Here is a 72,089-nt window from a genome sequence, read left to right on the forward strand (position 1 = left end):
CATTCATTTTACTGAGCATCACTGTTCAAATCCCTCTGCTGTCATTGCCATACACCACACAAGGTTTATAATGAACTTGCATACAAATGTTAATTAGGAGTTTCTTGGAATTTTGGAGAACAGGAAGGGTTTGGTGAGCTGTGACAAACACCCTGCTAAGCCACGTGTCCTTTTTATGGCATGACTTACTCCAGGATTTATTCTGGGGCAGCTACAGGAGGATCCCTGATGTGGATCCAAGCTGGACCCTGCTCATGCACTAAAGACTGAATTCAGCTGTAACTTGAACAGCTACACACAGTTAAACCAGGCTGCAAATGTGCCTGACATGCCTTAAAAACATTTTATATGGAGTTATAAAATATCCATGCCAATCTGATAAACACCTTTGGCAGTGCCCAGTTCTGTTTCCCATGAAAAGCTCATTTAGAGCAGGCATCACCCACAGCACTAACAGAATCATTTACAAGAAACTGAGCTCAGTAACTTCCCTGTCATCACAGAAAAAGAGAAATATGAAATATGAAATATGAAATATGCTGGACATACCCCAACAGCTCCATGCTGATTCAAACAGAGACTTATTCCTATTTACTAAATATTAATGTTAAATAGAATGTTAAATACATTCTTCCAACTCAGATTTTCCAGCATGACCTGATAAATTCCTTGTCAATACTTTGCACCCTTCACACATTTTTGTATCACCTGTCCATTTAAATGTTTGCCTTGGTAACTCTGAATTTCTTTGCTGTGCAAGAGAAAGCCATTCCCTGAGTAGTCCCATGAGAATTAATTACTCACCTCACTAATTTCAGGAGAGGGAGAAGTCAGATAGCTGCCAGACCCCAAGTTCATTAACCCTGTGGAAATGATGGAAAATTCTGCACCACTGCCTGAAATCCTCAGCAGCCGCATCCAGGGGTGCTCACTGCTCTTTGAACAGCAGAGAACAGGAGACTTTAAAAACAAAGATCAAAACCAATTAAAGAAAGCACAAATCTGAGCAGTTCATTCATATATTTATGTCTTTTCCTCACCAACTGTAGGCTTTAAAACACAGGGTGAGGAGTGTGGCAGCTGCTGTACCTGTGACCTCCTTGCACACATCCCACTCACAGAAAATTGTGTGCCTGCTGTGAATTGTGTCCCTGAATTTTGTCCCTGGGGCTCACAGTAATAAGGAAGCTTTGCAGTTAACAACTGCCTACACTCTGTAAAAAAAAATAAATCCTCCCCAAACCCCAAATAATCAACCCTCCCCTCCACCAAATCCCACTAACTAATATTTTTGAGGCCTTAAGAAACTTATAATTTCAATTCTAATAATAAAATCACACACATTTATAGATCACATATACCTTTGAGTGCAAAAATATTTAGGAAGAAAACAATAAAGACCAAGAAGAATAAACTAGAGGCCCACTAAGTTTCAAAACATTGTTTGCCATGAGTTTTAGCAAGTTCTGTGCTTTTAAACTCATTTTCTCATGCAGAGCAGCAGCATTTTGAGCCATGCCATTCAGAGAAATCTAAATTAGCAGATCAGTGGATGTGTCATTATTGTCTAACAGGTTAATGGAATTACTGGCCAAACCAAAACCAATGGACTTCTTAAACTACAGGGAGAGAAAAATGAACCAATTTAATGCAAATGTGGAAAGCTTTAAGCTACCACTATATTTTTTCCCTCTTTATATACTGTAGCTATCCCTTCACAGACACACTTAATTGACTGGAACAATTCTCCTTGGCTTCAGTGACTTTATAATTTGTCATAACCACCCCACGAGCTGTTGAGGAGACAGACTCTTCCTCATACTGCCAAAACAATCCTATGAAATATGGTTTGGTTTAATTAAAGTATAATTAATGCCTTGAATTTTAATTATTTCTGCTGTGATCTGGAGATGAAAATATTCTTCTGCCAGAATAACACATTTAATAGGAAATGGACATGTTTTGTATTAATTCCCACTCTATATCATCTTCAGGAATGAGTTCCTTTGATTGAACAGGCAGAATCTGGGAAAAAAAAAAAGTTACCCCCAAAGCTGCAGCTTTTCTGCCTGTCAGAATATAGATGTACTTGTTGAAAATGGAATTCATTCATTTTATGCAAAAATAAAGCTGAAATCTGTTTTCTGAATGCTAAAAGCTATCTGAGATTTTCCCTTTTATCTAGAGATGTGACTTGGAAAAAAAATTCATGGCTAACAGGGAAGGAATTTTAAGTGACACATTGACATGAAAATATTTTTGCTAAATGTGCATGTGCTAAATTTTAATTCTGCTCTGGAGAGACTTGAGAAGGAAAAAATCCCTGCAGAAATAAATACAGGGCACTTTCTCTTCAGAGCAGTGAGTCCATGACAGGTTGTTTGGAAAATTGTGTGGAAACATTTAATATACAAATTGCAAAGCGTACTGATAATTTGTTTTTTGTCAAATGTGACATGGTTAACATTCGATTTAGTACTGCTGACCAAAATTTAGCAGGTGACAGAATACTGGAGTCAGGGGAAAACCAAAGCAGTTCATTCAATACTTACAACTTCCCCATTAGACACTCTCAGTTCTTCCTTTCTGAGCTTGTTGACTATTGCTCCTTTGGGACAGAAAAACCCACACATTCCAAACACAGAAACAGAATAAAATTAATAGCAAGTCAAGGAAAATAAAGAAATAAATTAATAAGAATAATCTAAGATCTCTCAAAGGGTACCACCAGTTTTCTGCTGGTGCAGAAAAACTTTCAGTTTAATTTGCAGATTCACAGAGTTTGAGATGCTCAGTCCTTTATAATTGCATGAGAGGAGGTTTTGGCTGCACTAATTAATTCAGGTTTTTTATTAGCTAAATTCATGGCTCAGAATGTATTTTGAATATGGCAACATGGTATTGCTATCACTGGAAATGAATATGGAGCACATAAAGGATTTACAAGACAGTCTCCTTTGTACTAAATCAATGATCTAAAAAAAGATAAGCCATTGTTGCCACCATCTGCCTTTCTTTCTTCTCCTACCTTTGTTTCCATTTATACCTCCCTGGGATTCCTCCCCTGACTCCCAGAGGAGCTCTTAACAATCAAACCTAAAATGAATTCAAACAGGGACTCTAAACATTAATTCCCCCAGGTTCAGAATGAAATACCAATATATGCCAAAAAATCTTACACATTCGGAAAAACAGAGCTACAAACATATGCAGTAACATATGCCTTGAAATGAGCAGTACAGTTATTTTAAATATTGAAATGTTTTTAATTTTTGAAGACACGAAAACAGCTGAACCAGTAGCAACATCATTAAAAATCTGGCAGTTGAAGTTTTCAAATGTTAAATATTAAAATGTCTTACAAATGCATCCACTATAGACCTAACATAACCCAGCAGTAATTGACATTTACCCCAAATTACCTCCTGCCTTTAACTGGAGCTTTTCTGATACGCATTGAATTAATGCATGAATCGCAAAAATAATTGCAATATCCTTGGGCATTTGCTTTAGAACATTAATTTATTCAAATAATGAAATGCAAATGTTACACCAAGACACAATCCACCTGCTTTAGTGTGCAAGGGGAAGGTTTCCCTCAGCCTTTTTCTCCTCTAGGATCTGGTAGTGCACCTGAAAAGCCTCTTTGTGTCACACATGGCCCAACTCAGCAGGAAAACAGCAAAATTCCATTTTGTAGCTCCAAAAACAAGGAGCTGCCTAGTGAGGAATGGGATCTGCCAAACTGTCCATGAGCACAGGACTCAGCTCCATGTTCCTGATTCCATGGACAGGGGCTGGGCTGTGTGGAGGATGGGATTTTGATCATCCCCAAAGCAGAGGGAAAGTTCCTTTTCCTTTTCCTTTTCCTTTTCCTTTTCCTTTTCCTTTTCCTTTTCCTTTTCCTTTTCCTTTTCCTTTTCCTTTTCCTTTTCCTTTTCCTTTTCCTTTTCCTTTTCCTTTTCCTTTTCCCTCTCCTCTCCTCTCCTCTCCTCTCCTCTCCTCTCCTCTCCTCTCCTCTCCTCTCCTCTCCTCTCCTCTCCTCTCCTCTCCTCTCCTCTCCTCTCCTCTCCTCTCCTCTCCTCTCCTCTCCTCTCCTCTCCTCTCCTCTCCTCTCCTCTCCTCTCCTCTCCTCTCCTCTCCTCTCCTCTCCTCTCCTCTCCTCTCCTCTCCTCTCCTCTCCTCTCCTCTCCTCTCCTCTCCTCTCCTCTCCTCTCCTCTCCTCTCCTCTCCTCTCCTCTCCTCTCCTCTCCTCTCCTCTCCTCTCCTCTCCTCTCCTCTCCTCCATTTTCTCTTTTTTCCTTTTTCCTTTTTCCTTTTTCCTTTTTCCTTTTCCTTTCCTGCAGGAGCTGCAATTGTGAATTTGAAAGGCTAAAACAGCTGATGGGGTTTATATTCTACTTTACCATCCACACATTAATCTTGAATTCATAAAAATATAAATTTGGCAGGCTTTTATTGGCTCTCAAGGGACACAACTCAATTTCTTTTTCCATGGATTTGGCTGCTCTCCTCAGCTCTGAGCACAGCTGAGGTGTAGCTCTGTACCTTGGGGCTACATCAAGTTCTATTTTCATGGTGTCTACCAGAACACAACTGAAAAAAACCCAAAACAACAAAACTTCTCCTCTCCAGTTTTTATTTTTTCCTGCAGCAGGATCTAAAACTAATTTGACTACATTAAACATATCTGTTCTTCAGTTACCCAGAGGAAATATTCCAATTTTTGCAAGGAGTGCTCATCACTGAGGTTTGCAGCCTCGATGCAGCAGAAGTAAACTGAGAATGAACTTCAGGTGCAATTCACATTTCGTTTGCTTGAGTGTTTAAAAACGTGAAATTCAACGAAATTTCCTCCCTCTTGCACTACTGCAATACTTGCACATCAAAAGTGAATATTTTATTTGAATTTCTGTACACCAGCACCCGTAATCCAGCAGGAATTCTGCAGTAATTCCTGTTTGGTGCCCCAGTCTCAGCTACAGAACACAGAACTCTCCCAGCCTTCAGCTCTAACCTTGGGCTAGGTTTGAAAGATAAATCCCCAACACTACTCCTCCACCTATGGAACACCCACAAGGTTTCTTTAAAATATGGGAATTTCTATATATAAGCTAATATGAAACTATCTATCTTATGCATAATGTATTAATACACACATTATATAATGTACAATATATGTGTGTATATATATATATATTTCAGCTGGTTAGGAGTAGAAAATTTCATGCCATGAGGGGTGTGGTATTTTGTTAAACAGCACCACATTTAACTAAATCATGAGATAAGTAACAAAGAATTTGTCAAAATACAAAGTTAACCTTGTTCATTTCACACCACCAAATGGAAAAAAGCAATTAAAAAAAAATAAATCTTTTTGCTTGTTGCCAGGAAAAAATGTTATTGGAAGCTTTGATGCTTGTGGCAAATGGTATCAGTCATCATTAATTTGACTGAAAGTGTCAGTTTTGCTTTATTTGACAGGCACTTCTAGTTGGGGCTTCTTTTCTGAGAACATTTTGACAAGTGCATCCCAGTACAAGCATTTCTAAATACAAAGAAGCAGTTTAGGAAGCAGCCAGAGTGCTGCAGAGCAGGGAGGTGTTTGGGTTAACTTCTCAGGAGTCTGGAGAGCAGAATGCCAAAACTGAGATAAATATTTCCTGAGCAATAACAAACACACAAACTGTCCTCAAGTTTTGCATGTGAGGGTGTGAGCACAAGAAATGTAATTCATTCTGCATTTTTAGAGGTTTTTTTGTTGCTCAGCACTGTGCTTGCTCGTGAATAAAAAAGCAAGAATGAACAGATGATACTGAGGACTGCAGATATTAAAAATTGGCTGGACTGAGGATGCTTCAGTGCAACCAGCTGGCTGATTTTACAAACAGAGCTTGGCAGGAGCACGAGAGTGGTGGCACATGGGACTCTCAGAACCTTCCAGGCCTTTTGGCACCCTGGGAGATGGATGCACTTCCTTAGGGACAGCCCTCCCAGGATGACAGCATCCCAAACTCTAACACAAAAATGAATCCCATCCCTCAGAGTGGAAATGTCAGCGAGCTCTGCTCGCCAGAAAACACCCAATGGTTCAACCAGGAGATGGAAATTCCCCAAGCTGGAGTGCATTCATTCACCTCTAAAGGGAGAACATTCCTCCCCTCTTTTCCCAGACAGCTGCTGGTGTTCTCAAAGCCCAGGCTATTTTTGGCAGGGGCTGCTGCCCTGTTCCAGGACAGAACAGTCATTGGTCTCTGAGGTTGCCTTCAGCATTCAGCAGCAGGTTCAGTGGCACAGCCTTAGATAATGGATTGCCATGGCAACATTGCTGCCTGCTGCCAAATTCTGGAGCTCAAGTTTAAAAGCTGATCTCCAACCAAGGTGCTTTTCCAAAATATCTCTAAGCTCTTATTAAAAAAAAATAAAAATAAAGCAAACACGCCACCATATTCATAAAAAAAAAACCAAACACTCAAAACAAACAAAAAACAAAACAAAAAAACCCAAAAAAAACCCAATAAAAAAACCAAACAAAACCCCCCCAAACCCCAAAACAACAACAACAACAAAAAAACAAAACATCAAAAAAAAAGGAAAAAAAAAAAAAAGAAAAAAATGTCCCACATAGAAGGAGGCAGTTCCTGCTCTGCCATTTACTTCCAGAGCTGTTACTTCAGCTCTTCTGACCTCAGTATTGGCTTCTCTTCTACTAAAATGCTGCATTTCCACTATGAATTTGCCTGGCTTAAAATCAAGCATGCAATATTTATATACTTCTAGTCGAGCATGCAGAAGATAAAAATGCCATTTCTGAGGCAAGCAGCAGAGTTTAAAAGGCATTTCTGTTACTGTGGGTTTTCAAAGCACCTTTGGTCACTGCCCTGTGCCCCTGGGAACCTCAGCAGAACTCAAACCAGAAGTTTCTCAATAACTAATTTTTTTCCCCTGGAAGTTCTGAGCAGGAGAAAGATTTGCCCTAATTTTATGAAATTTAGGGCAGTGTGAAAAATCCCTAGACCTATCAAACAGGTTTTATTAATACAGAAAGGAGTGGAGTTAAATTTATAATGGAGCTCAAATGCCATTCACAATCTGCAGCTATGGCACAATTCTATCATTATATTCCAATTCTCAGAGCTTTTGGGTTTGGGTTTCCAATTCCCAGCTCTAAGGTCTCAATATATTTAAACTGCATTACAATAAAAAAAAATCTGTATCAGCTCAAACATCCTATTACATAGGGAGAGAAAGCCAGGAAATACACTCTATAAAGGTTTTTTTCCAAGAATGTTGATCTCTTTCCACTTAGTCTTCAGAAATTATCCACACTTAGAAACAGCTAAAAGTGAGAGATGCAGCTGAACAAGCACTGACACTTCAGATAAGAAATATCCTCAGCATCTTCAAAAGGCTCTCAGTGATGGACATTTCTGTGGATGTCTCCAGTGTTCACTGCCAGGCAGATGCAATAATCCCTGTGGCAGCTGGCAGCACAGCAGCCCAGAGCTCTGCACAGACTCTGCCTTGCACATCTCCAGGCTGGAGTGCAGTGCCTGTGTCTCACCTTTGCACTGCTCAGCAAATCCTGCAGCACACACCAGCACCTTGCTCCTGCTGTTATAAATTCCATTTGGTCACTACATGGATGGTGAAACCCTATGAAAAAGGGGGAAGCTGCCTTTAGCAATTTCATGTGTAAAGCTTTCCTCAAAAGTTTGAGATCACTCAGATCCAATGGATAAAAAAAAAAAAAAATGAAGCACATCAGGTCTGGCTGATTCATGCATGAGTTATGATTCAGATTGTCTGACAATATTTTAAACAATGTATTTTGGTAAAATACCTCGTTCTAGGTGGCTCATTATACAAATAACATCAACTAAGAGCAGAATAATTGCTTTGCCTCATCCCTTTCTGCACTGAGTGCGTGCATTATTATTGTATGTACTTTCCTAAAGCAAACAACCTCCTCCACTGGCTATTAAAAAGTCTTTTCAGCTACTTGAATCATCAACCTCCATGGTTCTGAGTGTGCTCTGCTTTACACAGGGGTCTTGTTTGTACTTCCTATAATTCTGTGTCTGCACATCTGCAAATGTGCTTATTGTGAGCAGATTTTAGCAACACACACCGGGCTCCTTGGGGGAAAGTTCAAGGATAATGCTCCTCACGCACAAGCAGCACAACAGAGCTCTTAAAGACACATTGTTTGCAGTGATTTAAAGAAATGAGCCTGTCTTTAAAAGCTCTGTAAAAACTTCAGGCTCCCATAAATCCCAGTGACAGAGTGGCGCTCACAGGTTCCAATGGTTACTGGCAGATTTTGAGTGTGCAAAAATAGGGGAGAAATATCTTTGGGACATTTGGGTTCTCTTCTCCACCCCCCTCCTTCTCCCACCTGTGGTGGGTTCTGAGGACCTTGGGGGAAGAGTTTGTGTCAGGTTTTGCCCCGGGATGCTCAGAACCAGGGAAGTTTTAGGAGCAGAATAACAGGGCAAAGTCAGTTATTCCCTCCTCTCCTTTCACAGCACCTCTTACATCCTTGAGAAAGTTTTATATTGAAACACACTGCATTAAAGAAATAATCACAAGTGGCAACAAGACTTTCTGAAATAGAAGTCCATGAGGCAAAGAACAGATGCACAATTCCTTGGGCACCTTGTTTTAGGAATAAAATACAAGCAGCTGAACACTTGCACCAAACCATTCTGGCCCATGGCATTATTTTCCAGTAAATCAAATATCCTGCCCTAAAACCTCTGCACTGGTCACCCTCACCATGATCAGTGTGCTGATGAGACAGAAATATTGCATTACTTTCTTTTGAGGAATTATTCTGCTCAGGGCTGTGTCCTGGCTGGGACACAGAATGGAGATTTTGGCTGGGTTGGGAGCACGGACACTCCTTGGAATAATCAATGCATTGTCTGTCCCAGTGTATTTCCTTCTGGGTGACTCACAGAAGGACATGGACAACAGTCAGGTCTAATTAATTATTGAAGTAATCAGCTCTCTGGTCTCTGCTTTAAAGAGAGAAGGGTCACAGAGAGCATGAAGTTAATTTATAAATGGCAAAGTAAAGATAGGGGAATATTGCTTCTCTAAGAAATCATTTAAAGATTTCTGAAGAGGTTCTCAGAGCTTTGGATCAAAGATAATGAAAAAACACCCAGTATATATTCTCATTATAACTTCTAGAGAATACTCTGGCATTTTCATCAGAGAAATCCCAATTTTTCAACAGATTGCTTTTGCTTATAGGAATTGAATTATTTCTTATCTGTAGCTGCACACCCTCACAGACCTGATCTGGTACAAGGAGACAAGTGAGACACTGAAATCTACCTCGAATCCTTAAAAATATCAGGAAGTATCTCATTACCTTGTATTTTATGGCTGATCAAACAGAGCAAATTGTAGCCTGCAGCTGTTGAACACAAACTTATTTCTCTCTGCCCAAAAATGTTTTCACAACTGGAAGTAATGAAAGCTGTGCCCAAAAGTAGCCAAGAGAGCACTTCCAGTTCTGCAGCACAGCTTCAGTAGCACAAATAATCTGAAACTGGGTATTTCTGACAATTTAATTTACTATACAACATTTGCAAGCTGACAGCCTGTGCCATGGAATTAAGAAAGAGATGCCTGGCAAGATTTATGTGTTGGGGAGAACCCACAGGAACCTAATAGGTTTTTGACAGGACTGAAGAATTGAACAAACTTAGTGACTCTACTGGTGGTTCATATAATTTCCTGAGTAAGGTTTTTTAAAAAAAGTTTTTAAATGGTGTTTATTTGCTTTAAAAACAAGTTTAGCTTATTCCAAATTCAAAATGGCATTGTTTGTATTAGGCAGATTATCAATGGAAGTTTATTGATAGCACAGCACAGGAATTTCCATCTAGCAGTGTTCATATCCCACTGCTAAATTAAAAAGGTAAGAAATGTGCCTTCAGCCTAGGGATAAATAATATAAGAAAAATAGGAAAACTGGCTTTGAAGAAAATCAGAAAGAGAGAGAGAGAGAAAATAAAGAATAAAATATTAATGATAATATTAAAGCCTTGAGCTAAAGTGAAATAAAGTAAGGAAAGGCTTTAGCCATGCTATGGAATTCAGCACTGAATTCTTTATAGGAATGACAGCACAACCAAGCACAGAAAAAAAAGAGAGTTTAGTTTGAAGTTAAAGAAAGTGGGTCTGTTCGTACAAAAGCTGCCTCTTTTGCAGGGCAGTGGATGATCTATTTCAAGCACTTTAAAGCTTTCTAAAGAGAACATCACGTAAGGACAATTTTGCACTGACCTGGACCACGTGCCTGAGATCTTCCTGTTTCAGATTATCTCATTAAAAACTGAGATGGCAGCTCTGATCCATTTTACATCATTTTACACTGTTGCCAGCAATTTAAACAGGCTCCAAAAAACAAAAAAACCCCAAAACAACAACAACAAAAAATACAAACAAAAAAAAATTTCCAACCTTCTTTTTAATTTCTCTTTTTCAAAGCATGTTTCTTTAATCCTTGGCCTGAAAGGATTCCAAACCTGTGCCTTGCAACCTCCCTGGCAGTGCCCAGGCATTTCAGCATTTCAGCATTTCAGCATTTCAGGCATTTCATTGCCACCAGGCAGAGCCTGTTTGCCTGGTGACACTTTCAGGTGCCACACAAACCACATTAGTGGTTTGAAAAGTCTTTATTGTGTCTTTCAAACCCACATTTCTCCTCTGAGAGGCTCAGCTGGGATGTGCCTTGCACTGCAAAACTCTCCATGGGTGTTATGAGCTGATTCACAAAATCTGAGCTGGGCTCAGGACCAGCTGAGGAACTCTATTAAAATTTGTAAAGACTGGTGAAGACCTTTTATTTTGCCTCATTCCCCCTTTACTTTTAAATACTGCTGACCTATATCAGCATCACAGGTGAATAATGTCTCCAAACTGCTTGGAGAAGGGACACACAAAGCAAAGCCTCTCTAAATCACAGCAGCACTGAGTAAAACCATTAGTTCCTACATGCTGAGAATTCAAATACTGTATTTGTTCTAAATAAACCCTTTTTTTTCCTCCTCAGACCCAGCCAGGCAAGGGGGCTGCACTTTGGCTTGCAGGACACCTCTGCCACTAAGCCTCCTAACACGTGTAGCTAAAGATGCAGCTCTTTGTGCTTCAGCCCTGAGTCCTGCAAAGCTGATTTGTGCAGCAGATTAACGAGTCACCTACGTGCTGGCAGTGCCACTGAATGTTTCGTGCAGTGTTGATCAAAATATTGACCAAAATAAGATATTTCAGTTAAAGAATTCTCTGCTTTCGAGCTAGGTGAAAAGGTGACTGGAATTTTACAAGTTGTGTCACGAAGAATTAAGTTCCTGTAGTGGTATTAAAAAAGCCAGCCAGAATAATCTTGTGTTTTTTAAAGCTTCTTGGACTTGACCAAGTTGGTGAAAAGAAGGTTATTAAAGATCCTGATATATAAATAATGTGAATCATGCCACAGATTTTTGGGGATTTCAGTGTTGCTTTCTTTAGAAGGTAAAAGATGAGTTATTTTCCAGAGGACTGGAAGTCCTGTAATCCAGCAATGCCTTTGCTGTGGCGTGTACTTGCTGTGTGTAAGTGAGAGGTCTGCAAGGCAGAGTGATTAGACTGTCAGCCAGAAGAACAATGAGCTGTGTTCCAGCACACAGAAAGCAATTTCAGAGGGAAAAACCACCTCAATGGAGCAGCAAGAAGCAGTTATTAAGTAAGGAGAGGCAAATAGCTTTTCTTATCCCACTGCTTTCTCCCATAACATTTTCATTACCATGACACATAAAATTATGAAATAAAGCACTAATATAATTAACTGCTGGCAGTGATTAAAAAGCAATCTCATGTCCAAGGCTTTTCTGCATGTTTCCATGGTTAGCTGAATTGAGTATTTTAGAGCAGTGGAATTTGGGAGTTATATTTTTCCTGCAATCACTAATTCCACATTAGCACCACCACATTTACAGCCTCAGTTTTTTAAAGACAATTGTATTTTACATGAAAATGGTGATAGCATACAATATTCCTAAATGTCCAAGAAAGTGTAAAGGCATCAGGCACTCACTAACAAACGCATTAGCAGTAACTTAATTTAGGAAATTAATGCCACAAACTGTCACTCCAACTGTGCCAAACAACTTAATATGCATTCTAAAGTTAAAGTTCTTTATAGCCCCTGATGTGCAAATTGAGACCTCAAAATGACTTGGTGCAAACAGCCTTATAAATTGACACAATCAGCCAAGAGCATCTCTCTCATTTGTGACATATGCTGAACTATATCAGTTAGATATTACCAATTTATTTCAGCAGAAGCTTAATTTCAGGAGGCTTGCTAGCCTTAATTTCTCCTGAAACAGCTTCCTGTAGTGTACTTGCAATATGATTTAATTTATTACAGCAGAGCTGTCTTTGCTATAGAATTTCTATAGTTAATGTATGCAGCTGCAAATATTTTCCTTAATCAAGGAGAAAAGGGCCGATTTCCATTGCCAGATCTCATCAGAGCACAAGCACCCAGCAGTTCTGGGTCCTCCTGTCCTGCTTTGATTTCTACACTCACCACAGGACCTTTCAGGAAACGGTGCCACTTGACATTATCACCCAAGCACCAGGAATTCCTGCTGGCCAGCTCAGGGCTGGAGAGTTCCCAAACATGCAGGATTGACCACCTGCATCCCACCCAAACACCCCAAACTGAGATGGGAAACTGAAAATGGAGTTCAAGGTTTTGTCTACAGCTTTTAACTCTGTCACACTGACAGGAATTCCTCCCCCATCATTGGGGTTTGGGGTGGTGCAAATCACAGCAAAACTCAGGTCCAAGATTAGGAGATAAGGAACTGTACCAAAGAGGATTGTTGGTGAAATTCTGAAAAAAATTAAAGCAGCATAATCTACACTAAAGAATGGGTGATATTCTCCATCACATCCCTGTCCTAAGCCATAACTGCATTTTTGAGCCATTTAGTGCTAAATAGTCAGATTCAATGTGTTGGTTTCTGTATTTCTGTTTCTCCTGAGCAGGCTGTGTATCTCTGGTCCTTTGGGAATCTGCCATTAATGGGCTTTGTCTCAGAATATTGTATGTTAGAGTCAGTAATCTGTGTTTTCTGAAGGTTTCATGCCATCCTTTTCCCCCTGAAAATTGCTATCACTTGCAAATATAATCACCATGTTGTTCACTACCTTTTTTATTATTAATAAATAGATATGGAGATAAAATCTATTACATTTTCCTGTCAATTCCCAGATTTCATCTTATGGTACAGTACTTACATGTGCATCTATTTCTTCCCCCAGAATATATGAAAACACTTACTAAAAATTCCTTACACATCAAAATAGAAATGCTGAGTCTCTCTACTCCAAAAACTGCAAACATGAAAGAACTGAAGGGTTTTTTTTGAATAAGGATAGGACTTGAGTGTTTTAAATGTAGTTTTGTATTTTTATATTCTGTGCCAGTATCACACAGTGAAAGTGCAGCTCCAAGGTGTTTTGGCAGCTGACAGCAGCTAGAGCCAGGCTGAACAACAATAATATTGTGATGTGGATCTGTAAGGCTTTTTGTCAAAGTAAAAATTGAGTTATTGTGTGCTTTTACAGGCGACATGAGCAAAGGAGTGGTGTCAGGATGCTGGAGACAGGTTGCTGACAAGGATATTGGTTCACAGCACTTTTTTCAGATGAGCTTTGACTGTGATGCTTTTGAACATATGATTTTAAAAATTATTCTGTCCCCTGCATTCTTATGGAATCACAAAGGAGAGATAAACCTCTGGGAAAATTGGTAGGAAAAGAGATGGCAACTGGGAGGGAAACTGAAGGCAGGAAAAGGTTGATGGATTATTATGCTACCAAACCCCAGCAGTAAGAGCCTCAACTTGTAAAAAATGGCACTGTTCCCTTGCTGATGTAAAGGCAAAGCAGCTGCTGTTCCAGAATTCCTCTTTGCACCCCTGCAGAGATAAAACCCAGCCTGGGTGAGTGCCTGAGCTCCAGTGGGTGTGTGCACTGCGAGGCAGAGGAGCCTTAAGGACAAAGACACAAAACAATTGTCTCAGACCTCTCCAGCACCTGCCCCAGGCTGCTCATTTTCCCAGGAATAATTGAGGAGCTCTCCAGTCCCTGAAGTCAGGGATTCAGGAGAGATGCAGGACTACATATTTTAAGGGGTTTTATTGACATGCAGCACCTTTCATGAGCCTCAGAACACATTTTTGGGATTAAAACCTAAACACTCCTAAGAACCATTGCATTCCACAATGCACAGAAATACAGCTGCCTCCAGGATTCCCCTCTCCTGCAATTAAAGGTGCCATTTATTACTTTTTAAGAGACAATGAACAAGAGTCACATAACAAAAACTTCCCAGAGAAGATTGACCTTGGCCATAAGTCCTTGTTCTGCCAAGGCTTTAGGATGGCAAACGATACAGAGCTGTGCTGACAAGTGTCAAATCTACATTCTAGGTAATTGGGGGTTAAATAGGGGTTATTGTTATCACTGGGTGTGCAGAAAATTCAAGTATGTTCTGCAAGAACCTGACTACCATGATCCTCTCAGAGTTGTGGCATATAAGGAATCATGTGCTTGTTTGATCCATCTGTTTCATGTAATAAATGCAAGTTGCAGCTGCAATTCTACTTCTTACTGGCAGATACTGGTACTTTACTAGGGATTACTAGGTAAGCAGCACCTTTGACTTGCCAGGTTTGCACAACCCTGCCCCACCAGCACAAGAAAAATGTTGATTAAATAAAGAGAGTTCACAGAAATAAAAATCAGTCCAAATGATTTTTATACATCTTTGCATCCATCCACATTTTTCCGTTCTTTTATATCTTGTTCTTGACCTGTGACAGGTATTTCAAGCCATGAGTTTGAGCTTTTTTTTTTTTTGCTGCATTAGTGGCATCACTTTCAAGCCCTTGTCCATGGGACACCATTCTGGACATTTGCTATTTCTTATTTCACTGCAATATTCTGGTTTCATTTTGAGGGTGACAACATTGGCACTGTTTATCAAGATCTTCATCAGACTTATGCCAGGCTCATGTCTCACATTCTTTTTCCTTGGATCTTGTGGGAATGCTGTGATTTTTTTTCCCATTTTGGCACAGAGCTTTGTAGGTGGGTTGCAATCTGTAGGACAGCTCCCAGTTATTTGAGGAAGCAATTGCATTTAAATGTGTCAACACCTTCCCTTAAGTGGATCATCCCTCCTGCCTCCTTTCGTGGGGAGTTTGGGAAGCCACTGATTGTCTTGATTCGTGTCTAACTGTGGCATTCAAAGTTTTCTCTGAAGAGCTTTCCTGCAGATTTTAAATAGAACTATTTGTTTTGGGTTTTGTCCTGCTCCTTTCCCCTCAGCTCTGACTCCTGCAATGCTCTGCTGTGCTCTGCAGATGTTTCCTGGCCTATCTCTTGCACAAAGGATGGACTAATGGGAATTCTTTTCAGCATTATTTTTCAAAACAGGGTAATAAAAATATTCAACTTCTTGTTCTGTGTATCTGGACTGATCTGCACAGGCTGAGTACACAAAGTGTGCAGACCTTGTGGAACACAGCTTGGGCACAGAGGGAGCAGTTTTTAAATAGGGCTTGGTTCAGTTATCAACAATCTGTGCACATGTAAATCTTATAATGCTCTTTCCCCCAATGCAAACTCTGTAAACAATATTGATATGAATAATTAACTTGACTTTCTAAATAATGTAATGTCATAATAGACAAAAAATGTCTTCAAAAATATGAGAAAACATTCTTCAATTTTTGTGCTCATCTTGCTTTTTGGTTGTCTCATTCAGCCTATGCAGATTTTTGACTCAGTTACCTGGCACTGAAGAACTCTGCTCCAAAGCTATCCTTGACTTAAGTAAAAAATTCAATTTTTTTATGGTGTGTCTCATATCCAGCAAAGAACTACTTTATCAGCTCTGGCTACTAACCTAATCCTTGCAATACTCCTGGTCTCAGACTCCACACGGGGTATTTTTCTGGGGTATTTTACAAGGAAGGTGGATGATTCCTCCCCACTGCAGTGGATCTCACTTTCCCTGAGGAAGGAGATGCCCCAACCTGTCCTGGCAGCTTCCTCCCACCTCCCTGCCCATCCTTACAAGTTTTTCTTACATTTCCTCAGTTTTTCCCATGGCTCAACAGCTGCCTGCTTTCCCCAGCCTGACCCTGCTCTCTGCCTCTCTCCCATCAGGTACCTGCAGGCAGCAGGAAAATGCCCCTGAGCCTTTTCCTCCTAAGGTTGAACAGCTCCTGCTGCAGCTGCCTCTCCTCATCCATCACATCCTCCAGCTGCCTCTTGGTGGCCCTGGCTGGACTTGCTGTAGCCCTAGAAAATCCTGTTCTTTGGAGATTTCCAGCCATGAGTGCAAAAAATTATTGCTGTGATGTGGTTATTCATCTAAATGAGACCATTAGGGATAGTAACAATAGAAAAATCTTCTCTCTTTTCTCATTTAGCAGTTTAAACCCAATCAGAGATGCACCTATAAGTATGTGAGAGATTCAGAAAGGATCACACAGAAGTAAAAACTCATTGCATTCAGGTTCAGTGGAAGGTATTTTCTCACCAGAAGATAAATGTAAATGGTGAAAAGCAGGTACCTGGCATTCACCTGTTCCAGGGTTATACATATATATGCCCCACTTCCAATAATTTCAGGCTATAAAATCAATTATATTGACCTGGTACAGCACATTGAATTTTTAGCTAGCACATTAACAAGCTCTGTAAAAAAATAATCTCCTTACACCCCACCTGAAACATATTCTGTGCTGACTCAAGCTGACTTTCTGAGCAAGATGGTTTCTTCAGCAAATGCCCAGCCTGACTATTTTAATTTTAGCTAGATTCACTATATCTGCTAAAACATGTCCTGAGTTAGCAGGAACAGGAGTAATTCACAGGCAGAAGTGCTGCTTGTACATTCCCCAGTAAAATGGAAGGAATATCTGATATCTCAGAGCAAAAGAGATTTAAGGGAAGAAAACTGACAGAAGCTTTGTGACACAGTGGAAAAATATGGATTAAATGTATTGGAGCTGTTGCTAAGAGGAGCTGACAGAGCTGCTGAGATAGCTCAATGACCTGATTAAAGAGTAGCAAGAAACTGTGTTCTCTGTCCACCTCTACAAGGTTTCATCATAAATTATTTCATTGACTTGGTGTATAGAGACTCCTGAAAGAGATGTCAAATTGCTATGTAGGCAATCCTCAGCAATATGCACAGATACCACTAAGTCTTACTCCTTGTGTGAAATTGAAAAGAAAAATATCTTTAGGTGTGCAGGCTGAAACTGAGAAGTCAAGAAACATTATTCTGAATATTATATACTTGTAATGCAAGAAAAAATACCTGAAACACTTGGGTCTCCAGAAAGTTTTAGATTGCTGTGAAAGGTCATTATTAAAGTGTGAAAACATCTTTATCTGACTTCTGGATATACAATAATCTCTCTTGTGAGTGCCCAGCCTTTTCACTGATCCACTTGCTGTCTATAAATCTTTTAATATCCCTGAATTTTGGTAGCATCTTTATTAGCTCATATCCTCAATAAGCTTGACTTGAACCTCCTTATTAAATGTGATTTATTACACCTTCTTCTTAATGTGACTTATTAGAAGTTGAATAAGTTTTCTAGCTCCTCTCTATTCCTAGAACATCTCAAAGGAAATCTTGTTAATGTACATTTAACTGCAACAGCTCAGCCTCAGTGTTCTCTATAGCAACAAATATGCACTGGCTACGTCTGTCAAATCTTCCCTCAGCTTCTTCCTTTCTGCCTTTTATGGCCAAGCCTTCCACACAGGTTTGCTTTTGTGCAAAGCCTTTCCCTCTGTGGATCTAGATAGGAAAAGATCTTTCAATTATTTTGATGAGTTCTTCACTCATCCTGTAGTTTCTCCCACATGCATCCAGTCCATGATGCTGCACGTCCTTTGCTTGAATTCCATGAACAGGAGAGGAGCAGGAGAGCCCAGCATAAAAACTGGTAATTCCTTAGTCCTATCCTCCCATTTTGCTTTTTCTTCTTTTTTTTGTTTTCTTAAACTCTACTTCACATTTCCTTGCAGTATTATGTGCAGTCCAGAAGAATAAAAAACAGGTTTTATTTGAAGGGTCAATGTCCCATCATAGAATTTAGATTAAAAAAAAGAAGAAAAATTCACAGAAAATACAGAGAAAAATGAAACTAATGTCAGAAGGTCTGAGAGCAGAGATGTGTTAGAGAGGGGTCCTCTCTGAATCATGTTCTACTGACTTTGTGTTCGAGTTTTTTCTATTTCTGCACACTGCTTACATTGGATAGACCATCAGCAGCCAACCTGGGAAAACATAACAATAAAAAAAAAATCCAGTCCATTCATTTCTTTTCAATTTGCACATGAAAACATTCTGTGTGCATTATTTCAAACCACACAGGGAACAGTTCCCACAGCCCTCCCTGGTAACCAGGGGATGGGAGTGGAAACATCTCCCCGTTAAATTTGCTGAAAACGCGTTAACAGCGCACGCTATCAAAAGAAAGAAAAGAAAGGTGTTTTCAAAAAAAACACCCCACGAGTGTCTCACTGTCCGTGAGAAATCAAGAGCAGGATGGGAAAGGCTGTTTACACAGGCACTTAGCCAGGAAAGTGTGTTTTGCACAGATCCAGCCATTCAGGGAGCACATCTCCGATTTTCCTGAGCTGCCTGCATCTCTCCTCCTAGCCCTGCAATTCTACTGAGAAATCCATGTGCAGGTGAGCAAACCTGCTCCTGCAGCATCATTCAGAGCCTGCCTCTCCTTTAGGTGAGTGCTACCACACCGAGGCCATTTGTAGGAATTTTACACAGCAAGACAAACAAACGCAGAGCATTCAGGAGACGCGTGAGCTGCGGGAATCGCCACCAAAAACCCTCCCGAGAGCATCCTCACTAATTTCCCCCGTGAAAAGCAGCGCTGCTAATTAGCAGGATTGATGAGAGAGACAGACAGAAAGTCTTGTCACTTTATTTGTGCATCCCGAGCATCATGTGAGCCGGGCTATAAAGGGGAGGGCTTGGCTGGAGCTGCTCTGAGAGCCCGGCAGCTGCCGGCTGCTCTGCGCTCTTCCCCGGGCTAAGCTGATTTACTTGTTCGAGCTCTGACCTCATCATCCTGTCAGCATGGATTCCCACCTATACAGCGAGCACATCGCGGCGTGTTAACGGAGAGAGGGGGAGAGCGCTGCCGCTGTTTGTTCTTTTGTTGCCTTTTCTTAAGAGGAGAAACAGAAGAGATAACAAAGAATCCATTTCCTTCCTAAAAGAATAGGCTTTTTTTCCTTTTTTTCCTTTTTTTTTTTTTTTTTTTAAATCTGAAAAATAATAATTAAAAAAAAACCATGTCAGTCTCAGGGAAGAAAGAGTTTGATGTGAAGCAGATCCTGAGGCTCCGCTGGAGATGGTTCAGCCACCCCTCGCAAGGCTCCGCCGGCTCCGGGGGCTGCCACCAGCAGGAAGGCTTCGAGCACAGGGGCACCCCGGTGCAGAACAGGCTCAAGAGCCACTCTCGGGACAGGAATGGGCTGAAGAAGAACAGCAGCCCCGTTCACCACAACATCCTGGCGCCCGTGCCCGGCCCCACGCCGGTGCATCAGCGCTCGCTGCACAGCTGGCAGCAGCAGCAGAACCTCATCGAGCAGCTGCGCCCCTGCGAGAGCAGCCCCAAGGGCAGCACGGAGGAAAACTCCAAACAGGACCCCAGCAAAGCCACGCAGGAGCTGCAGATGGTCACTGAGCAAAATGCAGAGGAATCTGCAGAGAGGTAGGAGTTTTAAAGTCTGCGCTTGGAAAGGCAGACTTGTTTCTGAGTTATTCCCTAAGAGTGTCTTTGTTTTTAGGCAGAGCTCCTTGCTGCATTAATCTCACTTTCTGTGTGTGCACACCCACACTCAGACGAGAAGGAACACTTCTGCATCAGGAAAATGAGCAGAAACATTGTCATGAGATTTTGATCTTTGCTTAAGGTACATCATCCCATAACTCTTCCATATGCATAAAATCTGCCACTTTGTCAAATTTGCTCTATCAACATTCACAGCATATCAATTTCTTCTCTTGATTGATGATGTGTGAGTGCAATGAAAAAAGGAGCTCCTGACACCCTGTCCTCCTCCTGACTTTATCAATGGGTGCAACTTTGACAAATGGGAGCTGCTGGAGGTGCACGGGCTCTGGGGTTGCCATTGATCTCTCAAATTCCTCACTGATTTTCTTTTACTGTCTTCCTGGCAAGTAAAATTAACCTTGAACTAAGTGGAAAGGAAGCATCATTCTTTGCTTTTTTCAAAGGTTTGTTAGAAAGCCCAGTACTTTCACTGCTTATTTAGTATGCTAAGACAAATATTTTCTTCAAGGTCAGGTGAAAAAGCATTACAGCTATGAGAGCTTAAAGATGTAAGCACAAAAGAAGAGCTATTTATAAGTTGTGAATAACAAAGAATACAATATTAACAACACTAATTTAATTAAGTTTTTTAATGTTTTCTTTTTCAAAACTCATGTCAGTGTTTTTAGCTTATCCAGCAAAGGTTTACCCCACCTTTCCCCTTCTTGGACTCTAATCATTTATGATATGATTATTTGCACCATTTGATGAGATTGCTATCAGTCTTTGGACAGAATTTAAATGTATTACATTGCATTTAAATACAAATTTATCTTACTTGAAGTTACAGTTCTCTCAGTAAAAACCAAGCTGACAGCTTGCATATTTTTAGCAGTTATTATTTTTCAAGTTGTGCATCTGCTGTGGGGAGCATCTGCAGATGGAGCAGCAAAAACTGCATTCCAAAATGTCACTTGGAAAGCAGTCCCAGTAGTCAGCAGGTACCAGATAAAATCATGGCAGGATAAAAGCTCTGGGGAAGGACTGTGGCAGTTCTGAGTGTTTCCAGGGGCACTGGTTTGGAATGGGGAACCAGCAGACCCTTAGCACACTGTTTCAAATGATAGTACGCATTTCCTGAAAGAAAGGTGATTTTAGACACACCTTAGAAGGCAAATTGATTTAATTTGAAGAAAAATAAGGAGTACTTATTCAACCAAATAAGATTTTACACCATGTGAAGAAGGGGGTAAAAAAAAAGCTAAATCAGTTCAATTTGGGATTAATAAACCACTACCTTCTAAAATAAGATGTGACATTCTCTCCAGCTATATATAAAGTTTCTGTTAAGACCCCCTGAAGTTTTGTACCTTCATATCCATTCCAATCTAAGTTCTGCTCTTGAGCAGTTTAAAGTTGCATCTTTCAGGATAGTTTTGGCACTGCATATATCATACATTGTTATAGTCAAATAAGTGGTTTCTTTAAGATATCAGTAAGAGCCATCATTGCATGTTGTAGATTAAAATCTATTTTAGCATACATCTAAAAAGATGAATTGGTAATAGATTGTTTATGAAGTGATTCATGACTATGAGTTTCTCTATAATTAAAATTGATTTCAAGAAAATAAAACTGACCATTAAGGAAAATATAACTCAAGTTTCTTAAACATGTATCAACAGAACCATTAAGTAAAACCCTGTTCCCTTCCCCTACATCATCCAGCACAGGCCACACATTAATTAATACATTAATTGGCTGGGTAGAAATGAGACACTGAGAAGAAATAAGGATAAGCAGCCCTATGTCTACATCTACCTAAATCTAGGATGTAGATATCGATATCTGGATATATTTTCAACTCTTCACAACCATGTCTCATCTTTGAAATCATGCCTTTCAATCATTCCAGGCCTCCTTTTCCTTTGGAAATCCCAGGCACCCCCAGCCAATGGTGATCACTGGGCTCTGCTGGTGATTAACAGGTGAAATTCAGTATTTGCAGGATCCCCTGAGCCCACGTCCTCCCACTGCTAAAACCACCACAACAGGAGCTGTACAGGTATTGCAACCAAATTTCACATCCACACCTGAGACAAAGACAAATTTGCCTTTCAGACCACTAAAGCACCACAAAGCACCTGTCTCCAAAGCAGTGGATTTTCCTCTGCCTGGAGAAGTCCCATTTTTAGATGGATCTAAGGCAGGACTCTGCTGAGTGTCACATGGACATCCAAAATAGGAGGAGAGAGAATCTGGCCAATACCCTGAGCAGAACATGAAAGCAGCTTCTATTAATTTAATGTTTCCCGTGGAAAACTCAGGACTGAATGCTGTCAGTGAGGGACAGAGAGCATCCTGAGGTTTGACAAAATAAGAGTTGGTTATTGAGGAGCAAAATTAAATAATAAAGTTCCAAACAACAGTTCCATATAGAATACACGATCATCAATGTGCTTATTTCTGTTTTCTTCAATCCATTTTGGTATTCCTGTCCCCAAATTAAAAATGTGCAAGACTTAAAGAAACCCTTCTGACCCACAGGCTTGCTCCTGAATTATATCCCATGACAAGTGACAAAGTAAATGAGGCTCAAGTGAACTAAAACTCATTAATTTTGTCCTAACCATAACCAGTTAATGTGTGACCAACCAATACATTCTGGGCCATAAAGAAATGGTTTATTGGCACAAGGGTAAGGAAAGGCTCTCAGCATCCTGGGACTGTCTGGTCCAGAGTTGCTCAGGGAACCTGCTCAGACAGGAACATCTGAAATGATGAGCCTTGACCTGCTGCTCTAAGATCCTTGTGGAAGTTACATCTATTGTTTGGGAGAAGATGAACAGTGGACAATCTGTATTTACTGAGCTCACCTGATTCTCACCAGTCTGCTCCTTGAATGAGGACTGGGACCTCTTCATGGGTGAAAAAAAGAAACCAGCTAAATTCTGCCTAGCCACCAAGATTTTTATTTGTGGAGTGAATCCCTCAATAGAGCATTTTCTGGTATTACTGGGGTGAGCAGCAAAATAAACCTGTGCAGTATGGCCATGCCAAGGGAGAGCAAACACCTGCAGAGATGTCAAATTTGGCTTAAGGGGGAGCTGAAGTGAGCTCTGTAAGAACCATGGAAATAAATAATCTCAGCAGGCAGGGCTGGGGGCAGCTGAGCACTGGAGCTGTTCAGGACATCTCTGATCTGTCCTGGCTGGAATCTGGAGAGGTTCAGGCTCCTCTGCCAGGGGGACCAGGAAGCATTTCCATTTTTTCCAAAATAGTGGTGAGGCAGTGGTGCAGAGCCATCAGCACACACTGGGAGGATTTGTTAGATTTTGACAGTCAACAGAAACTTTGTGTGCACCCCATGAACACCTGTGTGCACACAGACTGACAAACCACTGAAGCCTCCTAAAAAGAAGAATTTTGATATTTAATTACTTTGATTACTTCCCTTAAAAACTTCTGGAGTCACAGGTAATTGACTTCTCCACGAGAGCACAGTGCCCAGCATTTATTACCATCATGCCACATTACCCCATCCATCCCTGCATGCCTGCCAGGTTTCTATTCCACAATTGTGCTATTGCAGACCATGTGTGCTGCTTAAGTACTTCCTAGCTGCCCAAAGGCACTTAGATTTCAATGGCAAATGGAGCATCCATTCATTATTTTTCAACTCTGCATTTTTTTTCTAATTATGTGGCTGAAAAATTGCTGACAAACTCTAGCTTGGGACAAATTCTAGTTTTGCTAAGGACAAATGCTTTCTAATTTCCCACATGAGACAAAATGTATTTGTAATTAATTTTAATGTAATCTTTTGATGTTGTAATCCAAACAGTCATTACTGATGCACATGGAAACAGATACTTGGGAGGTTTATCCTCCCAAAGGCAATCCTTTTCTGTGGTGGCTATTTTTGATGTTCAGCTATTTTGATAGTTGTGTTAAGACTTAAAAATTCACATTTTTTTTGGTGTTGGCAGACATATGGCAATAACTATCAGACTATTTTCTTCACTGTCTCTGACAAACACATAAACACACACACGTGTACATGGATATTTCAGAGGTTGTCTGCTCTCTGAGAGTTTTCCTTTGAGTTCTGCTTTTACCTCCAGTAGCTGATGACAGCCTTGGCTCCCATTCCACTGTGAAATAAAGAAAAAGAAAGCAGGTGAAAAATTCAAAATGTCATTAATTTTCCTAGTGAAAACAGAACTTATGAGTTATTCCGTGAAACCACTGGTCAAACCAGATTGAGAGAACTTCACTGTGAGGGAAGTTCTGAGCAACCAAATGAACAGTGGGGCACAGGAATGACTGAGGATGGATGCCAAGGCAGCAGCAAAAGGGAGGATGTGATGTGCCCTGTGCAGAGGGGGGATAAAGGGGGGAACATCACCCTCTGCTTGCCTGTCATGGGTAAGAATTCAGTTCCATGAACAATCTCTGATGCCCAAGGTGAAGTTTAGAAAAGACAATTCCTAATGTCACATCATGGCAGTCGATATTTTTAAAAGAATCACTCCAATTTTGTTTTCACTGAACTTCCAGCATTTGGAAAAAAAACTTTAAAAAAACCCTTCAGTTTAACAAATAAGTATTTCAGAAGCATGGTGAAGAATGCTGGACATGCAGTCACACAGCATTTCCATCCTCCTGGGACAAAGCTGGACCAGCAAGGTTTAGCTGCTTGTCTCCAGTACAATTTAAGCTCATTAATGCCTTGGACTTTCCCCATCAGTGTAGGTAGCACATTGTTCTCCTCATTCTTCTTATTGCCACACTTTTCTTCTTCACACCCTTTGCTTATATTTGAAAATTGCTGTAAGTCCAAAGAGCAGCAACCCTTGCAGTCTTGTCTCAGAATTCTATCCTGGCATCTCTATTTCACTGCTGCCCTGCCTGTCTGGAGCTCAGTGGGCAGAGCTGGATGTGCTCCTGCTGGAGCCTGGCAGCTCTGGGGTTCCTTCTGTGTCATTCCTGATCAAATCTGGGCAGCTCTGGGGAGAGCTGGGTTCCTTCTGTGTCATCCTGATCAAATCTGTTTGAATGTCCTCAGTAGTTGTTTTTCTTTTACCAGCAACGTGGTGCTCATGCCTGCCTTGTGATTCATGTGGAGCTCCTGCCTCTGTAGCAGGGACCTGTTCCCAAACCATCTGTACATTCTTGCAGTTATTTGTTCCTAAAACCAGGACTTTGCATAAATTCCATCTTGTGTTTACCAGATAATGTCTCCAGCTGGCTGAGCTGTATTCAGTTCTGATTTTAGAGCCCTGATTTAGTGATTTCCTGTTCAGTTCTGATCCAATACCCCCCATACCTGCAGCTCTTCTCAGCTGGGCACGATCTCCAATTGTAATATATAACACCAAAGATTTATCTTTATTTTTTCAAGTAATTTAGAAAATTTATGAGAAGTTACAGAGGGACTTCATTGCTGAGTTCCTTAGGAACCCAGTTTGATTTACCTTCCTATTTGTCAGTGAACCATCTATAATTTAATAGCATGATTTCAAACCAGTTTGTTCCAAAATGGGTTACTCCAGACAGTCCTTGAGGTTGAACTTTGCACTGATATAACACACTGAAAAATAATATTCTCATATTCAAGGTACACATGACAACCATTTCTTTGCTGTTCTCCATAATTTCTAGTAAAACCTGTAAATGAGGCACTTCAGTTTACTTTGACATGTTATTCTTGGCAAATTCTTGCTGACTTAAGTTTTATTTCTAAGTGCTTAGAAATAATAATTATATGAATTTTACACTGTATAATTTGGCAAGAAGTAGCGACAAGGAAATTATGTTTGTGTCTTGTGAAGAATATTTCAGTTTTTTAATAACATTTATAACAATTGAATATCAATTCCAGCAGTACATTTTAAAAAGATGATTTTCTGCAAGCCTGCAATGGATAAACAAAATGCTTCCATGTTACCTCAGGGACAAACAAAAACTAATTTTCTACTAACAATGATCTTTAGCTAAAGGTCAAAATGAGAGTTTAAAACTGGATTGTTCAAGATGTTTGCAGCTGATTTGAGAGGAGTCAGAAGTGGCAGCATTTTATGGAAATTCACTCACAACTGGTTGAAATATGGTAGCTGGGGGTAACCAGGAAAATTTGCTATCTAAGGTTTGCTAAGTGTGGAAATTCTAGAGAGTTATAGTAAGTGGTATCTGACACAGGATGAAAATCTAAGAGGAAAATCACCTTTTATTCCAGCAGCTGATAATTCACAGAGAGGAACAGAGCTTTTGAGGCCAGGTGCACTGAGCAGTGACCAGTGGATTAATTCTGACCAAACAAATGCTGTGACTTCATACAGGAGCTCCTGGTACAGAAATTAGAACCAAAATGTCTCAAAGGCATCCTTGGGATGCATTCCTACTCTCACCTTCCATTATGACATCTTCTGAAGAACTTGAAAAAGCAAAAATATGGTGAAGTGGGTTGAACCAGTTATTGAAGATGAAAGGAATGAGTAGAACTGTATTTTGAAATTAATTGTATATTCACCCTGTGGAAGGCTTAGAGTTTTTTTTTTAATAGCTAGATAAATAAAATTATAAGAAAATTTAAGCTGAAATGAGCTCTAGATATTATCAAGTCTAACCCTGTCTACCCATCAAGAAGTTTATAATAAGAAATAATCTGAGTTACTAGAAAACACACAATATTTTACAGGCCTACATTTAACAAGCCTAGCTTTCAAAGATGAATTATTACAGGCAAGGGAAAAAATACCATTTAATAGTAATTTAAGAATCTAGGACAATTCCAGTCATTTCAAAACAATTTTTTTATGATTCAATTATCTTCTCATTTTCACTCCACAGAGCTTGCTCTCAGCAAAGACAGCTGTTAAATGACTTTTTAAAGAGTTATTTCTGTTCTTAAAATCACTTCTTAATGTCTCCAGAAAAAGGAGATGATTAAACACATGTGCCCAGTGCAGAGCAGTTTTTACAGACACACTGAGATTATGCAGCTGAAAGATCAACAAGAAATCAGATGGTTGCTGAAACATTCTGGGAAAAGGGGGAGAAGGTTTTGCTTGGTTTCAGAGTTACAGCCAGACAGGATTCCAAAAGAAAAAAAAAATAATATTTATTTTCACCCTTGGTTTGTGGCTGAATTGTTTACTTTGGAATAATGTAATGAGGAAAATTATTAAAATCCTACATTTAAAAAAGTAAGGAATTTGTTTGTTATAATCAAGCAGCTAAATGTGCCCAATTAAACAAGACCAGTTTGGTTTAGCTCCTTTCATTCTGCTAGAATAAAATAGTTCTCTGATGTATTTAGAGAATGTTATATCAGGCAATTAAATAAGACTGTGGCTCACTTGTTGTGCACCTGTTGGTGTGCAAGGAAAAAGAATTAAAAAGTGAAGCTGAAGAACTGTTGGGATTCACAGAAAGAGCTGAAGAGAAGTACAGGATATAAACCTACAGAAAATAATCTCCAAAACAAAGTCATAACAAATTTATTCCTCTGTGACACCAGATTCCCCCTCAGTGACCCCAACACAAACACAACACTGGCAATTCCCACCCTGCTGTGACAGCAAACCTGCTCCCAGACCCCCTCCTTCCCTCCCTTTCCAAGCCAATGTTTAAGAGTCAAAACTCAATTCAAAGCAAATTAAAATAGCTAGAACAAGACCAGAGAGCCTGGCTCCTTACAAAAATTCTGCCCATCCAATAATTCTTAGCTTAAAATGTCTTTGATTTCATTGTAGTGATTGTTTCCATCCTGTGTGACAAGTCAGGATATTTCACTGAAACCTGTCTGCTGCTCACAGGGAGCAAGAAGATAACCAAAAGTATTTAAAGGAACATCCTGCCTTCATTTCAGGTTCAAATATATGCTAGAGCATTTAAATTAATACAGTTTCAGTGTTTTGTCAGGAAACAGGCACTGTATTCTCATGCTGTGTCTCAGGATAAAGTTTGCCTCCTCACATTCTCCACTAAAACCCTTTTAGGCCAAACAAACATTTTTAGTGGAAAAGAAAGCAAGAGGTGATGCCTGGCCTTTCCTTCAGTTTTGTTGTCCATATTGTGAAAACCTTGGAACAAGAATCTAGATTTTTTACCTGGATATTAACATTTGATTTCATCAAATTCAAGCTCTCTCAGCCTAAATTTTTAACCTCATGACTAGGATCTGAAAATCAATATATGAGCTATGTCTCAGATGTGTTGCCTGCTTCCTTTGCTGCCCCAGAGCCATCAGCCAGGTTCTGGGTTTCACAGTTCACTCCTGTAAAAGAGCATTTTCCTGGTGGCACAACAGGACCTGAGCAGGGTTTTCAAACCCCCAGATTTGCCTGCAAGCAGCTTTGCAAAGCACAGAGGAATTCATGTACACCACAATTGATTCATTACCTTTCAGAGTTGCAGGTTATCTTCTCATTATACTGACATCACAGTGTGCTAGGACTTCCCATTACAATAAACAGACACCAATAGACTTCCAATAAAATGTTTTGAACACCAAACCAAGGCAATACATTGGAGAAGGTGGACAGCCCTGTCACCATTTGCCATGCTTCAGTTTACCTGATAAGTTACAAGTCAAGAGGAAAGGAGGCATTCTGGCCAAAATGAGCATTTTCAAACCCTGTTCATTTTAATAGAAGTTGAGAAAATGAAGAACCTTTTTGAACTGGGCAAATAGGCCTTGATTTAAATGGAAATTGTGAGCAAGCCTCTAAGAAATCCTAGGAGTTGGAGAAAAGCTATTTTAAGCTATTACATATGGTTTGAGTTGCTAGGGAAACCTCTTGTACAGTGTTCACTTAGCACAGATGCTCAGGGAAGCTCTGTCTCCATGTCAGACCATTTCAGAACGCTGCAGAATGGGAAGAAATAGAGATGCACTTACACACACACCACACATGCAGGCAATAACACCTCAGTAATTTTATCTTAGTCATGTTCCACATCTTTGGTGGGAGCTTGTTCTCTCTGCCACGATCACCAGATTGAAAACTCTGATTCCAGTCTGAGAATATTTGTTCAGTATTGAATATGACCTTCAGTTTTGATCCATTTGGTTTCATGTTTTAGACATTCTCTTTTTTTGTAGAGCAGGAGCTTTGCCTTTGTAATTTACTCAGTGAAAAGGCAAAGGAGAGAGGCTGGTTCTGATGCCACCATTTCTGGCCACCCCTTAGAGCAGGGCAGAAAAATAAATAAATCCTCTGAACAAAACCTGGGGGGCTCTATCATGTTTACAACAGATATATATTGATCATTCAAAGATGAAAATGCTGGCTCTGGGTCGTGACTCTCATTACTGTCTCACAAAAGTCACTCACAGAAAATTCTCTCCAGCTCATCATTCAGTTTATGGAAAACTGCACCTAAAGGCAGGAATTCCCTCCTTGTGCCATCCCTGTCAGAATGTGCAGTGCTTAGGATGGAATTCTGACCTTTCTGTCTCAGATGCCTGACCCGGTAAAACCCCCAGCAGAGCAGCCTGTCACAGGGGATTTAGGAGCAGAGCAAGACAATTCCTGGGAAGTTCCAGCCTGGTGATCCTGCAGGACCAGGCTGTTCAACCAGCACACCCTGAACTGGTGACAGGAGCACAGACAGGACAAGACTGCAAGTCACCACTAATTTCTTTTGCCTTAATTTGTTTCATTCACTTAAAGGATTCCCAATTTCTGCTAAAAAAAAAGATGTAGAGTGGCTAGGAGGTACAAATGCCAGTAAGGCTGCTCTGGAGGAAGGTCCCATGGGATGCCACAAAGCAGGAGAGCTCAAATGTGCCTCTCACTCCCTCATTCAAATGGAGCCAAATTATTCCTGAGCTGTTGAAAGTTTCCTTACGCTTGGTGTTAAAGTGAATCCAAACCTGACTTTAACACAATTAATAACGTAATAAAGTCAGGACTGGACAGACAATATTTGTTTTAATCAGTGCAATAAAATCACTGTGTTATTTTTTGTGTAACCACATTGAAATGCAAATTTGCCTCTCTTCAGCCTAGTGAATACTACTGGCACTCCAGGAAAAAGACCTGCCATAATAATAATAATAATATAAACAATATTTTCCACAATTCATATCTGTTACACACTTTTACCCTTTCTTTGTTCTTCTTTTGATTTAATGTGCTGCATTTATTTAGATTTCATGTTTTTATGCCGATTAAATCACAGTGAATGAGGCTGACACAGACCCTGACCTGTTGGAGCAAATTATCACTATTATCTGTCCAGATAAATGCCAAGTCACTAATGGCATTGAGAGGACAGGTTCTATTAAGCCAGCTTGTCAGAAATACTGTTAAATACACTTGATACTGTCAAATTAAAGCAGACCTAATGTTCTGTCTGTAGAGGTTGTTCATACAGTTCTCTCTCTGTCCCACAAAGGTGCTGTGGGCTCATGAGCAGAGGTTTCCCACTAAGGAATCTCTGTAAGGTGCTGCCTCAACCTCCTTCTTTTCTGAGCAAGCAGAGGAGATGCTCAGTGGGTGTTCATTTCTGCCATTAGCAAAGATGTACATCATAATAATGCTAAAATATTCCTCAGGTGTTAAAAAGTGCAAGTCAATGCCCAAAGGTAAGAACAGCAGATAAAGCACAACACCCTACATAACTGATAACATTCAAAATTCCTTCCAGTAAATAGGGAAGGGCATTCACAATATGCTGGTTTGGTTGTACTGACTTGAAAGAAAATGCCCTCAATGAGCCAGAAATGAATAGAGCAGGTTAAGTTATTTGAATTCCTTTCCAGTCCTAGGTTTGAGTTATATTTTCTGACACAGAAGCTCAGAAGATAACAGCTGGCTGGAGAGTGCTTTGCTATCAGCATATCTGTACCTAGGGACACAGAAATATTTGGCTTTAACACAGGGAAACTCTCTCAGGGTGTAATTGCACAATTAAGAGAAGGAGAGAATTGATCACAGATAAATTTAGGTGGCTTACAAAACCTTCAATCAGAATATAAAACTTCAGCCTACTTCTCATCTGTGATTTCTACCCAGAACTTTATTCACATCCTCTGTCCCTCATTTCTAATAAATCTGTAATTATGACAGGGCACTCTGGCTAAATAAGTTAAAAATCACAGTTTTTGTCCCCACTGCAGTAGTGTTTAGCTTTGAATGAGGTATCCAGCAGATCATCTGAATCAGGTCAGGAGATATTTTGGAACAAGCCTGGAGATTTTTACGTGACTGGGGGTGTCTCATATTGCAAAATGAAATTTGAAGTGGTGCCTTCATCTAGGGGATCATGTTTCACTTGAATGGGAAAATGGGATAAGTCTTGCTGTTAGTTAGGATCCAGACAAATGTAGGAAAGGAAAATTGTAAAAAATGAAATGGTCATGAGAAGACTGTGAATAGTGCACCTTTGCCTCTGATGAAAAACAGAAAAGAAGTGAGGAGCACGTAGGAAGGCATTATGGTATTATGGTTTCAGTTTTAATAAATCAAGGTATCTTAAAAAAATCTCCCAGCAGGATCCACATCTGATGAGCTGCACGGCTCAGATTGGAATGGGCAGGGATAATTGCTATTGAGACTCTGCCTTTTCAAAGCTCTGCTCACTGGAGGCACAACCACTTCACATTTGGTTTTTTCTTGTACTGGTATCTCCCTTTGCTCCTCTTTGCTCCACTTTTTCCAGCAATAGTCAAAAGGAACAGCAAAAAGCAAAGACTTCTTCCCCTCACTCTCTCCCATCAAGAATCTTTCTGAGAAGTGCTTCATGAAGGAGCAAACATGAAGTTAATTAGTTTCATTTGGCAATAGCTTTGCTTGGAGTGAAAACCATTCTTTTTGCCATTGGCCTGTATTTTGTTTTCTATGTCCTCTAAAGAAAAATGCCACAGGCTCAGATCCAGCATTAAACCATTATTTCTCATTTTGTACACTCTGACAGCTCGAAATCGTGGTATATCATGCCTTCTGGTCACATAATTTTTTGTTCTTTAGAAAGATTAGCTCTTGCTCCCAGGATGTTGAGTAAGAAGTGCTCATCCTCCCTGAGTTTCTCCTTCAGTTTTAATTTCTCTCCAACACAACCATGTGAGTTTGTAATTCATACATTGCAGTGACCACTTGGCATTACCAGAAGAAAGGATAACTTTAAAATGATAATATATAAAATACTCCTATCCTTTCACCTGAAAGGTTTCACTCAGTTACTCTTTATTGCACAATTTAAATGAATGCAGTGTTAATTCTCCTGGAGGATAATGTTCTTGAATGGTGATTTAAAGTGGCATTAATTGAAATGATTTGTCTGAGACACTTCATCCCTGAACATAGACACATTTCTATTAAATAAAACACTCAGGCTGTGCAGGCAGTGCTCTCTCCAGGATGATTAGATATCGCTTCAGCTCCAATTTCCATGCCACAGAAATCTGTGTTTTTGTCATGCATTAGAATGTTTTTAGCAAAGTTTCATGTTCAGATTAGTTCTGTACCAGGTAGAGAACCATTAGAAGCTCCTTTCTATGGACATAGGATTATTCAATTTCTTAATTATCTGCATAAAACAAACAGTGAGCATAAAACTCTTCTGTAGACATGAGATCTTTCAACAGCAGAAAAAGTAGAAAAAGATCAATAATCAAGAGAGTTCACACACTAACCTGCAGAGACTGCAAAATAATTTTGTAATTCCTCTGTTAAAAAATAACAACTATACAATTTGCAAAGGGAAACAGCTTACTGAGGGGAGTGTTTGGGTGGACTCATCTTTGTTCCTCAAAATTGTGATGTGGCCACAGCTGAGAGAAGGCACAAAGGGCTCAGGAGCTCTGACTTTGGTGCAAGCTTCCATTTTCCACTGGAATTACCCCAACAAAACCCTGATTTCTATTCCTAGGAGGATTTAAAATATCATAGCCTGAACTCATCCTGATATGAATCATGATGACATCTGTCTGTACATTGTCATGTCTGGGGGAAGCACAAGACTCAAACTGGCACTGAAAAACTGGTTCCAGTGTTTTGCAGTTAATAATATGCACATTTACACTTGTAATCCCAAATGGGAAAAGTTATTTTAGCTAACACTGGCTGAGAGAAGTGGCAGGTTTATATTAACCCTAGCAATAAAAAATTGCTAAAAGCAGGCAGTTTCAAGAGCTCCAAGCTCTAAAGGAATTGCTAGAGCTTTCAGTTTAGTTGGGAAGGCAGGAGCTTCTCCATTAACTGAAATAAATTATAAATTTTGATGACTTATCTCTTCATTAGTACATAATTTTCTATCGTTATTATAACCTTGTGTTAATGTTACAACCTCAACAGTCACCAGCAATTTCCCATACTCTTCTAGGACAAATGTTGTTGCACATACACTAAAAACTTCACAATAAAGAATGAAAAATAAAGATGCCTGCAGCAGGAATTTCAAGGCAGAGCCTGGGACAGTTACTGCTGTGCTACAATTTTATCAGCATCAATTAATACAAGCACATCAAGTTTATCATTGTTTTATCTGTGTTCAGAAATGTCTTCCTAACTGAAATATTTTCTATTCTCAGCCAGCTGCTGGGGTTTAGCTGTGACAGATGCTGTGATTTTTGTGGGAAAAGAGTTTTCTCAGCAGCCCCATGCAGAGGGGCAGAGCTCACAGGGCTGGGCAGGACGGAGCTGTCTGGGGAAAGGGGCTGAGCTGCACTTCTCTTAAACCAGCAAAAATAAAAGAGAGAAAAGAAAAATGATGAGCTGCCCTGGAAGTGTTGCTGCACAAACAAACTGAACTGGTGGAGCTGCAGTTTTGCCTTGGCACAGAGCTGAGATCCATGGGGCCCCTCACTGGTCCCAGTTTGCTGGTGGGATTTACAGAGCACAGGGAAGGACACCCCAAATTTAAATCTCTGAGTGGCACCAATAACTGAACTTGGTTAAACTGAATTTCACAAATATTAGCATCTTGAATAGGTACATTCAACAAACACCTGTGAAATGTTCACCATAAAAATGTTAATGACAGCCTCATCAACACCAACAAAATTAAAATATTTTAATAAATCACCTTGTTTTCATACAATATTATGCTTCTAAGCTTCCTTATCATCAGGTTTGCTTCCTGGTTTTGGCCACAGGCACACTGAATGAAGTTTAATAAAACACTGAATTTTAAAAAGGACATGGCAAATAAATGGCATTTATGTGTTATTGCATTTAATTAAATAATGAGGAAATCTGGATTTATCCTTTATATACTGATTAATGAAGAGTGCTCTGCTGATTAATGTGAAGAGCTCTTCATTATGACAGAAAATAAATTTAACATAATTCAGAAATTTAAATAATTTTAGGCCTAGAATGAATCACAAAACTCATGACATCAATTCTGATTACAGAAAAGATGGAATTTTACCTCCACACACCATTTTTGAGTCCTGGCTTTACTAGGATCCAGTACAACCTTGCTGTTACCTGTCATTTCCTCCCCTGTGTTTCATTCAGGCAATTATTTGAACAGAGATCTAAGCAGCTCTTTGAAAAGTAAAAATTTCTCTAAAGTTTAATGAGGACAAGGGTGAAGATCCCTCTCTAAATTCAAAATCAGTTCCCAAAAACCTTTTTGCCTTGCTGTGAAATACCCACAAGAACAATTAAATACTGATAACAATTAAACCCTCTTTCTAGCACGCCAAAATGATGGAGCAGCAGCAGGAGCAGGATTTGCCTGCAATGTCTCAGCACCTTGTCTGCCTTTGGAACTGAATCCCTGACAGATTTCAAGCATGGCTAAACACATTATTCATATCTCTTGTATTTATTGCACTTCAAACCTGCCATCCCAGCTCGATTTTGAAAATGTCATGTGAAATAGTGTCAGAAGCTATCCAAAAGGCGAGATGACTTCTGACAATTCATGTTTTTCTCCCAGTAAGCTTTGGTACCATGAAAAAAAAAGAATAAAATACAATGTTCTGACATGATTCACTATGACCAACCACGCTGGTTGGTATTTATGGCCCTCTTATCACTGAGACTCTTAATGCTTTTTGATTATTTCTTCAAGTTTTTAGTTTGTATTGTCTGTCTGTTTCAAAATTCCATGTTTCTTTTAACATATGGGGCCATATTTTGACTATCCTTCACAAATCCTTTACAAGAAAACTCTGGGATCATTTCAGTTGGCTCTCTACCTAAAATGAAATTCATAGAACTCAGCGATTTGGGAATAATTTAAATACAGATTTGTCTCTCCAGGCTAATCCATGTTTTAAGCCATTATTAGGAATGCTAATTACAGCTCCTCATCCCAGTGAACACCAACACAAAGGTGACATGAAACAATTTGGGTTCTTGATTCTTCTGACCAAATAATTGATATTTTCCTTCCTGACTAATGCACTTTTGGAAACTTTTATTCCTGCATACTCAGCTTTTGTTTGTCCAAACTTGTGGACATTTTATAGGAATAAATTTTTATCTGTGCTACACCCTCAGCATCCTCTGCCAGGATTCCACATCAGACTCCAGGGTTTTTCCGTGACTCCTTCCTTTAGGGCATTTTCATCTCTGACTTCTTTAGTTCATCATTACCCAGCACCACACTCTGAAGGTCAATATTTGAGTCTGACAGTCATACACCAAGGAAAATATATAAATATTTATCTTTGAATTTAATTTTTCCCCTCCATAATATATCTACCATTTTGAATCAACTGCTAAAGATAAACCAGAAATTATATTATTAATTTTAATGGAGAACTTGCTTTTGCTTCCAGTATTTTTCAGTCTCTGAAGACCTTTGCCTTTGAAATAATTAATTATATTAATAGTTTTTATGCTGTAGTCAAATGTGACTCCACTAAACTTCTGAAAAAAGTACCCAAGACTCAATGAAATAATTAGAATTTCACTCCCTTGGAAATGATTCTCTAGCCACAAATAAATACATGCTCTGGGGAATTATTTATTCCACACAGCCAGTACTGTCTATTTACAATAGAGATGGTTGAGTATTATTTGAGTTTTTTCTGCAAACATCAAGGCTAAGTGCAATGTACAACACTTAGAGTGGATATATTGAATCTAAAAAAAAGATATTTTCAAAAAACAATTTTCTGGAAAACATTAAAGGATACTTAAGGGGTAAATAGCAAAACATTCCAAAGTATGAATTTGGCATCCAGTAGCTGATACAAAACTAATGAGCTTATAATCCAATTTTGCAGCTTTGTCATTGTCTCTGAAGCATTGAAAGAAAACAAATAAAAAAGTGGAGTCATTAAACACACTGAGACAAATTCATTTTTGTAAGTCCTAAATGACAAAGGAAACACATTAGAGGAGAACTTGGTTTTCCCCTTTTCCTTTAAAACTAAACTAAGCTGAGCTAAAATGGATTTGAAATTGTAATAAAGACAGTAATGTTTTGCAGAGGGGTTGGAAAACTGCTGTGGCTCAATTGAATATTACATTATAATTTGATTTCTAATTATTTCCCTTGAATTCTATGAGCTATATAATGAGGTATGCTCGTTGAAGATGCATGATCTAACATCTCTATTTTCTGATACTACCAATTCAACTTACCCTTTTTTATTTCTCTGTTTTCTGGACTAGATGCTAAATTGTGGATGGAATCCAATATTCTGCTAAATTTAATACGCTAATTTCATGAAGAGATCTCTCCTAATCATTTACAAATTTGCATTAACAATATCAAAGACAACCAGGAAATTGAGTCAACCAGCTGTCATTATTTCCCTGTTGGGCTTGGAAATTTAAAACAATATGATATTAAACAGAGAAGATGTTTTTCTAAATAATTTTTAGCTAAAGAAGTGCTAAATATTGCAGCATTTTCAAACTTTGTGATATACATTTATAGCAATACATTGTTATTTACTAGAAACAGATTAATAGAAAAATAAAGAATTTTCTAAGGAAGTGTCAGAAAGGTGTTGCAATCCACATCAAAATCCATATTTAAAGGCTGTAAGGAATGATGTTTCAAAACAACAATATGTGTTTTCTACAAGTGGGAAAGATAACAGAATTCTGGAGTGGGAGGAATAAATTTATATGGTACATTTCTGTGACAGGCAGAGAAATTAATTTGTCTCCATTATTTGCATTCAGATTTTAAAGGCCATGCAATGTACAGGTTCCATGAGCTTTTAATTTGGAAATTTCTCTAGAATTTTATGGTACTCATTAAATTGTCTTCAGATTCATTACTACTGAGTCAAGTAATTTAATGGACAAATAAAGAAGAGATCAGAAATAAAACCTGAAGATGTAATATCCAACATTTCATACCATATGAGGTATTTTAGCCATCAGTGTGATAGGAAAGTGGGGTTTTTTAAGGATTCTGTTTGTGGGTGCTCAGGAGGCTGCATTTATCAGCCCAGTGCTGTGCAAACAATCCATCCACTCCAAACTGATGGGAGCAGACAAATCAGTAGCACCACATCACTGCAGTGAAATACAGTTTACATGCAGGTTTATGAATGAAAACTTCTAAATATCAAGAGAAAAAGCTGGAGCAAGGCACGGTAAGACCAGGATCGTGTGACTTTTATAATTTTAACAATTTCTGTGCTGCCTTTTGAACAAAAATCAGTGTAATTAGCATTTATAATGTATTTCTAACACTGTGCTCATCCCTGCCTCTGTCCCTGGCAGGCTGTCCACCACCAGCAGCTCTCTGGGGATGAGCACCAATGGCTCTGACGAGTATTTCCAGTCCACGAACCACGCGGAGCAAACCTTCCGTAAAATGGAGAATTACCTGCAGCAGAAGCAGCTCTGTGATGTGCTCCTCATCGCTGGTGACCAAAAGATTCCAGCCCACAGGTACAGCTCCTTTAAGCCTGAATTGTCCAAAAAATTCAATTCATGAGTACCCTGGTTGGTTATGAATGAAGAGTTACTATAATTAGGGCCCCAGCTGATGTGGAATAAAACCACGTGATTAATCTTTCATATCTATTATTTTAAACACAATGAAATTCAAATGCAAACCACTGGCACTGTCCACCCTCTCTTCTTGCTGCTGTCAAACTACAGCAAAGAAAATCTGCCCAGATAAGCACTCTGGGAGAAAATTAGATTACTAATTACTCTTTTAACTTCACTGCTCGCTGCTGTAAGATTTGAGTCCTGTACTAATCATTTCCGTTGTACACACAATTGCTAACGCCACAGCGCTGGATTTTCTGCCTGGTGTTGAGCTGATGAGGTAATTTGCTGTCCTGCTGCCCCTGCCTCCCCTGCAGGCTGGTTCTCAGCGCAGTTTCTGATTACTTTGCTGCGATGTTCACCAGCGACGTGCGGGAAGCGAAGCAGGAGGAGATCAAGATGGAAGGAGTGGAGCCCGAGGCGCTGAAGGCGCTGGTGCACTATGCCTACACAGGTAACCCTGCCCCACAGCTGCTCCTCCTGGCATCCAGGGTGGCCCCCACAATACTTTTTAGGGTTCCCAGATATCAGGGCAAAAGTGGCAAAATGAAAGAAGAGCGGTATGACGACCGCGATCAACAACATAAAACAATTTAATAATAATGGAAGTAAATGTGAGACGAGGCCCAAAAATCCAAATGCAGTGACCAAGGGGACAAGGAGGAGCCAGTGGTCAAAGACAAAGATAAAGGGAGGTCCAGGGTATAAATATGGGGCAAGAGAGAGGGTGGAGTTGAGGTTAGGACCCAATGGGTACAGGGAAAGGTGGTGCAGAGGTGGAATAAGGGGTGGTGAACTGGGTGGAACATTCCATCAGCTGAGGGGATACAAGAAAGGGAGAACATTCTAGGAATTGTGAGTGGTGATAATTATCTAGGAAATGAGGGTTAGGAATATGTATGAGGTATTAACATAGGCAATCCCATAACTCTTTGGAACTCGTTTTCTGGGGTCACCACAGCTTAAAGAAATGTCTCCTAGGTTTAGGGTTGGGTATAATTCTTCTTCAGTGATGGATGCCTGACCTTGAATACTGGTCAGGCTGACTGCCACACTCCCCAGCTTCTCACACTGAAGTTCTGCTCATGGAAATATTATATGTATTGTTTTTGTTCATTAATAGATGAATTTTCATGCTCTGGGTTGGAAGGGAGTTTAATAAACATCCACCTCCATCCTTGACACCTTCCACAAGACCAGGTTACTCAGAGCCCTGTTTTGGGAAAGCTTTTTACCCCAATCACTATTTTCTTTTTATCCTTTTTTACAATCCAGATGGGGTCTAAAGCTGTTAAAGTTCCAATAAAAATGTCCCAATCGTTATATTCAAAATCCCCCAAATCCTGTAAGTTAAACTATCTTTAAGTTTAAAGAATCCTTCATCAAGATAGGAAAATGAATTAATAAATTTGTGAACTAGAGTGTTTTCTTTTTCAGAGAACAGCCAAAGAGCAATGAACTTTTAAATAATGAAAATACAAGGGAAATTACTTATATTTTTTTTTCTTTTTTTTTTTTTTTTCCTAACTGAAATCCGCCCAGGTATCCTGGAGTTAAAGGAAGACACTATAGAGAGTTTGCTGGCTGCTGCGTGCCTCCTGCAGCTGTCCCAGGTGATTGAGGTGTGCTGCAACTTCCTGATGAAGCAGCTGCACCCTTCCAACTGCCTGGGGATCCGCTCCTTCGGGGACGCCCAGGGCTGCACCGAGCTCCTCAAGGTGGCCCACACCTACACCATGGTAAGGGCAGTGCCTTGGCAGCCACAAACACACACAGAAATACTCACTCCTGCTGTCCCCCATCTCAGAGTTTTGCCTTGTGGAAAGTTGTCCTCAGTTAAATTTGCGTTATAGTGGTACCTGCTCGTGCCAAAAAATGTAACAGAGCCTTAACACGGCTCGTGGCCAGGGACAAACAGCACTGGGCCATCCCTATGCCTTTGATTCCACACAAAGAAAATCCTAAAGCTGATTTTAAGGTGAGACACGCATTAAAAGAGTCAAAATAAAGAACGTATTGGAAAGATTTGGAATGCTAAAAAGAAGCACGTCCCTGACTGGAACATAATCCTCCTCTGGCTCCAAGCTAGAAATGAATATTCACAGCATGGGAAACAGAGAAGTGAGATAACTTGCTATGAAACCAAATTAAGGGATGAATATTCAGGGCAACACAATGTGCTATCACAGCTTAAAACACAAAAAGAATGGCAACTGCTACAGCTAAACAGATATAAAAAGAACCACTGTTAGGAGACCCATGGCAGCTTGATGCTTGGAATATTAGTGGAGGATGTTTAGAGGCTTCATAATGCTGAGAACACTCCAGCAAGGAATTGTGCCTGTCCACTGGTGAGGGTGAGGGGGCACTGCCTGTGCTCCCCCTCTCACAGCAGTGAATGGTTCAGCAGCAATTACATCCCCTTTACATTTCACTGCTTGAAATGGGGCATTCAAGATAGAGATTTGCTCAGCCTGTATTAAACAGAGTTGTCCTTGCTGTTCCAAACCTTTTCATACTCATCCAAAATCAGGAAATCCCCCTCTGCTGTTGCCTCTTTCCTCCCACCAGTGTGAGAGCGTGGGGGGCAGCTTCAGGCTTTTAAAATTGTGGTTCAGATTTCTGCAAAACTGAAATAAAATCATATGGTTGGATTTATGATTTTACGACAGTAAGAGATTTTGAGACAATAAACAACAAAGAGATTATGACAATAATTTTTGTTTATATATTTTTTTAAACTATTTGAATCCTGCAGTCTTTCCCAGGAGTTAAACCTTTATTATTTTTTTAAATGTGTCACAGATTTGAGAGTTGAGTCATTAAGAACTTCCTAAAATGAAGGACCATGATGACTCTATGACACTGGGCATAAGTTTTATACTATTTTCCTTGAAAACAACTTCTAGCACCTCTGGAACCACCTCCTGTTCTTGCATGGAGCAGACTGAAAATGCTGCCATGAAACAGGACCTGGACCATAAACTCACTCACCACCTTTGCTACTGACAGATTAGAAAGAAAAGAGGAAACCTGCACCTCTGAAATAAAATTCTGCTTCAAACCCTTGCAGTGACATAACAAAAAACCTTTAGAGAACAGGAGATCACAACAATGCATAAACACATAAAAATTGTGGAGGAGATAAGTAAAGAATTCAGGTTTGTTTCATGTTGGTGAAAATGTGTGACTTAGGACAAAGACCAGAAAGTTCTGTAAATACAGAGCCCATTACATTTTCAGATGTGCTGTAAACACCAGATCCATTCAATAAAACCAGACACAATGGGGACCTTCCCCTTCAATACTTTGGCCACTGAGGCAGGGTATTAACAGTTTCCTGCCTGGTGTCTTTTCGTGCAGATAGAGCTCATTCTGATAAACAACTTGAGCTATATTTGTAACTAGAAGTGGACTGGCCTTCCTGTCCCTGTTCTCTGAATGTCACAAATATTAAAGCAGGATATGCATAACAGACCAAAGTTGACATCTCCTTTAATCACTGATACTTCAGTTTTTGCATCCTGGTTACATTTGAAAGGAGGTACAGAAAGTGAAGAAACTGCTGAAAACAAACAATAAAATATCAGTTACTAAAATTTCTTCAACTGCCCTATTTCAATCTGGTTCCTCAAGAAGATATATTAATTCTAGGTACAGAAATAAAAATTCTGTTTCAAATGCAGTCATGAATCCCTACAAGCATCTCTTTGCAAGTAACGTAACCCCTTCTCTCTCTTCACAAAATTTCTTTTTCCTTTGGAATTTGATAGGGAAAGAGATAATATATATTTGATACCATATATATTGATATTGATATTGATATTGATATTGATATTGTTGTAACTCGATTATACAATTTTTTTAAAATGAAAAATAATTCTATGAATGACTCCAGGTATTTAATACATGTGGTAACTTTTGGAGTTGGGGAGTTTTATCACAGCAGTAAGGCTGAGAACCCTTCATTGGGATTTGTCCAACTTTGTATTGCCCAAATAGTGCTGTTAGAAAAGTGAGCTGAATTTCCTTTGCTGTATTTTCTGTATTTGTATTTTCTGCCCTAGGAGCAGAGTTACACAGCCAACAGCTGGCACAGCTCATTGCAAAAGGATTGGAAGGTTTCTGTGTAATTGGCTCAAAACCTTTAAATCTGCAGCAGTAGGAACACATTTTATTTGAATACCCACTTGGCATTTCTAAAATGCACATTACATCTTCACATGGTATTTCTACCCAGTGCTAAGATCACACTGATGAACAGAAGTGCCAGTGGCAAATCCCTAAGCCAGGACAGGCTGACAAGAAGCCTGACAAAGACATCTGCAGCATGGTGGTGTGCAGATGAGCATTACTGCTCAGTTCTGCAAGGGCAGGCCAGCAAAAAGCAACCCAAACCTGTCTTGAATGGTAGGAGGACATTCAGTGATCTTTAGAATATCCACAGCATGTCCCTGTATTGTGGAACTGAACAGGAATGAAATATTCACAAAGCCCACATCACTTAAGAAAAAGCTATTTCTACCTGTGAAAATCACCAGTGCACTGAAATCTCCTTTTATTTTTAGGAACACTTCATAGAAGTAATAAAAAACCAGGAATTTCTTTTGCTCCCAGCTAATGAAATTGCCAAGCTCTTGTCTAGTGACGACATCAACGTGCCGGACGAAGAGGCAATTTTCCAGGCCCTGATGATGTGGGTGAGGCACGACCTCCAAAACCGACAGAGGGACCTGGGGATGCTCCTGTCCTACATCAGACTGCCCCTGCTGCCACCCCAGGTAGGATGCCAGGGCTGGCAGGGAGCTCTGCCAGCTGAAGGGCTTGCCTTGAGCATCCTGCAGGCAGAGAGAAGAGTTTTGTGGGAAAGGGTCTGGTTTGGACTGGAAATTATTGGTATTTTTCACCCTTTAATTTTTTTTAATGATATAGTATATATCTTCATTTTTTAAAAACACACATGAAAATCAATCTCCCAGTGTCAGTGTAATTACCAAGCTCAGAATTACCTCTAGAAAATGTCAGTCTATTCCAAAAGCCAAGTGCTCCTTTGTTGGTTTGCAATACCTCTCCTCTAATAGCACAGCAATTTAGATACCATGCAAAGATATTTCTTTAGATTTACCAAACTGCAGGACAGATAAGCCACAATGCTTTTTTCTTCATTGACATGAAAAGAAGACAAATATAAAAGGGCCTAAATTATTGCTGGCAATTCTGAGCAGAGACATTACTTGTCCCTTTATTCTGAAAAAGACAATTCATCCATCAAGCTCCAGAGCTGGACATCCTGGACATGGACAGGTGACACTGCTGTGTCTGTGGCATAGAGGAACTTTTACATCTCCTCAGAAATGGATACAGAATATCAAGACTGTCAGTCAGAACATTTAATGAATCTACATGACTGATGCTGCAAATATTGTACCTTAAATAATATATAAAAGTACTATATACACTTCATTGGAAATACATTTAATATCTTCTAATATTCACAGAGATGTCCAGTATGCTCTGTTAGATTTATTTACACCAGAATGAGTTTTGAATTCAGAGTGTGCAGTACTACAAATTACTGATTTTAACTTTTTTTAAAAGTTAAAATAAAGAGGTAGGAAAAAATGAATCAGAGCCACCACACTCATAGACCTTTCCCCCACCTTTATATAGTTTTGCTTGCATCAAAGCAGAGATCCCAGCAAAACACAAGCTCAAAATGAGCATTTGGAGCTACAAATACTTCAATTATTCAAGTACATGCAATTCTAATGATTTAGCTGTATATCAAGATGCTTTTCCCCCCATTTCTTAGCTGCTGGCTGATCTAGAAAACAGCCCAATGTTTGCAGATGACCTTGAGTGCCAGAAGCTCCTCATGGAGGCCATGAAGTATCACCTGCTGCCAGAGAGACGCTCCATGATGCAGAGCCCTCGGACCAAGCCCAGAAAATCCACAGTGGGTGCCCTTTATGCTGTGGGAGGCATGGATGCCACTAAAGGTGAGCCCACAAGTTAATTTGATTGGATTAATTAACTGTATTACAGACACCCAGGCAATATATGACTTTTATTTCAGTATTTTCCATGGGAAAATATTGATTTAGGGGTAAAAAAAGGAGAAAAAACAAATCAGAGAACAGAATCCTCTCTGTCAGAAGTTCTTCTTGCACAAATCATATTATAAACAATACACTTATATTTAAGTGAAGATTAAAGAAGTTTGATTCGTATGGTGATTTTTAAAATTAAACTTAGTGTGAATTTTTGAGGAAAACGGTTGAATTTACAAATCAGAAGAAAAAGTAAATATTTAAAATGTTTCAAGATTTGTTTAATATTGAACCTTGTGGTCTGTATTCTGACAAAGTGAAAAACCTAAGATTTCAAAGAAGCAGAAAAATAAAAACCAAAAAGCATCACTGAACTACAGAGAACTCTTACCTAATGCTTGTAAGTCCTTATTATAACATTTCAGGTGGATTTGTATTTTTCATGAAAGCAGACTTTTTTCAGGACTTCATACACAGGCTTTTTTTTCAGCTTTGTAACCAAAAGTTAATTATAATAAAAATATTCCAGTTTCTATGATTTGATTTCCACAACTGCAATCAGGTTACAGCTTTAAACATCGCTCTATTCTATTTAGGAGGCAGAATATTAAATCATTTTCTCCAGGAACCTCAACTTCAAACCCACAGCTTGGAGCCAGAGAACTCTAATTAGTTTAAAGTCTAGCGACTTGCTGCACGGAATTACTTTTAGCTGTGTGGGTTCACTTTTAATAGAATCACAAAGAAGATAATCCATTTCATGGTTTGCAAAAAGCTGCTGACAACTGATTTTTCCCAGTGTGAGAGACCTTGCAGAGCTGCCTCCCTATCTCTGTGCAATCAAATCAAGTGCAGAACACACGTTCATCACCAGCACAACATGAAAACACTCATTCCTAGGACAATTTAGCAAATTGGAGTTAATCTGCTGCAATTAAGTAGATTCATTAGCGGTACTGAGTGTTTATGAATTATATCAGACAACCAGGTAATCTTGAAACAACCTTCCCCTAAAATAAGGAGTACAATTTTCTTCCTAGCAAAGGTTATGCAAAGAAAGGGCTATTTCAGTCAACATCTGCACTTCCTGGTGCCTCTCTTCTCACCTTGGAGCGAAGCCAATTGTTTGAACTTTTGCCTTTGGATGGGTAAGAAGAGCAGCACTTCTGCTCCTCCCTGCTGTCCTCCACAGCTCTGACTCACATCTGGAGCCTGGGCTGGGCTGGGAGATAAAGAAACAGCAGAAAGGCACCAGGATGCACTGGAGGAAGAGCTCTGAGAAGGATCTCTCCACCCCTGGCAGTAACACACTGCCTGTGATAAAGGCAGACACCAGGCAATGCCAGGTTTGCCTCTGTGCTTATCTCAGGTGGAATATGAAGACAGGTCTCAAATCCCAATGATCAAAAGAAGATCAAAGAAGTGCTTTTGGGCTGGAATTTTGAAAAAAATGGGAATGTGCCTAAACCACGTTCGGTTTTGTGACTTTCAAATCTTCCAGCCTCTGTAAAAATCACAGCCCACAGGGTATGTCTGAACACACTTAAACCTGACTGCGTGTTCCCTGTGTTTTAGTTAGTGTGAGAGATTTCCTTTGAAGTGGAGAACTTTGGGGCACTCTCGTATTAGCATAGAATAAATGAGAGAGAATCAAAGCAAAGAGTAGCAAACAGAATAACAAGATGGAAAGAGCAGGCAAAGAAACCTAGCTGCTCTGAATAAAGGGGAGAAAGCAGAATTTCTGTCTTTTATTGCAGATGGAGCTGGTAGTTTCTTTCCCAACCTATGCATGTGGAAAAATATATAGATAAAAGATAGCATGAGATAAACTCTTATTTCACTGAATTTCTGGAGTACATCGGCTGATCTCTAACAGATCTCTAAACCAAATCCTATCTTTCTCTTCTGCTTTGTTGCATGGCTGTTTTCCTGTTGTAAAAAAGAATTTCTTAGCCACAAACTGCCTGTTGTTATCTTCAAAACACCACTTGTCTGGTCTCAAATCCCAGTCAAGGAAGAAGAAATGAGCTCTGTTTTCCTCATCTGGTTGCATTTGACTGGGCTGAATTTGAGCTCCAGGGTGCACTGGCAATTCTGCCTTGGATCTCAGTGAGCCGTGCCCTCGCCGTGCTGAGCAGCTCTCAGAGGAGCAATTATGGCTCCTGAGTGATGCTGGGAGCCAGTGCATGGAGAAGTGTCAGTGCTGAGTGGCAGAGAGTTCGTGCTTTATGAAGAGATTCAGTAAAAACCTTACAGGAGGGCCAGTGGCCTGAAAGAAATGGGAAATGTGGCTGATGTGTGACTGCTCCTGCAGGGCTGCTGCACAGGTGAGCCTCAGGGAAGATACCTGTGGGAGCCAGGGGTGCACTCACACACAACCCTGTCCTCTGCCTGACTCCATCCTAAAAGGGAAAATACCCACAGGACTCCTGAAGATGCTTGTCCAGCTCCTCAGACATACACAGAGTCTGGTTTTAATATCACTGATGCTTTAGGCACAAACGTGATTAAGAGTAGATTGTTTGAGGCACTGTATTCATAAGGAATATAAAAAACCCCAAAACAAACCCACAAACCCCCTACTCTCATGACATTTAAGAAACAGATTTAACTGACCTCCAAAATTTGCAGTGCTACAAAAATTGCCTCAATAAAATTCCCCCTTTCTTGCCACCAGCACCTTCTCATAAATTTGCCAATCCTGCGTGCAATTAATGCAGCTTTCTCCCTTGCTTCACATTAGAATGAAGTTCACAGCAAAACCTCACGCACAACATTCCAATATTTTATGATTTACCCATGTTTAGAGCTGGTTGCTGAGTGCTGCTCCCTCCATGGCTGTCTCTGTCTTTCACAGGCACCACCACAATTGAGAAATACGACCTCAGGACCAACAGCTGGATCCAAATCGGGACCATGAACGGCCGGAGGCTGCAGTTTGGGGTGGCAGTGATTGACAACAAGCTCTACATCGTGGGGGGCAGGGATGGCCTCAAAACCTCCAACATTGTCGAGTGCTTCAACCCTGTCACCAAGGCGTGGACTGTGATGCCCCCGATGTCAACACACAGGCACGGCCTGGGTAAGAGGGGCTCTGCCTCTGCAGACAACTCCCAGCTCGCACAGATGTTGAGAAAACTTCTGGCAGCACCCTGTAACACAGAGATACTTGCAGATGACATTTTTTCAGAGAGAGATTTGATAATTGCCATAATTTTATGATTTTGTTTGTATTCACATAACTGGCGCTGGTCTTCCAGAGTTAATTTCGCTTGTAGGAAATTCCAAAATATCCAAAATATAATCTAGAGTGAAAATAATCAGTTCTTTGCATGATTCAGTGGTCAAGGGATACAATTTGTATTTACAAATACAATATTGTATTTACAATACAATAACAACCTGATTTTACTTTATTTCTTTTATAAATTATGAATTAAGCCTAGAGAAATCAATCACCTCTGCAATTCAGATTAGGACATTACCACACTGAAGAAAACAGTGCATGGAAAAAAGTACAACTTCAACAGTTCTAATGTAATTACAAGAAGTATTACAGAGCTCTGCCATGGCTTAGTATCTGTGGAGTTTCTACTGCAAAATAATCCTTAATATTATTCACACTGAAGGAATAATATGAATATGAAATCTAGAATTTATTTCCAGAAATATAAAAAAAATAAGGCTAAGTTTATAGCTGAGTAGATTGTAACATCTGATGATGATTCCTGAACAATTTATATATCCCAGACCTTATGAAAAATCTGGCTTATTTTACGTTACAGAGACAGGTATTGCTTGAAATCATCCGTAGGTTCAAATGACATGGAATAATTTTATTTTTATGGATAATAGAGGAAGATTGATCCAGAATAATTTGGCAAACCTTTGTGGCCTGGGTCACCTTCTCCACTGCTTGGCAGAGAAGGGGCAGTATAAGGCTCTTACCAGCTAGAGCACAAAATTTATGCATCCAAATACTAGTAGGTGGCAAAGGGGAAGAAGACCAAACAGATGGAATAATTTTCATTGAAATCTTTATAATTCCTGACTGCAGGGACATAATTCTCCCTGACTAGTAGGTCACAGCCATAAATCTGAGTGCTCCAAGTTTGGCTTCAGTCTGTGCCTGGTTGGCAAAGCTGCCTCACACTCAGAGCCCCTGTTACCTTCAAGGAGATTCTGTGGAGCTTTTGAAGAAATCAGGCCATGTGTATTTAGGCCTGAAAGACAGATTTAGAAAACTTTTAAGCAGCTGGATTGAAACATTTCTCCTCACCCAACAAAGGGAGCAAAGAGCAGCAGCAGCTCCCAAAGGGAAGGCACCAAAGCTCTTCTCTGGAGAGGCACAATAGCCCAGGATTTGTCCACACAGAGCTTTGCAGTGACAGCCAAGCTGGCTCTCCTGTGCCTCAAGGACAGCAGATAGGAGCCAGCTCTTATCCAAAAGGCATTAAAATGTTGTGGTGCTGTAGCTGGGAAGGGCAGCCAGCTGCCCACCCACCCTGGCTCGTGCTGGCAGCACTACAGAGCTTCAGCTGGCTCAGAATTAGGAGAGGTTGTTGGTTCGGGCATATTTTTCATTGTCTGACTCAAGTTTTGCCTTTTTGTAGGAGAATAATATCATTTCCCAGTTAGGGGCTCAAATTTGTTTCAGAGCAAGGTCGCCAGAAGTGAAAGAGATAAAAGTCCAAGAAGAGAACACCAGAGCTAAAGCAGCTTTCCTCTAATCTTCTGGCAAAAGATAATGGTTATTTAGCAGAACGCTGCATGTGAAGTGCTTGTTTATCTTTATTTATTCTTCCAAATGAAAAGGCAGCTTTCAGATCTTTTAATACCAGTTGAAATTGCTTATCTGCACACGGGGAATTAACGCACGGGATGAGCGCGCCACCGGTCACGGAAACCGCGAGATAATTTGTCCCTCATTCCCTCTCTCAAGGAGTGGCGATGCTGGAAGGACCCATGTATGCAGTTGGAGGCCACGATGGGTGGAGTTACCTGAACACAGTGGAGCGCTGGGACCCGCAGGCACGGCAGTGGAATTACGTGGCCAGCATGTCCACCCCGCGCAGCACCGTCGGGGTCGCAGCCCTCAACAGCAAGTATGGCACCAGCAAAACCTCCCTCTGGGCTCCCCTTTGCTGCCCTCCTTGGAAATGCAGCTCCTTGAGTTGTGTTTTTAGGTTTGTGGTTATTCATGGCCCCAAGGAAACAAAGGGAAAATCTAATGTGCAGAAATAAGAAAGGTGTGTGGTAAATGGATGTCAGCCTTGCAGTCAGGTTGGAAACACGTTTTAAATTACAGCAAGGTGAAAATGTTATTGCATGTACGTCAGGATTTTACCTAGAATATAACATATGGGATATAAAATCAACTACTTAAAAAAATATTCCAAGTTTATGTTTACACTTTAAAATCATTGTGTCTAAGTAGACTTAATGTGTATGGAAAGGAAGTCTTTCCTTTGTCATACAAATTCACATCCAATTTTTAAAATGTTGAAGCTATATGATATGTTTAACAGAAAGAAGATGAGTTTATTAATTAGGTATGGAATAAACAGCCTCTTATAAATTTATAAATCTTATCCTATCCAGATTAGCTGCGCCCTCCATCTCTTGCTTAAATACATAAAACCAAGTGCTAATGTATTTAAACATTCTGCCAAGATGCTAAGGCCCCTCAAACACTTTTACATGGGAGCAGACAAATGTGTGGATCTTACAAAAGCCTTGTAAAAGGCCTCAGGTTATGGAGAATATGGTTTGAGCCAACATTTCTTGTTCAAACCTGTTGCAAACTCTTAGCAGTTTGTAGGGGCTGGGAACACTCAGTTACAGACCTGGCACTTTGCCACTGGCTTCCCTGATCACTTTGTAAATTCCTGAGAAAGAGCAGGATAAAAGGCAGGAACAAAGATGCCAGCAAAGGGATATTTGTAAATGCAAGCTGGGGGTTTGCATTCATACCAGGCAGGATTCAAAGGGCAGCTCACAAGTCCAAGAGAGGCAGGAGTGCCTCTCCAGGGCCCTGCTGTACCTCAGAGGAAATGTTCTCAGCAGAAACTCCACCAGAAACTCCTGTTGGTGCCTTCCACAGCAGCAGCATGCAGGAAACCACTTTGTCAGAGAGGAAATCAGCCCGATCCTGCCTCTGCTCCCAATCATTGCTGATACAAACTGTCTCCAGCAGGGCTTAAATCACGTCTGTTAGTCTGCTGATGTAATTTCTGGCATACCAGGAGATCAAATGTCCATCACTCAGTGCTACTGCTGTGATCCAACCAAGAGAATGCTTCTCCTTTTCCTGTTTCCCTAAATCACACCATATTTTTTCCTGTTCAGCCCCACCAAAAAAGCCTTTACATATCTGTGGAGCAGCACTTTTGTACCAATAAATGATCCATTGAAAACATCAGTCAATGGTGCTATATTTGATCTTTTCCTTAGAGAATGGGGAACACCACTGTGTTTGTAGACATGTTATGGAAAACAAAGGATCCCAACCAACCCCTTTGTATATACAGAGATTTCCTTGCCCTGTGAAAGCTGTGTAAACAAGCAGGCTGTATCAGTGGCAAGATGTGAAAAGATATTAAATCAAAGCCTCAAGTTCTGTATGGATCAGACAACAAACTGCACGACCAAAGTCAATTTTATCAAGTGAACAAACGTTAGGAGAGTTGGGGATTTTTTATTATTCTAATGTTGGTCAAGAATCTCACAGGTAAAAATATGCACCAGAGAAGTCTGAAAGCTTTTAAAGTTTCTGGAATAAAACAGGCACTTCTAAAGGAAAATTCAGCTTGTCTGGTTTACTTGATTTACTCTGGGCTTGTTCACGTGTTCCCTAGGTCTCTAATAAGCTGCACTAAACAAATTCAATTTCATGGCAGAAAACAATAAAAAGGGTCTGAAAGGGAGTGGAAAAAGGAGCACACTCAACACCTGAACACATCTTATGTTACATTCCATCCAAGTTAGCTTGAGACCAGAAAGAAGTTCAGGTGTTTTTGAATTCATTGACAAAAAGCCAAAAACTCTGATGTTTTTTAACATGGGTTACCATAATTTATCCCTAAAAGTTGCCCCAACATTTTTTAACAGGAATTACCGCAATTTATCCCTAAAAGTTGCCCTGACTTCAGCTGTTTAAATCTCCAGTTGTTTGCTAAGTGCCTTTGGGCTAACAGACGAAATGATTCAAGGTGGTGCCTTCTGATGAGAAATTTTCTTAAATACAGACTTGGAGGAAAATATATTTAATATATGTTTTATATATATCTTTTGTTATCTAATGAAGTTATTCAAGTTAACTGCCCAGCAGAAATTTTTAATGTGATAAAATGTCAAATATTCTGTAACCCTGTCCCAGGGAATGCTACCATATATTTCAAACATATGCATCATCTTTCAATTCAATACTTTCTGTTACCCACATTTAGAGAACCTGGTATTTTTAATGCTAATTTTCACATGTGGCTGCTTGAACATTTCCACTGCAAGTGAAGAATACAACTTCATATAACACATAAAAACCTTTGAGCCAAGGCAGCTCCAAAGCACAGCAAATAACGGGAGTAATGACAATTTTAGAGTGAAGTCAGCCAGATAAAATTCTTGTCAGTGGGAGAATAAAGACTGAAATTGTTTTCCTGCTTGTGGGTCATTATCCCAGGCTGTACGCCGTCGGAGGGAGAGATGGGAGCTCCTGCCTGAAATCCATGGAGTGTTTTGACCCTCACACCAACAAGTGGAGTCTGTGTGCCCCCATGTCCAAGAGGAGAGGAGGGGTTGGTGTGGCCACCTACAACGGGTTTTTGTATGCTGTGGGAGGCCACGATGCTCCTGCCTCCAACCACTGCTCCCGCCTGTCCGACTGTGTGGAAAGGTAAGAAATTATTACTATGATTCTGAATATTTTTAATTTTTTTTTTCTGTTTACATTCCAGGAAGGGATTATAGAATAAATTCTCTTCACCATTGTAATGTTGTGTTTGTAAAACACATTCTGCCTTTTAAAAATAGTATTTAGGGCAGGAATAACTGATTTCCAACACTTTAGTGGTAACAAAAGAATTAAACCTCAGCAGCAAATTCCTCCCTTCTGCCTGAGCTACCCAAGAGTCAGGTAAAAGCAATTGAAGTACTGGGGCAAATTCAACGTGTGAACTTTCTATTTCTCAAGTGCCAGAACTCAGGTTTAGCCTGCTTGTGCCATGTGCTGTAGGAATGAAATACTTCTCAGTTGTTCTTCCAATAATTTGACTGATACTGATAAAAAAAGTAAGAAATATAACAAAATCTTGTCATCTGGGGAAAAGAAAGGAAAACTGAGCAGGTGTTAAACCCTGCTGTGAGCAACAAGTGCCAAATTCTGTTCTCAGTTAGATGGGGTAAAGCAGGAACTGCCTGGAATTCACTGCAATTTATACTGGAATAGATCAGAAGTAAAATCAATATTAATGTAAGACGCTGCCATGCATTTCATGTGAGAAACGTGGAGCTACTACACAAGATATTTAACTTCTTTTATGGTAAACTTCTCTGAAAACATTCATTCTGACAATGAACAGAAAACCAAAAGATTTTCAGAGGAAGAAAATAAGAATATATTGAAATTAACTTTGCTGAGTCAACTTGTGGCCATGCTATCATTCCCTCAGGTCCCATTTGTGTTTAAAATGTGTTGATGACTTAATGTAATTGAGATGGAGAGACTGTAATCAAAATGTGAAAACGGGTATTTCCATGTGCTAGAAGGCCCCTCTAGTGGCTAAATAAAAAACTGAATCACATCTCAGTTCTACTGAGTGTGACCCAAACAGCAACACAGGGAAAAGCAAGCGAATATCAGCAATTTAAATTTGAAATGTGCCTCCAGCATGCCTTTTGCTGAATTTGATCCCCAATTTTCCCAGGTATGACCCCAAAACAGATGCAGGGACCACAGTGGCCCCTGTAGAGAATGAATCAAAAACTAAATCACATCTCAGTTGTGCTCATTCCTGGTGTAACTCAGACAGCAACACAAGGGAAAGCAAGCGAATATCAGCAATTTAAATTTGAAATGTGCCTCCAGCATGCCTTTTGCTGAATTTGATCCCCAATTTTCCCAGGTATGACCCCAAAAACTTATGCCTGGACCACAGTGGCCCCTGCTGTGGATGAATCAAAAACTAAATCACATCTCAGTTCTTCTGAGTGTAATCCAAACAGCAACACAGGAGAAAACAAGCATACAGAATATCAGCAAATTAAATTTGAAGCATGCTTCCAGCATGCCTTTTGCTGACTTTGATCCCCAATTTCCCCAGGTATGACCCCAAAACAGACGCCTGGACCACGGTGGCCCCGCTGAGCGTGGCGCGGGACGCGGTTGGGATCTGTCCCCTGGGGGACCGGCTCTATGCCGTGGGGGGCTACGATGGCCACTCCTACCTGGACACTGTGGAGTCCTACGATGCTCAGAACAACGAGTGGACAGAGGTAAAGGGAGCACAAGTGATGCCTCAGAAGTGATAGGGGCTCTCTCAGCAGCTGGGAATAATTCTGTCCAAATAATTGTAAAATTATCGCCGGTTTGGTGGAAAACGACACGTCGGGATGCAGCAATGCTGTAGGTGGGCTTGGATAAAATATCAACTTCCTCTCCTGTAAAGTAACCACGTAAAACTTTTCAGACTGGGGGTGGAGGAAATGCATGGGCAAGCAAACCAGATTGCACAAATCACTTTGGGTTTTAAGTGCTTAGAGTCACTGTTGAATTGTTGACTCAATCGTCAGCAATTCCCCCTTCTGGAGGCACCCTCAAACTTTCATATTTATGGCCCTCTCCACTGAGAACAAAAGGAAATGCCCGGACTGCCAAGATGCTTTTGCAGCCACTCAATCTGTGGTTTTGGAATATTGGATGTGAAGGCTTTTTGAATATGTCAAGGGAACAACACCAGGCTGTGCCCTTGTAACCCAGGGCTGCTGAATTTTGCAAAAAAGCCCAATCTGTGTTTTCATACCTTAGTTAAATCTAATTTTTTTAGCATTACATCAGCTTGAATAAACAATTTTCTTTCCTATTAATATGAAAGTAATTTCTTCTAGTCCTATCCATAGCACGCTACTAAAAATGTTTGTTCCTTTTTCTTTTCCTTTTTCCTTTTCTTTTCTAGGAAGTTCCTGTCAACATTGGCAGGGCTGGAGCATGTGTTGTTGTTGTGAAGTTGCCCTGAGGACTGTAAATTATCATGAAACTGAACTGAGGGGAGTCTCAGAAACCAAGAAACCTTCCCAGGACAGCACAGACTGCACACACCTCAGCAGCCCTCCCTTACAGCCAATATTCATCCCTGAGCCATCACACCGTTACAGCACAGGAGTGTCTTCCTGCTTCCCAAAAATCAGAAAACTTTGCAGAAGTGAATTACTTTATTATGCCTAATTCATAAAATCCAGTAAAATCGTTTAAATGTTTGTATGGTTTGGGTTTGTTACAAAAGTGTATCTGTTATTTATAAAATGGAGCAGTGAGAGATGTGTATAAGATTTCAGAAACTTTTTTCTTTCTATGTTGTCAGGAATGCTAAAGTTTACAAAATAAAAAAGCTTTTATACTTTAAGGAAATTAAAATTACTGTGAAACACCTCCAACAGGGAACTGCACAAAAAGAAATATTTGCTCTTAAATATTACTGTCAACAGAATATTTTCTGCAGAAGCAACTTAATTTCTATATTCGGAAATTAAACTCCTAAATAAACTTTAAGATCAAATCAGAGAAGCAATTTGTTTATTTTCCATCCAGCACTGCTAGAACTGTGACGGAATATCCATTTTTAGCAGTGTATTGAATTGAATAATTCAAGTTAATTTCGTGTAGGGTTAAGGTACCTTTATGCTATTGTGTGCCAGCAGAAAGAAATCTCTTTTGTCAAAACATAATGCAAATGTAATTTGCAATCATTTTCAGTGCAAAGATTTGTGATGTTTCCATGCTGCTCTGTGTGTCAGGTTATTCATGGATTTCTCTTTACCCACTAACCATCTGTCAGTGTGTGTTAAACTGATCTGACTATTCTTGGGATAATAACTGTGCATTAAATCTTAAAACAATCACATAATTACATTCCTTGGATATAAGTTACAAAATGAAATGTTTATATCATATTGATATGACAATCTTTGACCTCAGCTGAAGATTACCAGCTTTCTCTGATGTACAGTAGAAAAATGGTGAGGAATAAACCACACCCACTGTGTAACATTAGATACCATTTATTTAAACATGTTTATGTTCCAGCTGGAATTAGTGGAATAATAAGAATCAAGAACAAACAGGAAAAGGATCACCTGAAAACAGCACATAGTATTCCACATGCATGATATTTTCTTTTTGTGTGCCAATTTCTACTGTTTTGCTTTAATTTCTTTTTTTTTAATAATTTCAAATTCTGAAATTGTATTCTAGAAAAAAGAATGTATGTAAGATATTCTATGCTGTAAAGCACAATATTTGCTCAGTATCCACCTCAGTGTTTGTTATGTTGTTTTGTCAGTACCAGAAAATTCAGGACAGAGAAAAAAATCTCTGAATGTGTAGACCAACATTCCTGATAGAATACTGTGTTTTCAGATTTTAGCAACATGTTATTTTAAAACAAATTTATAGTATTAAACCTATTGAATGCCTCTAAAGAAAAAAATCTCATAAGCATATTTATAAAAAGAAGAACATTTTTAACTTTAAAAATCAATTATGTTTATATATATATAGCATGCTACATTCAAATAAACTTTACTTTCTCTGCTAAGAAAATTTGGACTATATTTTAACAACTTTCTGGTCTTTATTTTACACCCTCTCAAAACTAGAAGATGCAGAAACATCAATCTCCTTTTTGTACTTTATGAGAACAAAAGATGCACAAAATCCATCCTGCCAAGCAAATGGGGAATGAACCCTAAACCAGCTCATGGGTTCCAGAAGTCACATTAGAGGAAGGAAATATTTTAATTTCCCAGCAGATCAAGAATCTGAAGCAAACACAAGGGCCAAGCACAGACAGAGACCCTGCCCAGCACACTGGGAATGGGAGGTGGATGCTGCTCCTCTCTCCTTGTCCCACAGGGAAGCTGTCTGACCTCCCCAGAACATCTTCTTGCAGCAAACACTCAATTTTACACATCAACATCACAAATTCTAACATTTTCCCCCCATTCTTTGCCATCCTGCTTTGGTCCTGCAACAGCTATGCACAATCTTTTGTAAGAACAAGGATTTGTGAGGATGCAGGGAGACGGTCACTGCTGCTTTTTCAGGCTTTGAACAATGCTTTTCTCCTGAAACAGCACACCACTGCTTCCAGTAACCAGCACAGCATTGTGGGTTTTAGTCTTCTTTGGAAAGCACTGGAATTGAATGGTCATTTAAAAAATTCTAACATAAAAATGATACAAAAACCATGCAGCTGATGGCAACATGTGCAAGAGGCACATCAGGACAGACTGACAGACTACCAGTGCCAATGGCCCTGATCCTCTGAGCCTTTGCAGGGAATTTGAAGATTTCTTGGGAAAAAGAAGACAGAAGCCTAAATGAGAGAAAGCAGGCATGGCCCCTGAGCCAATAGAGAGGTTTATAAATATAAACCCATCTCCAAAAACCTGCTCAATGTACAGCTCCTTAATCCAACCACACAGGAGAGATGACACAGAACTCCCCAGCCTTCGTCCCCTCCTCAGCCTGCAAATTTTATTAAATGCCCTATCAGTAAACAAGACATGAAACACTTAGGGAAAACAGTTGGATATAAACAATCCCCTTAAACATCTCTCCAAATACACACTGCCATTTCTGCATTTTAATAAAGGTTCAAAAGGAGTATTAGAACACTTCTTGTTTTTCTTTACAACTCTCTAAAGAAATCGTGTCATGAGGTTTGATTATGTAAAAAATATCATAAGGCAAAAAAAAAAAAAGAAGTCATGTTTTTAGCTTGCAGAAAGCATCTCTATTTATCAGTTTAATAAATTCAGTGGCTCTTCCTAGCATGAACCCCAGTCTCTGAGGCAGAGAATGTGAATATTTGCATGTGTGTGCTATGAGATGGGAGGGTCTCATTTCTATTTCTATGGCAAGGCTGCAGTTACAAGTTCACTTTTCAATTTTATATTTAAGACTGCATCTTACAGAAATATTTTGGTTGAATATTATATTAACAACACCAAGATAAATAAAGGTATGGGGAGAAGGGAAGGGATGGGAAGGGTATGGTGGTTTTAGTACTGAACTTTAAGGGTTTTGTTTTGGTTTTTCCATATTATTTGTACAACAGTGGAAAACCACGTGAAAGGAAACCAGCACTCCACAGAAGGAAACTGGGCTCTTAACAGGAAGGTGGAAGGAAAGACAGCAAGAGAATTGGAGGGTTTGGGTGATAACCTCTACATGAACTGCAGCAGCAATGATACTTTATGTAAATACAATGTATGGGGAGCAGGGATATCACTTATCCATGAAATTAGTTCTGGAAAAGGCTGGAGATGAAACCTGACCACGTCTCTGTCTAACAGGAAATCTTTAGGCCAAGAGGATAAGCCCAGAAAAGTCCCTCCCAGAACTTTAGTAGTGATACCTGGAGGAAAGCAATATTAGAGCTATTTAGAGCTGTCACAATGAAAATTAATTATTTTCCTGATAGAATATAATTTTTATTTTCTTGCACACTTATACTAAAGCACAATCTCAATTGATTAGTACTGGGTGTCTTCAAATGGTACAAACCAAGGAGTGAACAGCCTGCCTGCAAAGCTTATAGGAACTGGGTAAGGATTTGTTCAATCCAGGCAGTAACACAAGATGTTTTCCCTGACAGGGTCACACATTCTGCAATTTCCACACAGGATATTTCAGTGTGAATTTCCTTAGAGCTGCTTGATGTTTGCCCATGAATTTTTCACTGAGAGCAGACATGACACTCAGACTCATTTCTTAATGATGATTCCTCTTCCTCAGTAAATTGGATAAAAGTTTTCTCATCCCTCAGTCCTGCCTGAATCTTGAGCCCTGGGGGTTTGAGCGAGACCTGAGCTCAGCTCAGGCTTGGTTTGCCATTCAGGCTCTGCTCAGAAGATGGTGCTGTGTGACAATTTTTGGAGAATCCTGGCTCTTCCTAAGAGAACACGAGGCTACCTTGTAGTAATATTTATCCCTGAAACATAAATCCACTCTTTGATTCTCTCAAGAGCCTCCTCCATTCGTTAGTGGAGCTGCCTTAAGGACACGCTCACACAGACACTGCTGGAAACAAATTTTGGAATCAAATTTACTGAGTTACAGCAAAATCCCTGGTGTAAATATTCCCAAAGCAGCAGGTGGGATCACTGTCCTGGTGCCTGTCCTGGGTGTTGGCACTTGTTCGTGTTTGGTTTCACTGAGCTCAAACCATGGAACGCATTTGTCCGGCTGCAGAGGCTCGGAGTGGAAAGCCAATGATGTGGGCAGGTGGATGAAACCAAGGCTCAATTTTGGCCCACTAGCCCATCAGTCAGCCAGCTAGCCCACAGCACCACCCCTGACTCAGCCAGACATTTTCAAGCTGCAGTTCCTGATGTGGGGTAAAACTGCAGCTCTGTCATTTAGGAAATGCACACATGTCCATAGGTGTTAAAAACATAAATAAAATACAAAATGGTATTGCTCTGTTTCCCCATTTTCCATACTAGTCACAAAACAGAGCCAAAGATGAATACAATGTGCTTTAAGTGAAAGGTAAGGAAACTTCCTACAGTCCTGACAATTCTTTTATTGGGGACAAAGTAGGGCTTCATCTTTCCTCAGCAGCAGGGAACAGGGGCTGCTCCCAGATATTGGATAAAACTTTTCCAGGATTCTGCAGTCTCACCTCAGCTCACCTCTCTGTAAACACACAGCTGCAACTTGCTTTTATGAGTATTTTTCCCTTTCATCTCCAATTAATGGACGATTCAATGATCCTAATTCCAGAATGCAGAAAGAGGTTCTGAAACACAACACTAAAAAAATACAGCTCACAAATTATTTTTTATGGAAAACAGAGATCGATTTACAATCAGTTTTATACTCTTTACAAGATATTATACAGCTCAAATAAAAACAATAATTTAAAAAATGTTGAGGAAAGTGAAGGGTTAGAGCATTTGAAACTGGCCCTCTGCTATACTTTAATCAAAGGGGTAACTATTCCTCACTGGCTTCTGTCAGCTCAAGATAATTCTGAGCTCAGAGACATTTGACTATGCTCTATAGAGAGGTTAAAATATATTAACACATTAAAATATATTAATAAACTGTTATGAACCACCACTAGTACATGGCAAAGTTTGCTTTTGTTTTTTCAGGACACCTCCCCCCACCAAAGACATTTCCTCAATAATTGCAACTGGGGGGCAAAAGAAACTCCATAAGAAAACCTCTTTATTTCTGTGACACAAGCAGCAGAGATGGAAAAAGAGACAAAAACCCAAATGGATTCATTGCCTCAGCTTCCCAAACTCCTCAGAGTCCACTGGTCCCTTCTAGAAGCCAGAGCTAATATTTGGATGCAGCTGTTCATATAACAAGTCTCCGTGGTTTTTTTCTCTGCCCTCTCCTGAGCAGGAGCTTTCTTCCAACAAGCTTGGAAATTTCATTTCCCTAGAGGCTCCTCCAGGCTTTGCCTACCTTCTATTCTCACAGCCTCCTTAAAAACAAACATCCTGCCCTCAAACCCTCCAAACTCTCCTGCCAAAGGCTTTCCTGCCCCTGAGATCCTCCTAAGGCTCAGTGTTTGTCTGACAGGGCTCACACCCACCATCATGCATGACAAAATAATGCAATTGTCACCAAGCCAGTGCAAGTGGGAACCGTTTTCATTTCCAGCATTCAAATGTAAGCTAATCTTTCTTAAAATAAAGATAAAATCAGCACTTCTAGATGAAAAAATGAAAGCCTGTGTACAGCTACAGAACAACTGATGATAATTGAAAACCCCCATTCTGCCCAAGGCATCTCTGATAAGAATTGATTATCAAAGACCTCATTAGCTCCTTTCACTCTGCACTGTTTGTGCTGAACAATAGTAAATAAAAAGTCTTGTGATGATTGTGTCTTTACAACCTTAAGTGTTGCACGATGCTCAGAAAAACATGTGCTTGTCTGATTCAGTTGGGGCAAACAGAGTGCCATATAAAGAAAAATTCATTTTAATCACAGTAATCAGATTCTTTTGTGGGAAAAGGGGCCTGCAGCTGCTGGATGGAATCAAACATGCTGCAAGAATAAAGAAAAATCACTGTGGCATGTTCTTCCCGAGCAGCATTGTACACACTTCATTAACAATATCCTGTAAATCTGGGGGAGATTGGACAGAGGAGGTCAGGAGCTAACAGAGACACTATAGAGGAGGAAAATAAAAACCTAAAAAGTAATTCCTCTGAGGAACCTGTCAAACTTAATTTGATCCTTAAAATACAATAAAACACAATATAAAAATCTCATTTGATGTTTTACTGCAAGAAGTAAAAAGGGCCATGAAGCAAAGCAGGAGCAATGAAGCTCTGAGTGTATACAAGAGCATTTATTGCAAACTGCTTTCCTGTTTTCTTCCTTCCAAAACCAGAATTGTCAGATCAGAATGCAATGTTTTATTTGGAATCTGTTTCACTCTATACTTAGTAACTTAGAGCTGAAAATTGTATTTAAATTCACATTTCAATTATCTACCATGCAGACATAACAGTGGAGTTTAAATTCATGGTGATTAAATGCCAAGAGGTTTTTATTTCCTTTAGCATTAGAAAATTGAAGGGCTTTTAAAAAAGGTTAAAAGCCAACAAAATCTAAAATGTAATGCAATTTTCTTAAATTTTAATCTCAATCTCTGTGAACTTCACTTTACATTTTTTTTTGTTTGGTATCTCCTTGTATTTTTTCTCTTTTTTTTTTTTTTTCTTTTCATGGTAAAGCCTATTTTACTTAACTTTAATTTTTTATTTTCTCCACTGGATTGTCATCATAAAACCCTTATAATTCTCTTTTGACTGTTGAGTTTATTCAGCCCTCCAGAGACAGATATAATGCAAGGTCCACTACAATGCTGGCATCTTCTCATAAATGTACTGTAGCTGCAGATGAAAGCAAACTTTTGCTAAAGTTGTTTCAGGAATATTGGTTGGAAACTGATTTGATAATTCTCATTATCTTGACTGGTTTATATCCCCTAATTCATTTACATAGCTCATTGTTGTTACTATTTAAAATGCAGAGCTACATGTTTTATTCTCAAATTCTCATTTGGGAACAGACATTTGTAAGTGTTTAAACAGAATTTTGCAGAGTTGTGCTTGGATACTGGTTGATAATTGCAAGAAACAAGCTCTTGATTTGAGCATGCAAATGACTTTTTTTTCAGCTAAAAATTTTTTTTTTATACTTTTGTATTGACAGAGTCAAGACTTTTAGGGTCACTGAAAGAATGTAAAAGTGATCTGGAAATTAAAATAAAATTTCTATGCAGTGTATTAAAAATTTCTTTTCTCCCTGCCCAGTGGCCTTTGAGACAACACTCTTGAATTTCAGACATATTTTATTTTCAGTCTGCCACAGGTGATAGCTCAGAAAGTCACCCAGTCTAGCCAGTACAGCTGTAATGGCACTCCAAGCTATTTTTACAAAGCAAATCAATTTTTATATATGATATTGAGTTACAATATCTCTAATTTAATGTTGAATTTGTAAAAAATACCCCAAACAACAGACGGTTTGGCTGATAGCTCAGAGGAAGGGAAAGGAGAAAAACTGCATTTCAGCCCCAGAGAAAATAATGTTTGCATGGGATAGAACTTTCAAAATAGGGCTGAAGCAGCATTTTAAAAGAAAGAAAGATGTGGTGTATCTCTGACTAAATATCCATTGCTTTTATGGTATTTTGAAAGTTTAAAAGCTTGTTATTTGTCCCAATAGTAACAGATTTAACAGGAAATTATATTACTGGAAAAAAAAAAATGCATGCAGCTTTTACAAAGGGGAAGTACTGTCTGTGTGTGGTGATTTTGCAGGGGAATCCTGATTCCTTGGGGGATGGAAACTGTGGCCATTTACTCCAAAAGCTAACACTAACATTAAAACTCAATATACTCACTAGGATACTGAAATGCATAACATTTTTAAGAAAAAGTTCTTTCTAGTGCATATTCATTTATTTGGACTGACAGCAACTTGATGTAACTGCTTCAATTCAAACTGTCATCCACTCTGTCAGGTTTACTAAATGAAATTAATTTTCAGTTGCCTGCTAATAGGAAAAGCATTGCTATGACACAAGCATGGTATTTATTTGTTTTAATGCATGTTCAGGCCTGGAATGGCCACTGGACTGCAGTACCCTTGCACTTTAGAAAGAGAAAAGAATAAATATTAATGCCACAAGACAGTAGGAACTGCAGGGTTTCTAAATCCCCAAATTTTAAGGAAATTCTTTAGCTGACTTCATCACCACCATGCTCCTGCATTGCATAGTGCAAGCATGGACTTTTTGTGGTCTTAAGGAAAAAGAAGGGACTAAAGGAGAAGTTTTCATGACTTCTAAATAAGGAGGGGAGGCAACAAAATGAATCAAATGGGGAATGAGCCGTGGTAGTTCTGCACTATTTATCAACAGCTGAGGTAAAGGTTCTGCATCATTTAATAAATGTGAAATTTTAAAAACTCAAACCAATACATTGTTCCCAGCATGACCCTGGGTTTTAGACATCCTTAGAAGAAATTCTTCCATCAAACGACTTTATCAATCAACACAGCAGTCATCTGGGAAAAACAGACAAATCAATGGTCTTGTTCTAAAATTCTTCTGCAAGGTAAGATTTGGGAAGGTCAGAAACTGCTGGAGATGATTTTTGCAGCCACCAGTGGGGATTTGCTCAGCACTGTTGGTTATTCAGGTTGAGTGTGGCTCTCAGCAGCTGCAGACCTGGTGCAATGAGCTCTGACCAAGTGTGAGCAAAGCACTGAGCTCTCACTCTTCATTTCAGAGGGGCAGCAGAGGATTTACATTTTGGGTACACCAAAAAATTTTAAATAATTAAATCAAAATTATGTCTTAAATAATTTTCACACTCCACTGAATGTTTCTTTGGTCTTGGTCTAACTAAAAATGTTAAGCCTGGGAGGAACGGAAATCTCACAGTTCAGTGATGTCACATCTTGATGTCATGCTGTGATGCTTTAACACAATCACCAGAAAGTGCCAATAAACTACAACATTATTTACAGTAAAATCAGTAGATCTGAGTGTCTAAGTGGCCACACAAAACTGGACATAAAGACTGGAGCAAATCCAGTAGCTAACCCTTAGTTCTCAACTCTGTGCTAGGATTACTCCTTTTGTACACAACAACAACAACACACCTCTAAATAAAACTATAATTTATTCTTTAGTACATTAAATTCTCTTAGATTGTCAAGTTTGTCTTCATAAGGAAGAAAAACCATTTTTCTGCAATCCCATAAAGGTTTTAGCCTTGAAGGGAGGTTGCTGAAGCATTACACATGTGATTTTTATCAGTTCTTTCTCTCTATGCCTATTGCACAGAAAAATAATTGCAGCTTAATAGACTTCTTCTGGATAGTATAATTTATATAGAGCACAACTTTTAATGTAGACCGAGGTTACTCGAAAAGGAAAGGCAAATTAAACATTTTAAAGAGTAAAGATTGTAAGCAAATGGAAACATAATTCAAAGCTGGAGAAGAATTATGCTACTTGTTGGAAAGTGAAAAGTACTAATTTGCATTTCTGTAATCATTAATAGGGGTTATGAGGTGTCAATTATGTTCCACGTGTGACCTTTTTCGTTTCTAGGTAATGTTCCTCAATTAATTGTCTGTGGCATCATAAAGCGCCTTTTTCATGCGCCATGGCTGTGAAAAGCAATAAAATTCTGCCTCTGCAGCTGAAGTATGAAATGCACAGCTGACCTTAGCACTCAGCAGTAGCTCAGTGATGCTAATGCAGACCTTCCATGGCAGAAATTAGAGTGCAGAGCTCAGCTGATGCTTGCCCAGCTCTGGGTGGATTTTTGTAAAGTCATAGGAGTGGCCACGCTTTGACATTCCAGTTTCAGTTCTCAGCTGAGCTGCACACTGAGAATTCTGCTGGAACAAAACTCAATCACCTGCTTGAAATTTCAGTGCAGAAATTGCTATGAAGGGAAAATCTATGATCCAGTCACACTGTTCCCCTCTTAGGAATAGGAATGAACCAAAAATCTCAATATTGACAGGAATTCTGAACAACAGAGCTGAACTAAATCAGAAGAGCACCGTGCAATATTTTCTACCCAAGAGCCCTATGCTGTAAATACAAAATGTAAATATAATCTGTGAATTAAAATATGTCATTAACTCATTAAGTACTTTGGAATATTCAGATTACCATATAGTCATAAGATTATTAAATTTATTTTTTTTTAAACCCCAATGACCATAAGTTAAACTTCTTGAAGCAAGGAAACCAATATGATTTTCAGTTTTCAAAGTAATTCACTTGCAAAATCATACAGTAAGAAGAAGAGAAAAAAACTGGTTGTGGTCATTAAATAGTAAGGAATTTCAGTAGAAAAATATAACCCTAAATGGCAGTTGCATCACCATTTTAAGGAGGAGAACGTGGTGAAAAAATTAATGTACAAAACCCTTTAACCTTCCTCCCTCTGCTCCCCAGGAATGCACAGAACTGAAAATCTGATCAACAAACAGAAAGCAAACTAAATCCAACAGAATATTTCATCTTTCTCAGTGTTCTCAATCTTCAAATAAATGTCATATGTAAATAGATTTTCTAACCTGGCAATGCCAAGGTGTAAAAATCCTCTTGGGCTCATGCAAATGTTTTTTGCTGCTCACAAAGAGTTTATGAATTAATGGTGAGATATCTATTGAAGTTTATATTTATTGCCAGGATTGCTTCTCAAAGCCCACCTGTCAGTAGCAGTTTTGTTTTCATTAATGATTGGCCCCCATGTCCCTACACAGAGGCACAGCAGAGGATTTATCTCAAGTTCATAATAATAAAGCTGTTAAAAAATTTCATGAAGTATGTACTGATATAGATATAAAATTGGAATTACTGGAAATTTTAAAAGAATAAAAATATTCTGAGTAGAAGAGCAAATATAATTTCATAAAAGCTTCCAGGAATTCTATGAAAACTAGGACATATTAAATAGGATCAGTATGTACTCAGATCAAAACAGAACTTCCCCAAAACCCCTTCTTGTTGTTATGCCCTGACATTTTTACCTTAAGAAATTAAACAATTAAAAATGGAGATGATTTTAGTTTTAAAATACTCCAAATGTCTGGTATCAGAAGCAAGGTAATGTATTTAGGTGCTTTGTCAAACTCTGCCTTTGAGCCCTCAGCCCATGCAGGCTGTGTGAAACAAGAATTTGCTCATTTGAGGGGAGATATTCTCATGTGCACTCCATTTTATGGCTCTGAGGAAGGGCAGACATCTGAAAGTCAGAATTTTGGCTTTTCCTTCCCACATAATGTTGTTCTATCAGCTGTGCCATAAATAGGGAATTCTAGTTGGGAATGCACCTCAAGCTCACTCAGGACTGCTTGGTGCCTACCACACCACAGCTGTAACAGAGTGAGAGTGCCTTGAGATTTTTCCTACTAAAACAAGATTTAACAGACACCAAAATCCACTTCATGCACTCAAAAACTTCCTGGCAGATCCATGAACTCATTTTGACTTGCTGGTTGTCTCCCTCACTGTTAAATTTTTCTTTATGTAACAAAATTAACTTCTTTTATTGAGCTCCTTTATGAAACAGAAGATTTCCATGTGCATCCTGTAATAATTAATATGAGTGAAACTAAATTATATCAATTCTCATGAAGAAAAGTGCACAGCTGTTTCTGAAAAGGGAGTTTGTGGATTTAATGGGCCCAATATTGCCCAAGCTGCTCACTTTGAGCAGCCCAAACAACTTCCAAACTAACTTTTCCTCCAAGCCACTGCATGTGACATTGGAAAATGTCCATTTTTTAAAAGAAACCGGTACAGGAACAGTAAATGATGTGTAAAATTGAGTAAAAGATCTCCACTTTTTCTCCATATTTATTGTTGCCAGCTATTCTCAGAATTGTGTGGGGTTGACAGAGGATTCAGGAGGAGTTCCATCCATCTGTAGCTTATTTTCATTAAACACTGTAATTTTATGTCAAAGGAATTTATGTTCTGTTCTGACATGCATTTACTGTATGCCCTAGACATAGCAAAGTAGTTTCTGATCACCAGAGTTTGGGAGAGATTAATTCATCCCACTTACTTTATCCAGAACATGTTCTGTTATTCCTCCATAACAATTCCTGAAGCTTTTCTTTTGCAGAATGGTGATTCTATTTGTAGGAGATTTCTTTCTCATAAAAATGTTTAAGACTTTATGGAGTAAATATGAAAAAGACTCTTATGAGCACTAGAAATCTGAGAGGAGATTTAAGTTTTACCTGCAGTAAGGTGAGTGCAATTAAACTGAGCTGTGAAAGAGTTTTTAAACCTAGTCTGTTAAAGCATTTTATCTGCTCTCATGTTGCATATTTAAAATATCCATTTAAATAAATCAATACCTTCAATCTTGAAACTTTTCAGAGATAATCATGAATTATTCCAGCACTTGTTCTCACAGAGAGGGCATCCTTAAAGCCTGGCTTGGTTCTAGGATTGCCTAACAACTTTCTGATATTTCTCATGTGCTTAAAACCCACTCCCAGGGTTAATTAAGTCATCCTTGCAGATTTGCAAAGACAAATATGAATAAAATGGCTCCAGAGTGGGATAAAACATCTCCAGCAATGCCTGGCACGTCTTGGCAGGTCACAGGGGAGCTGGAGCACACCTGAGAGGTGCCACAGACAACAACCCAACACATCCTGGCTGTGACAACAACCCAACACATCCTGGCTGTGACAACAACCCAACAAACCCTGGCTGTGACAACAACCCAACAAGTCCTGGCTCTGACAACAACAACCCAACACATCCTGCCTCTGCTCCTCTGGCCAAGCTCTTCCTTCATGCTGGGAGCCTCTCTGAGGGTTCCAAGCATTTTGTGCTTTTTTTCTGTCTAGAGTTTCCCCAGGAGTCAAAATGTTGTCTGAGGGCAAAACAGTACCTTCATGGAATGTTTCTTTGTGTTTATAGCACACTCTTGGTCATGCTCTCAGGGTATTTAGAAATTCATTAGCAGCGTTTCAAGGTTGTTTGCCTAACTTGGTAAATCACTTCATGTCAGTGGCAGCCAATGAAAGAAAACAAAAGATGGAAAAAAACAGCTGTAGAAAAAATCCCCAGAAAGTATTTGCTGTTTTTATCTTCAAGAATCATTCTAAATTTTAATCACTCCCAGTAAAAGACATTGGTCCCCATATAAGACCATCTTCTGGCCTGTAACATTTTTAATTCAGAGCCTATACTGGGAAATGAGAAGGGAAAAGGAAATAGAAATGAGAGAAGCTTTTCATGAGCAGTTGAACCCTGCTGTGCTGATGCCCAGCCCTGCAAGAAGTGACAGCCCAATGAATTTCTGCTCCATTGACTGTCCCAGGAATAAGCAGGATCAGCTGATGCTCCATGTAGGATGTGAGTGATGGCTCCTTGTGGGCCCATATTTAACTGCAGGGTGCCCTGACTGCCTTCCCTGAGGACTGAAAATCAGTTCCTGAAGCTTTAGGAGAGCCGAGGTGTATTTACCCAAGGATTCCTGGGGCCAAGGTGACACAAAGGGAGGTTTTATGGAAGCAAAGCCAGCAAGGTTGGTCATGGGCAGGCTGGGCAAGGCTCGAGAGTATCCAGCAGCTTTTAAACCTCTCAGTCATTTCAGTGCTTCCAACTGCAAATTCCAGGCACCTTTGCTGCCATTCCAAATGATCCAGCTAATCATTTGATGAAAGACTTCATTCTTCCAACCTGATTGCTTTAAACAGGAGGGCTTTGCAAACTGATCTTCCTCCATCAACTGCACACTTACAGCTTTAACTGTGTGAATGCTGCTCATTTCATTCCAAAACTGCAAGTGAACAGTTATCATCTTACTGACTGTCACTTACATGCAAGTCACTCACAGGTCCTGATCAACTTTACAGTGCAGTTTTTCTGCTAAGGGTCATTAATGCCATTTCCATGTACTCTCTGCTCTTATTGTAGCCACAATGAATGCTTAAGTTCATAGTAATGAAGCAAAGTTCATTTCTTTTTCAATATATCCTGATTACTTTTTCAGAAAAAAGTTCTTGGATTTAGCCTAGGGATTCAAAAAACCCTACAGCTGATCAGTATTGAATTTCCCTGGAAAGGATGTTAAAAAACAAGACATTATTTTCAAGACATGAATCGGGGTTTTTCTTTCAGGAAAACCAGTTTAAGTGGGGCTGGCAGCTCTGTGCCTGTGAAAGTGTTGTATCATAACCCACACCAGCAGATCAATGAACTCTTGGACAGAACCACTCAAAATCACCTCCCTTCCCATTATCCTGCTTTCTGGCCTTCCAAGCACAAATTACCCATCAACCTTCCTGACCCAGTTCCAGAGCTGCTGCAGTAAAGAGCACCTGTCAGAGTGATGCATGCTCCAGCCCTCTGCAGTGACAAACAGGAGGCAGGAGCACTTATCACAAGGAATAACAATTTAGCTACAAATCTGGGCTGCCTTGATTTCCTGCTGTACAATCTCAGAGCTGCTGCTGGACAGGACATTATCGTGCCAAACCTTTGTGATTCAGCACAGTACAAATTGCCAGTGAGGTGACTGCAGGGGTATCCTCCAGCTTTTTAAAGACCTGACACCAGATTATTTCCTCCTTCAGGTATAGCCTGGAAAAGACAGCACGGAGGAAACACGCCTCCCTCTCTTATCAGATCAACTTTCAGAGTGGAATTCACAGCCTGACAGCCCTAAGGGTGCTCACCACTGCAGTCCTGAGTATGTTCTGCCTGTAAAAAACCAGAGCTTAATTAAAAGCCCATATGCTTCCAAATTGCAATTAGTCATATACGAAATCTCCGGAGATGAGATGTTTGGCTTAGATTTTATCCTTATCTACTGTTTCTAAGCTAGAGGGACAAAACAGATTTTCCTACTTGACATTTAGTTTTGGCATTAGTAAAGCTAAGCAAGATAAAAAGGACAGACAGGAAATTAATTGGCTGTGTCCATTCCCAGGACGCTGTAGGAGCTGAGATGGGTGTGTGCCATGGGCAGAGCAGGCTGGGCGCTGCTGTCACCCCAGAGATTGCCAGGGCACAGGGCAGGGCATGGGAGGGGATGAGCCACTCAGGGATGGACTCTCACACACTCATTTGTGCTTACAGCTGCATGGAAATTAAAGTCTGTAATAAAGGCTCCCATTTCCATTAATGAATTACTTGGCTTAAGTTCACAGGGGTCTTCTGAAGTGAGAGTGGTTTTGGCTGTGGTGGTGATTTAACCCACTCTTGAACTCAGAGAGGGCTCTCGAGTGTTTCACATCCTCCCACGTGAAAGGAACTCAAACTCAGCCCCAGAGCTCAAACTTGGGGCCTTCAGGACAAATATCCCAGGCTGGGCACAGGAACAGCACCCAGGACTTGTGCTGGGGCAAAGAACATCCTCTGGTCAAGCTGAAGCCACCAAAAGTTAGGGCAGGAAGGAGATTTCTGCCACAATTCCTGCCCCACTCTGGCCAACATTCAGAAGTGACAAGCTGCTTTGCTGTGGAGATTTTCCAGAAGGCAGATTACCTGCCTGTGCCTCTCCTGCTGGACAGGAAGGTTTGTCTCTGGGAGAGGGAGGAAAAGGAAAGCCAGTGACAGCCAGAGCTAAGGAAGGAGCTCTAGGTCACCAGGCAGGAGGATGAAGTGACATCACAGGCTCTTATATTTGTTTGGTGTGTGTATGTAAACTTCATGGCTTATACAAAATACATCCAAACATCACCAGAATTACCTCATTCCCTCCCCAGCCGTGCAGAACTCTGTACCATCCAATTTCTCACATACCATGAGTGAAAGCGCTTGCCAAGACCCCAAATTCATAGTAAAGGATTGTAAATTCTGCAGGAATTTATCTAAAGACCTGACATTTTAAGATCTACGTTTTGGCATTTCTCTGTTTCAGCTTATTGAAAAAGCAGAAGGTGAGGGTAAAATAGATTGTTAACACCAGAACCCTGTTCTTTAGATGTGGCACATGCAATACACGAATTCATGCCAAAGGATAAAAATCTTATGAATTACAAATGAAGCAGTGCCATGGGAACCTTCAATGCACGTGCAAGACATTAATTAAAATTTAACATTTCCACCAAAGTTTCCAGCAACAGGTGACTCTCACCAGCTCCCACACTGCACACAGAAATAAAAGTTGCTGAAGTTTCCAAAAGCACGTGTCTAATCCAGAAGCAATTTCTACCACTCTATCCAATTTTCATTTTTATACCAGTGCAAGAAGGCATTTATAAAATCTATTCCTAAGGTTCAGGTCAAGAGCAGACATCTGTGTGAAAACCTCAGGGAGTCTGCTGGAGACCTGAACACTTTGAGCTGGTGACCAGTAGATGGTGGCATAAGCTAAAATACTGAAATATTTACGAAAAAGATGGCAACTGTAATAAAATGCTTTTGTTTTTCCTGAGACTTGAGATCTTTTATCTGATACCAGAATTCTTTACACTTTGTTCTTCTTATTGCAATTGCTGTCTTTGTTCAATTCATTTAAAGTTGGAGAGAAAGGTGTATTTTATTGTCTTCCATCAAATATTAATTTTCATGTTCCTTTGGTCTAATATTTACTCTGCAATTCTATTGAATCAAAAAGCCTTCACTTTCAAGACTCATGATTAATCAGTTTTTTGGTTTTTTGTTTATAGTAGTTAATGCAGGAATAATAATTTTAAAAATAATAATTTAAAATGGGCAGTGCTATTGTTAGTTGGGTTCACCCAGAGTTAAGCATTAGCAGGACAGGGCAGCATCAGTTTTGCCTTTGCACAGGCCAGAGGAACAACAGCAGCACCCAAAGCACTTTTCTGCAGGTATTTGCTCCACAGTGTTCCACCCTGCAGTTCATAAATCATTCCTGTTTCAATACCAAGGAACAGTGAGAGAAACAAAAGCAATTTACTGTTCTTCATTTCAGACTCGCAGCAATTGGGAAGGAACTGATGGATTTGGTGGGACTGGAGCAAAAGCAATGCCCCATCCATCCCAGAATTAGGTAAAGAGCACACAGGTTTTCCCAATATTAAGGAAAAATTGGCTCTTGAATTAAATAAGTGCTGCCTAGGTGGATGAAGGCGAGGTGTAAGTGGAGATAAAATGAGCTTTCAGAGCTCAGCAGCGTTTGTCAGGGCATCTATCAGAGAGCTGCAGAGGGATCCAATAACTGGAGGCACCTCTGTGCTCCCTCTGCGTCCTGGAGGCCACTGGGGATGGGAACAGAGCCCATCCATTGTCTCTGTCACTCAGGGCAAAATCTGCTAATGCCTCACTGTGAAGAACACTGCAGCACAAACCTGCTGTGGACAGCACTGAAATACCTGGCAGGCTCAGCAGGGCACTGTGCACCCACACAAAACTGCTCTCTCTAGTTCAGGAGTTCTAAAAAAGCAATATCTCCAAAGTTTAACAGCCCCAGATCTCCCTCACACAGATTTACCTGCAACAATTGGTTAAACTCATGAAATAAAGAAGTTTTACTGTCAGACTTGCAGTTCATAATTCACTTTCACAGGAAGTGATGACTGCAGAGCTGTTCAAATGTAAAATAAAGTCTTTGCCTAATTATGCCTCTGTACACAAATTATGATATAACACACATGCTCACAAACATAAACAAAAATCCCTAAAGGCAAGACACCTTTACAGTTCCACAAAATAATCTTATAAGATCATGATGATGACTTTCAGGATATAAAACCTAATCCTGACCCATCACTGTTATTGTTCTTGCACGGTTCATGCAGTAAAACTGATGCACACACAAAAGTTTCAGGTTTGCCCTTATGCTGCAGTTCCATTCCCATTGCCTGCAAACAGATTCTTGCACAGTTAGAAAAGCAGACTTCAAATGCCATGGTCTTTAAGAAATTCAGTTTCAGACTTTCCACAAATTTCTTTTATTATCAGGGCTGAGCTCTAAGC

At 39.7% G+C, this 72,089-nt stretch overlaps 1 protein-coding gene across 2 annotated transcripts; it reads left to right on the top strand.

Moving 5' to 3' along the window:
- The first annotated feature begins 18,742 nt into the window (after window positions 1–18,742).
- Window positions 18,743–55,702, top strand: KLHL4 (kelch like family member 4). Of its 2 annotated transcripts, XM_033072443.2 has the most exons (11): window positions 18,748–19,841; window positions 37,562–37,732; window positions 38,155–38,291; window positions 39,380–39,576; window positions 42,406–42,618; window positions 43,650–43,836; window positions 46,745–46,969; window positions 48,830–48,992; window positions 51,569–51,781; window positions 53,208–53,379; window positions 54,060–55,702. In XM_033072443.2, the coding sequence occupies exons 1-11, from the start codon at window positions 19,420–19,422 to the stop codon at window positions 54,117–54,119; spliced, it is 2,160 nt and encodes a 719-aa protein (XP_032928334.1). In that variant the 5' UTR covers window positions 18,748–19,419; the 3' UTR covers window positions 54,120–55,702. The 2 variants fall into 2 exon arrangements, with proteins under 2 accessions (XP_032928335.1, XP_032928334.1); XM_033072444.2 differs by lacking the exons at window positions 53,208–53,379; window positions 54,060–55,702 and adding an exon at window positions 52,812–53,185 and having other exon boundaries at window positions 18,743–19,841.
- The last annotated feature ends 16,387 nt before the right edge of the window (window positions 55,703–72,089 follow it).

Source organism: Catharus ustulatus, chromosome 14, assembly GCF_009819885.2.
Source record: "Catharus ustulatus isolate bCatUst1 chromosome 14, bCatUst1.pri.v2, whole genome shotgun sequence".
Classification (NCBI taxonomy): Eukaryota; Metazoa; Chordata; class Aves; order Passeriformes; family Turdidae; genus Catharus; species Catharus ustulatus.

Bases quoted from the DNA above. Each gene is read 5' to 3' on its own strand.
- KLHL4 (XM_033072443.2), top strand. From the start codon at position 19,420: ATGTCAGTCTCAGGGAAGAAAGAGTTTGATGTGAAGCAGATCCTGAGG. The intron at 37,733-38,154 runs GTACAGCTCCTT...CCTCCCCTGCAG, and splicing joins CAAAAGATTCCAGCCCACAG to GCTGGTTCTCAGCGCAGTTT. The intron at 46,970-48,829 runs GTAAGAGGGGCT...CCCTCTCTCAAG, and splicing joins AACACACAGGCACGGCCTGG to GAGTGGCGATGCTGGAAGGA.